Source organism: Salvelinus sp. IW2-2015, linkage group LG5 (assembly GCF_002910315.2).
Source record: "Salvelinus sp. IW2-2015 linkage group LG5, ASM291031v2, whole genome shotgun sequence".
Classification (NCBI taxonomy): Eukaryota; Metazoa; Chordata; class Actinopteri; order Salmoniformes; family Salmonidae; genus Salvelinus; species Salvelinus sp. IW2-2015.
The window spans coordinates 26,080,895-26,152,983 of NC_036844.1; the positions used below are offsets into that span (position 1 = coordinate 26,080,895).

At 42.3% G+C, this 72,089-nt stretch overlaps 2 pseudogenes; both read right to left on the reverse strand.

Annotated features, from left to right (window-relative positions):
- Positions 1-13,392: 13,392 nt before the first annotated feature.
- LOC111964127 (calsenilin-like) lies at positions 13,393-49,380 on the reverse strand (annotated as a pseudogene).
- A 7,532-nt stretch (positions 49,381-56,912) lies between these two features.
- Positions 56,913-59,056, reverse strand: LOC111963661 (proliferating cell nuclear antigen-like; annotated as a pseudogene).
- Between the last annotated feature and the right edge of the window lie 13,033 nt (positions 59,057-72,089).

Sequence of the window (72,089 nt, forward strand, 5' to 3'; positions counted from 1 at the left end):
AAAAAATCTGTAAACAATTGTTGGAAAAATTACTTGTGTCATGCACAAAGTAGATGTCCTAACCAACTTGCCAAAACTATAGTTTGTTAACAAGAAATTTGTGGAGTGGTTGAAAAACAAGTTTTAATGACTCCAACCTAAGTGTATGCAAACTTCCGACTTCAACTGTATATATACAGTGGGGAGAACAAGTATTTGATACACTGCCGATTTTGCAGGTTTTCCTACTTACAAAGCATGTAGAGGTCTGTAATTTTTATCATAGGTACACTTCAACTGTGAGAGACGAAATCTAAAACAAAAATCCAGAAAATCACATTGTATGATTAATTTGCATTTTATTGCATGACATAAGTATTTGATAACCTATCAACCAGTAAGAATTCCGGCTCTCACAGACCTGTTAGTTTTTCTTTAAGAAGCCCTCCTGTTCTCCACTCATTACCTGTATTAACTGCACCTGTTTGAACTCATTACCTGTATAAAAGACACCTGTCCACACACTCAATCAAACAGACTCCAACCTCTCCACAATGGCCAAGACCAGAGAGCTGTGTAAGGACATCAGGGATTTTTGTTTTAGATTCCGTCTAAAACGCTACTGTTGGAGCATGACCTGTACGTCAAGGCTGAGAAATGCCTGTTCTTTCAACAGTCCGTCTCCTTCCTAGGGTATCGCATTTCCACATCAGTGGTGGAGATGGAGAGTGAACACATTGCAGCTGTGCATAATTGGCCGACTCCCACCACGGTAAAGGAGGTGCAGCGATTTTTAGGGTTTGCCAACTGCTACCGGAGATTTATCCGCGTTTTTGGCCAGGTGGCTGCTCCCATTACCTCACTGCTGAAGGGGGATCCTGTATGTCTGCAGTGGTCGGTTGAGGCGGATAGGGCTTTTGGGCAGCTGAGAGCTCTGTTTATCTCGGCTCCCGTGCTGGCCCATCCGGATCCCTCTTTGGCATTTATAGTGGAGGTGGACGCATCAGAGGCTGGGATCGGAGCCGTGCTCTTTCAGCGCTCGGGCACGCCACCGAAGCTCCGCCCCTGTGCTTTCTTCTCGAAGAAGCTCAGCCCGGCGGAGCGGAACTATGATGTGGGGGACCGGGAGCTGTTGGCTGTGGTTAAGGCTTTGAAGGCATGGAGACATTGGCTTGAGGGGGCTGAAGTCACCCTTTCCTCATCTGGACTGACCACCGCAACCTGGAGTACATCCGGGCAGCTAGGAGACTGAATCCTCGTCAGGCAAGGTGGGTCATGTTCTTTACCCGTTTTGTGTTTACCCTGTCCTACAGACCAGGTTTCCAGAATGTTAAGGCAGACGCACTGTCCCGGCTGTATGACACAGAGGAGCGGACCATGGATCAGACTCCCATTCTCCCGGCCTCCTGCCTGGTAGCGCCGGTCGTGTGGGAGCTGGATGCGGACATTGAGTGGGCGTTGCGTACTGAACCCGCTCCACTCCAGTGTCCCGTCGGACTTCAGTACGTTCCGTCTGCTGTCCGTGACCAGTTGATCTATTGGGCCCACACATAACCCTCCTCTGGTCATCCGGGGATCGGTTGGACGGTGCGCTGTCTGTCTGGGATGTACTGGTGGCCCACCTTGGCTCGGGACGTGAGGGTTTATGTTTCCTCCTGCTCGGTGTGCGCCCAGTGCAAGGCTCCTAGACACCTGCCCAGAGGTAAGCTACATCCCTTACCCGTTCCACAACGGCCTTGGTCACACCTGTCAGTTGATTTTCTAATGGATCTTCCTCCCTCACAGGGGAACACCACGATCTTGGTCTTTGTGTCCTGTCGTCTCCTCCCTCTGCCCGGTCTCCCTACGGCCCTACAAACTGCGGAGTTCCTGTTTACACACGTCTTCCGGCACTACGGGGTGCCTGAGGATATAGTGTCTGATCGGGGTCCCCAGTTCACTTCGAGAGTCTGGAGGGCGTTCATGGAACGTTTGGGGGTCTCGATCAGGGTTTCCACCCCGAGAGTAATGGGCAGGTGGAGAGAGTGAACCAGGATGTGGGCAGGTTTCTGCGGTCCTATTGCCAGGACCGGCCGGGGGAGTGGGCGGCATTCGTGCCCTGGGCAGAGATGGCGCAGAACTCGCTCCACCACTCCTCCACTAACCTCTCCCCCTTTCAGTGTGTATTGGGGTACCGGCCGGTCCTGGCACCGTGGCATCGGAGTCAGACCGAGGCTCCTGCGGTGGACGAGTGGTTCAGACGCGCGGAGGAGACCTGGGAAACTGCCATGGTCACCTCCAGCAGACCACGCTGCGCCAATAGACCAGCGCGGACCGTCACCGCAGTGAGGCCCCGGTGTTCGCACCAGGGGACAGGGTCTGGCTCTCAACCAAAACCTGCCCCTCCGCCTGCCCTGCCGGAAGCTGGGACCGCGGTTTGTGGGGCCATTCAAAGTCCTGAGGAGAGTGAACGAGATATGTTACAGGTTACAGCTTCCCCCTGATTACCATATTAACCCCTCGAATCCATCCTGGATTCAAGGCGTCGGGCGGGGGGCCTTCATTATCTCGTGGAGTGGGAGGGGTAAAGTCCGGAGGAGAGGTGCTGGGTTCCGGTGGCTGATGTATTAGACCCGGCCGGATCGCCCTGCGCCTCGCCCTCCGGGTTGTCCCTGTTTCATATTTCCATCGACTACACTAATCGACACTAATAGTGTAGTCGATGGAAATATGAAACACCATTAAAAGAAAAACAGACCGGGTATTACGATCGTTGATGGAAGGATCGGACCAAGGTGCAGCATGGTAGGCGTACATCTTTCTTTTATTGATGACACCCGAAAAAACAACAAATACAAAATGAAACGCACAGTTCTGTAGGGCTGGAAAGCAACAGTACAAAAACAAGATCCCACAAACTAAGGTGGAAAAAAGGCTGCCTAAGTATGATCCCCAATCAGAGACAACGATAGACAGCTGCCTCTGATTGGGAACCATACCAGGCCAACATAGAAATACAACATAGATTGCCCACCCTAGTCACACCCTGACCGAACCAAATAGAGAATTAAAAGGCTCTCTAAGGTCAGGGCGTGACACCGGGTACAATTGTAACACTTTTTAGATTTAATTTACTCTTGTTTAAACAAACTGCTCAAAACTGATAACTACTGAATCAAAATTATGTAGTGCCTCGTTAACGTATACCATTTTTTTGTATTGCTTTGGTGCAATTTTCTCAAGTATGTGGTAAAACAAAATTGTACAAAATTCAAAACAGCTCATCAAAAAGACAGTTGTTTCAAAACTCTAAGCACATTTTCAATTGACTAAGTACAACACACACACACACACACAATCATAGTCACTTTTTCACCAAACTTTCACCAAAAATCAGCGTTTCATTTAGATATACATGTTTCACTTTGCAGTTCATTTTCATATAAAGTAATGCAATGCTCACATTACTTTATATGATTCTCTTTTGTTAAAATAAATACATTGATTTTACTATTACTTAATCCGACTGCTCTTAATTGATGATCACTTAGACGTTAGGTAAACCTATTTTGAGAACTACAGTCCTTTCATACCTCTTGACTTWTTCCACATTTTGTTGTGTTACAGCCTGAATTAAAAATGAATTAAATCTATTTGCTTCTCTCACACATCTACCAAGACGACACACAATACTCCATAATGATAAAGTGAAAACATGTTTTAAGACATTTTTGCGCATTAATTGAAAATTAAATACAGACATATCTCATTTACATAAGTATTCACACCCCTGAGTCAATACTTTGTAGAAGCAGCTTTGGCAGCGATTACAGCTGTGAGTCTTTTGGGGTATCTCTCTAAGAGCTTTGCACCACCTGGATTGTACAATATTTGCCCATTTATTCTTTAAACATTTTTTAAGCTATGTCAAGTTGATCATTGCTCGACAGCCATTTTTAAGTCTTACTATAGATGTTCAAGATGATTTAAGTCAAAACTGTAACGAGGCCACTCAGGAACATTCAATGTCGTCTTGGTAAGCAATTCCAGTGTAGAATTGGCCTTGTGTTTTAGGTTATTGTCCTGCTGAAAGGGGAATGTTGGAAAGCAGACTGAACCAGGTTTTCCTCTAGGATTTTGCCTGTGCATCTCCCACAGCTGTATTCCATTTATTTTTATCTTAAAAACTCCCCAGTCCTTGCCGATGACAAGCATACCCATAATGTGATGCAGCAACCACCTTGCTTGAAAATATGAAGAGTGGTACTCAGTGATGTGTTGTGTTGAATTTGCCCCAAACAYAACACTTTGTATTCAGGACAAAAGGTTAATTTCTTTGCCACATTTTTTGCATTATTACTTAAGTGCCTTATTATATTTTTATTCTGTACAAGCTCCCATCTTTTCACCTAGTTAATCATTGCTGTTTGAACTGTCTAATTGCTCAGTACTTGTGACTGTCGTTGTGGACTTGGATTAGTTTCAGGCCAATTTGTGTAATAGCCCTTGGCAATTGTTGGGTGTTTTAAGAGGGAGTGGCCTGTCTTCCCTGACTGTATAAGGAGCCTTACTTGGCCCCAGTCTTAGTGCGTCATCTATAGTTAGGAAGGGGATCAACTCTTACAAGATCAGAAAGTATATTTTTTGATTCAATAAGTATCTGTTATTGTCTTGCGAGGGAAATTTAATTTAGGTGCATTATTTTACCTAGCAGCCTAGTTAATCATTGCTGTTTGAATGTCTGATTGCTCAGCACTTGTGACTGTCGTTGTGGACTTGGATTCATTTCAGGCCATTTTGTGTAACAGTCTTACTACATTGTGGGTGTGTTGTATTGTAGGGAGCGTTGCCTTCACCTCTGCCAGGCAATCAACAATCAGTGCTGGGAGGTGTGTCTTTCACCTCTGCTAGGCATTTAGTGCTAGTACTTCAGTCTCCTCTATTTTTTTCAGCGGCAGTATTGTCACCAAAACGAAGACTGTCGCTGAAACAAAGACGTTCTGCAGAGTTGTTTGAGAACGGAAAGAGGAAGGCTCCACACCACTCTCTTACTTGCGTATCTTACTTAGTTATTTTCTGATCTCATTTAGCTCTTTTGAAGCTTTGGCAAGTATGTGTGTTTCCCATCCCAGTTTGCTCCTCTCCCTGTACATTGTACAGACGCTCCCGAACCCGTGGCTGCAACCCTTCTAATTTAGTGTACCCTGCACGCACACACCCATGTTGAATTCCTATTCTTAGGCAGTGTTTGGAACTGCCGATCTGCAGTGAATAAGGCTGAGCTCATCTCAGCCTATGTTGCACTTCAGTCCATACACTTGTTGGCTCTGACTGAGACATGGATTTCCCTAAAGAACATTGCTACTCCAGCTGCTCTCTAGTCATCTGACTATATATGTTCTTAATTGTCCGAGAGCATCTGGTTGTCGCGGTGTTGGCACAGGGCTACTAATTTCTTCTAAATGGAGATTTTCTCTTCTCTTCCCTCACCTGTCTATCTCCTCATTTGAATTCCATGTGGTCACTGTCACTTGTCCACTCAAGCTTAACGTTGTTGTCATCTATCGCCCACCAGGTGTCCTTGGAGAGTTCCTCAATGAGATTGACACCTCGATTAGCTAATTTCTCAATGATGGCTCATCACGACTTTAACCTCCCGACGCCGGATTCATTTCTTTCCACCTCTTTCTTTCCCCTCCCTTCCTCTTGTGACCTCATCCTTTCCCAGTCACTTCCCACTCACAAGGCAGGAAATACGCTTCACCTCAACTTTATTAGAGGCTGGTCGCCTACTAATCTTACTGCAACCCCCCTCCATGTCTTCGATCACTACTTTGTGTCCCTTTCCTCCAATCCTAGCCACTCAGCCCCTACCCAGATGGTCATTCACCGAGGCAATCTTCGCTTTGACACCATTGGTCACCACATTATTTTAGAGAGATTGGAAAACCTAATTGATCTCTTGCCTGGTTTAGATCTTATCTGTCAGAAAGATATAACTTTGACTCTGTGGGTGGTTTGTACTCTGACAAATCAATAGTAAGTTTCGATGTTTCTCAAAGTTCTGTTTTAGGACCACTATTGTTCTCACTATATATTCTACCTCTTGGTGATATTATAAGGAAACATAATGTCAACGTTCACTGGTATGTGGACGACACACAGCTGTACACTTTGATGAAACATGGTGAAGCCCCAAAATTGCCTATCCTGGAAGCCTCTGTTTCAGACATAAGGAAATGGATGGCGGCAAATTTTTCCTTTAAAACGTAGAAAAAACAGAGATGCTAGTTCTAGGTCCCAAGAAAAAAAATTAGATCTGCGGTTTGACCTGACAATTAGTCTTGATGGTTGTACAGYCGTCTCAAATAAAACTGTGAAGGACCTCGGTGTTAATCTGGACCCTGATCTCTCTTTTGACGAACATATCAAAAATATTTCAAGGGCAGAGCTCTTCCATCTTCTTAACATTGCAAAAATCAGAAACTTTTTGTCCAAAAATTATGCCGAAAAGCTAAGCCTTAATTTTGTCACTTCTAAATTAGACTGCTGCAATGCTATACTTTCCCGCTACCCGGATAAAGCACTAAATTAACTTCAGTTAGTGCTGAATACAATCTTGACTAGAACCCCCCCCAAAAATATAATATTACTCCAGTTCTAGCCTCTCTGGCTTCCTGTTAAGGCTAGGGCTGATTTCAAGGTTTTACTGCTAACCTACAAAGCAATACATGGACTTGCTCCTACTTATCTCTCCGATTTGGTCCTGCTGTACATACCTACACGTGCGCTATGGTCACAAGACGCAGGCCTCCTTATTGTCCCTAGAATGTCTAATCAAACAGCTGGAGGCAGGGCTTTCTCCTATAGAGCTCAATTTTTATTGAATGGTCTGCCTATCCATGTGAGAGACGCAGCCACGGTCTTGACCTTTAAGTTTTTGCTGAAGACTCATCTCTTCAGTAGGTTCGATAATTGAGTGTAGTCTGGCCGAGGGGTGAGAAGGTGAACGGCAAGGCAATGGAGTGACGAACGGCCCTTGCTTTCTCTGCCTGGCCGGCTCCCCTCTCTCCACTGCGATTCTCTGCCTCTGACCCTTTTACGGGGCCTAAGTCACTGGCTTACTAGCGCTCTCCCATGCCGTCCCTAGGAGGGGTGTGTCACGTTGTGCCAGGCTTTTTTCGCTGTACTATGGGTTTAGTCACTGACATGATCTTCTGTCCCACCCCCACCGTCTCAGTCTGTCTTCAGTATCTATGCTGCAATAGTCTATGTGCCGGGGGGCTAGGGTCAGTCTATCCAACCTGGTGTAATTATCCTGTCTTATCTGTGTGAACTTAAGTATGCTCTGTCTAGTTCTCCCATCGCGCTCTCTCTCCCTCCCGGAGGAACAGAGYCTCCTGGCTGTCCCTGTACCTAGTCCACCTGGTTGTGCTGCTGATCCAGTTTCTGCTGTTTTGCCCGTGGCTATGGAACCCTGACCTGTTCACCGGACGTGCTAACTTGTCCTGGACCTGCTGTTTTCAACCCTCCCGCTCTCTCTCCCTTTCTACCCCACCTGCTGTCTCAGCCAGGTCTCATAGACTAGACACAACATAGTGAACTTAAATCTGGGATACACAAATTTTTATTAAATGTTACGTTTGGTGTGTTTACATAAGACAGATGGTTACTTTAGGCAAAAAACTAAAGTAGGGTGGTTTCAAATCAAATCAAATCAAATCAAATTTTATTATCAACATACACATGGTAGCGATGTTAATGCTGGTGTAGCGAAATGGCTTGGCTTCTAGTTCCGACAATGCAGAATACACCAAAACACAGTAACTTCTAACCTAACCAATTCCACAACTACTACCTTATACACACACACAAGTGTAAAGGATAAAGAATATGTACATAAATAAGATAATGAGTGGTGGTACAGAACGGCATGAGCAAGAGCAGTAGATGTACATAGAGTTACGGTATATACATACTGAGATGCAAGTACTGTAGGGTATTAAACATAAAGTGCATAGTTAAGTGCTATGGACATGTAAACACATAACGATGCAAGATGCATAGATGACTTAGCAGTACAGTATATACATATGAGATGGGAAGTAGGTATGCAAAACATTATATTAAGTGCATTGTTTAAAGTGGCTAGTGTACATTTTTACATAATTTCCATCAATTCCATTTTAAAGGCGCGAGTTGAGTCAGTATGTTGCGCAGCGCCGCTAAATGTTATAGTGCTGTTCAACAGCTGATGCCTTGAGATAGAAGCTGTTTTTCAGTCTCTCGGTCCCTGCTTTGATGCACCTGTACTGACCTCGCCTTCTGGATGATAGCGCGTGAACAGGCAGTGGCTTGGGTGGTTGTTGTCCTTGATGATCTTTATGCCTTCTGTGACATCGGTGGTAGTAGGTCTCCTGGGGGCAAAGGTAGTGCCCCCGGTGTGCGTTCTGCAGACCTCACTACCTCTGGAGAGCCTTACGGTTGTGGGCGAAGCAGTTGCCGTACCAAGCGCGTGATACAAGCCCGACAGGAGCTCCGATTGTGCATCTGTAGAAGTTTGGTGAGATGCTTTGGTGACCAAGCCGAATTTCTTCAGCCTCCTGACGTTGAAGGTTACAGAATGACTTGAGTCCGTTGTGTTGTTATGATGATCACACCGTCCTCGTTAATCATAAGGCATACCCCCCGCCCTCTCTTCTTACCAGAAAGATGTTTGTTTCTGTCGGCGCGATGGGCATGAAGAAACCAAGCTGGCTGCACCGACTCGTTCACGTCTCTTGAGTTAGCCATTTCCGTGAAGCAGAGCACGTTGCAATCCCTGATGTCTCTCTGGAATGCTACCGTGCTCGGATTATCATCAACCTTATTGTCAAAGACTGGACTTGGCGAGTAGTATGCTAGGGAGTGGAGCGCGATGTGCCCGTCTCCGAACCCTGACCACGCAGACCGCCTCGTTTGCCTCCTACTACGGCGTCGCACAACGGTCGCCGGCATGGATCAGATCCATTGTAATTGGGTGGACAAAGAGCAAAACAACTGGCAATCCTGTTTCGGGAAGTCCACATCCTGTAGGAACGATGATGAGTTGACGTTAATCGTATATTCAGTAGTTCCTCCCGACTGTATGTAATGAAACCTAAGATTACCTGGGGTACCGATGTAAGAAATAACACATAAAAAAGCAAAATACTGCATATTTTCCAAGGAACGCGAAGCGAGGCGGCCATCTCTTTCCGGCGCCAGATGTATGTTTCTCTGGTTTCCATGGCCAAGCAGCGCACACACAAGCCTAAGATCTCCATGCGCAATGCCAAACATCAGCTGGAGTGGTGTAAAGCTCGCCGCCATTGGACTCTGGAGCAGTGGAAATGCATTCTCTGGMGTGATGAATCATGCTGCACCACCTGGCATTCAGATGGACGAATCTGGGTTTGGCGGATGACAGGAGAACSCTACCTGCCCCAATGCATAGTGCCAACTGTAAAGTTTGGTGGAGGAGGAATAATTGTCTGGGGCTGTTTTTCATGGTTGGGGCTAGGCCCCTTAGTTCCAGTGAACGGAAATCTTAACGCTACAGCATACAATGACATTCTAGACAATTCTGTGCTTCCAACTTTGTGGCAACAGTTTGGGTAAGGCCCTTTCCTGTTTCAGCATGACAATTCCCCCATTGACAAAGCGAGGTCCATACAGAAATCATTTGTTGAGATCGGTTTGCAAGAACCTTGACTGGCCTGCACAGAGCCAGTCGAACACCATCGAACAACTTTGGGATGATTTGGAACGACAACTGTGAGCCAGGCCTAACTGCTCAACATCAGTGCCCGACCTCACTAATGCTCTTGTGGCTGAATGGTCCCCCAGCAATGTTCCAACATCTAGTGGAAAGCCTTCCCAGAAGAATGGAGGCGGTTATAGCCGCAAAGGGGGGACCAACTCCATATTAATGTCCATTATTTTGGAATGAGATGTTCAACAAGCAGGTGTCCACATACTTTTGGTAATATAGTGTATCTGTTATCTTTACTTTTCACAATTAACACAAGAGCATGTACAGTTTGGTTGATACATTAAACACTATGACTTATATTCTCCATTGTACTAGTGAAGCTGTATCATGCATGATTGAGTGTTTTTTTTTTTATTCAAGCTTTATTTTATCAGGGAGTCATACTGAGACCAAGGTCTATTTTACAGACAAGCCCTAAATTACAGAAAGACAAAACACGGTAGAAACAAAACACGGTCATAAAAGTAAAATAAATAAAGGTGAAATTAAAAACATTAATAAAAACAAACACATTCATCAGTAATAAGGTCCTCAGTCAGGTTTCTGAATTGCCCTCAAGGCACCAAAACAACCAATTTAAGAACATTTTCAATATTGTTCCACAAATACGGTGCAAAAAAAAAAACATGCTTCACAACATTCCAATACAGAGGTATTCTCAAAGATTGAGTTCCGCCCCCATCTTAACTGTACACTTCCCATCCTTAGAACCAAAGCATTACTTTAGATGACTGATTCAGAAAATGTATTACAAATATTTTGCAGTTCCGACTTAACAGTTGTTTTGAGCGTGGCACAAATCATGCTTCATTGACAGCATGGCCAATGTTGAATATTTATCATTTTAAACTAGGAAAAGAGACCATTAATAGACTTGGGACCACACAGCCACTCCACTGAATATCAGGCTAATGATTGCTTTGCAATGCTTGCAGTTAGCCACTGATTCCTTCCAAACCACTCATTGTTGAATTAGCGATTTCCAACTTGTTGTGTAATATTTATGTCCAATGGCAGATGAGCACCGATACATTTTATCTATAATTTCTCTTGATTATTTATCTTCATATGATAAGGATTAAATAGGATTTGCCTGTAGATTGTTGATTTGAAGAATGATGATGACTGTTAGCTAAGATTTTGGAAGTATGATGTTCAGTCCAATCAAAGCTACTGTAGGTATAATGTGATTTGTGTTATTTTATCTGTGGCCAATGACCTTGAGCCTTCTTGGATGGGCACTTCTAATGTAACTCTATGGGGGCACCCAAGGGGCTTGAATTTTCGAGCTCTACCCTTAGACTTGGCGGTGAACTAGTGTCCCCATGAGTGACAGAACACTGAGCCAATCACGGCGCAAGCTGCGTATTTTCTCGCTGCATACCCCACCACACCACAGAAAGACATGAGCTAGCTGAACACCCGCATTTTGGAGCTCCGTCTACTCAAGAAAACAAAAGAGACCACCTGTTTTATAGCGCTTTATTAAGTATTAAGGAAAAAATAACATGCAAACAGGAAGCCCCCCCCAAAAGTATAATATACACTCTCAAAAAAATAAAGGAACACTTAAACAACACAATGTAACTCCAAGTCAATCACACTTCTGTGAAATCAAACTGTCCACTTAGGAAGCAACACTGATTGACAATACATTTCACATCTGTTGTGCACAATGGAATAGACAAAAGGTGAAATTATTAGGAATTAGCAAGACACCCCCAATAAAGGAGTGGTTCTGCATGTTGTGACCACAGACCATTCTCAGTTCCTATGCTCCTGCTGATGTTTGGTCACTTTTGTATGCTGCGCGTGCTTTCACTAGTCTGGTAGCATGAGACGGAGTCTACAACCCACACAAGTGGCTCAGGTAGTGCAGCTCATCCAGATGGCACATCAATGCGAGCTTGGCAAGAAGGTTTGCTTGTCTGTCCAGCGTAGTGTCCAGAGCATCAGGAACGTGTAGGAACCGTAGGAGGGCAACAACCCACAAGCAGGACCGCTACCTCGCCCTTTGTGCAAGGAGAGCACTGCAGATCCCTGCAGAATGACCTGCCAGCAGGCACAAATGTGCATGTGTCTGCTCAACGGTCAGAAACAGACTCCACTGAGGCTGGTATGAGGGCCCGAACGTCCAAGGTGGGGGTTGTGCTTCAGCCCCACCGTGCAACGTTTGGCATTTGCCTGAGAACACCAAGATTGGCAAATTCGCCACTGGCGCCCTGTGCTTCTCACAGATGAAGCAGTGGTCACACTGAGCACAATGTGACAGACGTGACAGAGTCTGAGAGCCGTGAGAACGTTCTGCTGCTGCAACATCCTCCAGTCTGACCGGTTTGGATGGTTCATCATGGTGTGGGGTGGCATTTCTTTTGTGGCCGCACAGCCTCATTGCTCGCCAGAGGTAGCCTGACTGCTATTAGGTACCACGAGAGATCCCAGACCCTTGTTGAACCATATGCTGGTGCGGTTGGCCCGGGGTTCCTCCTAATGCAAGACAATGCTAGACTCATGGCTGGAGTGTGTCACAGTTCCTGCAAGAGGAAGGCAGTGATGCTATGGACTGCCGCCCTTTCCCAGACCTAATCCAATTGAGCACATCTGGGACATCATGTCTCGCTCCATCCACCAACGCCACGTTGCACCACAGACGACGTCCAGAGTTGGCGGATGCTTTAGTTCAGGTCTGGGAGGAGATCCCTCAGGAGACCATCCGCCACCTCATCAGGAGCATGCCCAGGCGTTGTAGGGAGGTCATACAGGTACGTGGCGGCCACACACACTACTGAGCCTCATTTGTACTTATTTTAAGGACATTACATCAAAGTTGGATCAGCCTGTAGTGTGGTTTTCCATTTTAATTTTGAGTGTGAATCCAGACCTCCATGGGTTGATAAATTTGATTTCCATTGATCATTTTTGTGTGATTTTGTTGTCAGCACATTCAACTATGTAAAGAAAAAAGTATTTAATAAGAATATTTCATTCATTCAGATCTAGGATGTGTTATTTTAGTGTTCCCTTTATTTTTTTGAGCAGTGTATATTATTTTTGGTTGCTCCACGTGCCCTGAATGATGGGTCACCCGTTTTCATATCCAATCAGTTTAACATTGATTCAATGTCATAACATTACATTTTTTGTTGAAATGTTGATCAAAAAACGTTGATTCAAACAGTTTTTGCCCAGTGGGTTGTCCCTCTGGTTGTATCTGACAGGAATGCAGTCAGGCCAGTCTGGCTAAGTCATTCTGCACATGTCAATGTTGGTCATGGTGTTTGTAACTTAAAGGTCCAATGCAGCCTTTTTTTATCCGAATATCAAATAATTTCTGGGTAACAATTAAGTACCGCAGTGTGATTGTTTTCGATTAAATTTGTAAAACATTTTGTGAAAAAATGTGTTCTTAGCAAAGARCAATTTCTCGCGCAATAATTTAGCTAGGACTGTCTGGGAGTTTAGTTTATTAGGATCCCCATTAGCTACTGCACATGCAGCAGCTACTCTTTCTGGGGTCCACATAAAACGTACAAATACATGACAAAGTACAGAACAGTAATAAGACAAGAACAACATAAGATATTACATTAAATAAAAAATTAAAAAATAGAATATGAGTTATATATAGGAAAGACACCAAGAGACAGCAAAAATACTATTTATACTCAGAGTGGTCTGAGTGGGGAGGGGAAAAATGAAAACAAACTGTTATTGGCTGAAAAATTACTGAAAACGACCTATTATTGGCAGAGATGTTTGGAACTCTCTTTTTTATTGGTCTATAAACTAATTTACTGCCTGGTCACCAGGCAGGCCAAAACTCCAAAACAGGCAGCAATTTCAGGCAGTATTTTCAAACAGCTCTTACATTAAAAGGGCATTGCCATCATTTTCACAATTTCACACTATTATTCCAACCTCATAGTGTGAAAATATATATAAGTCATGTTTTTGACTGTACTGGGCATTTAAACGGTTCAAGAGCAGTGGTGAACCTAGAATTTACCATTATTGCCTATGGAGCATTTATGCAAATGCAAAATGGTTATAATTCAAAAAGTAATAATGAACTAGTAAAGAGCAACAAGAATCCAAACATGTATTTGTGACAAAGACTTGAAGCAGTATTTTTTATTCAAATTGAATTTTCACATTTCAAAAAAGTATGCTTTTCTGTGTCTTTGCTACTTTGTAGTTAGGTCTGCTTTACTGTTCTAAAATGCAACAAAACAACATTCCAATGCACCATATAATGCAGCAGAGCATTACTTTTTTTTGCGGCATTTGAGAACAAAAACACTGACTCAACTTGTTAGTAGAAAACAGCCTTGACTTTATATATGAGCCAAAGTACAGGTCATCTTCAACTGTACAAATCACATTGTAATTCATAAACATTTTAGGCCACAGGAAACTATTTTTAGGAAAGTGATATACAATTACATATCAAATATCATGCGATGTGCAGGTTCCTTTTTTATTTAGAGTGTAATTCAATCCTGAAATCGAGTGATATTCAACAACATTTTTAAGTACATTCTCTCTCCAGGTATGCAATTAGTATATGACATAGGCTGTAGGGGGTGGTTGGGAGTATGGCGGTATGATAGATGATTGCATGTACTGTATATAATGGTGCGAGTAGCTATATGATATGGCAACATTAATAAATCCCACCTTCCTATCATAATGCTGATGACCTATACATAAGGGTACAGATATGTAAAAAACTTTTACATTTCTAAGCTGTTGTGTGCACAGGAGACTGCTGATGGGAGGATGGCTCATAATAATGGCTGGAATGGAATTAATGGAATGGTAACAAAACACGTGTTTGATGTGCTCGATTCATTTCCATCTATTCCATTCCACCCATTACTATGAGCCCCCTACAGCACACACACAAACAAATACAATAATATTTGTTTCAGGCTACTCAATAACAAGATTGCCAAAAGCAGAAGCTACTCTTCCTAGGGTCCAGCAAAATTAAGGCGGTCTATACAATTTTAAAAACATTACAATACATTCACAGATTTCACAACACACTGTGTGCCCTCAGGCCCCTACTCCACCAGTACCTCATCTACAGTACTAAATCCAAGTGTGTGTGTATGTGTGTGTTTGTATATGTCTGTGCCAATGTTTGTGTTGCTTCACAGCCCCTGCTGTTCCATAAGGTGTTTTTTAATCTGTTTTTTAAATCTAATTTTACTGCTGCATCAGTTACTTGATGTGGAATAGAGTCCAATGTAGTCATGGCTCTATGTAGTACTGTGTGCCTCCCATAGTCTGCTCTGCACTTGGGGACTGTGAAGAGACCTCTTGTGGCATGTCTTGTGGGGTGCATGGGTGTCCGAGCTGTGTGCCAGTAGTATAGACAGACAGCTCGGTGCGTTCAACATGTCAAAACCTCTCATAAATAAAAGTAGTGATGAAGTCAATCTCTCCTCCACTTTCAGCCAGGAGAGATTGACATGCATATTACTAATATTAGCTCTCTGTGTACATCCAAGTGCCAGCCGTGCTGCCCTGTTCTGAGCCAATTGCAATTTTTCTAAGTCATATTTTGTGGCACCTGACCACACGACTGAACAGTAGTCAAGGTGCGACAAAATTAGGGCCTGTAGGACCTGCCTTGTTGATAGTGTTGTTAAGAAGGTGGAACATTGCTTTATTAAAGACAGGCTTCTCCCCATCTTAGCTACTACTGTATCAATATGTTTTGACCATGACAGTTTACAATCTAGGGTTACTCCAAGCAGTTTAGTCATCTCATCTTGCTCAATTTCCACATTTAGTTATTACAAGATTTAGTTGAGGTTTAGGGTCAAGTGAGAGTTTTGCTCCAAATACAATGCTTTTAGTTTTAGAAATATTTAGGGCTAACTTATTCCTTGCCACCCGCTCTGAAACTAACTGCAGCTCTTTGTTAAGTGTTGCAATCATTTCAGTCGCTGTAGTAGCTGACGTGTATAGTGTTGAGTCCACATACATAAACACTCTGGCTTTACTCAAAGTCAGTGGCATGTCGTTAGTAAAAATTGGAGAGAAAAAAAGGTAAGGAAAGTAGAACTGTCTGCAGGACCATTTTTAGGGATTGTTTTCCCATACATAGTGGAGTCAAATGTTTAGAGTCACATTTCCCTATGCCACATGCTAAATGTTTACTGTCCTCATTTTGATGTGTGTAAATAATCTTCTATTATCCAACGGTGAGGGGTAAAGTGCGGAGGGGCTTGTAGGGTCTGCTATTGGAATCAATTAAAGGTCATCTTGACATATATCTGTGTTCTCTGTCCATTCCTAGACCTAGATGACATTCTCAAAGAGCTTTATGGAGGCCATGATATCTTCATCCTGGTGAGAGAAATTAAGAGTTAAGGAATTTGTTGTTTTGGACACAATGTCAATTGAACACTACTTATGGCAGTACTGTTCTTAGCTTTTCATATGTTTTGTGCTCCTCTGACATGTTGTACAGGTTCTGTAAGACAAAGCTGACAGAACTTGCTGTCTACCAACTACAGGAATACCTGAAATGTTAGCCAGGCAGGTTAAAATGATGCAATAGCCAGTTGCTTGTCCTGGAATTTTTAATATAAGGTACATATTTTCGCCAGTAAAGATTGCGGAGAATGTGTTTACCTTCTGACAGGTCTCTATGAACTCATCAATGGTCACCACCCCGTCTCTGTTCCGATCCATTTTCTGAAAAACGTGGCCATTAAAGATCGTGGATGATTACATACCGTACAGTCGTGGCCAAAAGTGTTGAGAATGACACAAATATACATTTTTTAAAAGTCTGCTGCCTCAGTTTGTATGATGGCAATTTGCATATACTCCAGAATGTTATGAAGAGTGATCAGATGAATGGCAATTAATTGCAAAGTCCCTCTTTGCCATGCAAATGAACTGAATCCCCCCCAAAAACATTTCCACTTTATTTCAGCCCTGCCACAAAAGGACCAGCTGACATCATGTCAGTGATTCTCTCGTTAACACAGGTGTGAGTGTTGATGAGGACAAGGCTGGAGATCACTCTGTCATGCTGATTGAGTTCGAATAACAGACTGGAAGCTTCAAAAGTAGGGTAGTGCTTGGAATCATTGTTCTTCCTTTGTCAACCATGGTTACCTGCAAGGAAACACGTGCCGTCATCATTGCTTTGCACAAAAAGGGCTTCACAGGCAAGGATATTGCTGCCAGTAAGATTGCACCTAAATCAACCATTTATCGGATCATCAAAAACTTCAAGGAGAGCAGTTCAATTGTTGTGAAGAAGGCTTCAGGGTGCCCAAGAAAGTCCAAAAAGAGCCAGGACCGTCTCCTAAAGTTGATTCAGCTGCGGGATCGGGGCACCACCAGTACAGAGCTTGCTCAGGAATGGTAGCAGGCAGGTGTGAGTGCATCTGCATGCACAGTGAGGCGAAGACTTTTGGAGGATGGCCTGGTGTCAAGAAGGGCAGCAAAGAAGCCACTTCTCTCCAGGAAAAACATCAGGGACAGATTGATATTCTGCAAAAGGTACATGGGTTGGACTGCTGAGGACTGGGGTAAAGTAATTTTCTCTGATGAATCCCCTTTCCGATTGTTTGGGGTATCCGGAAAAAAGCTTGTCCGGAGAAGACAAGGTGAGTGCTACCATCAGTCCTGTGTCATGCCAACAGTAAAGCATCCTGAGACCATTCATGTGTGGGGTTGCTTCTCAGCCAAGGGAGTGGGTTCACTCACAATTTTGCCTAAGAACACAGCCATGAATAAAGAATGGTACCAACACATCCTCCGAGAGCAACTTCTCCCAACCATCCAGGAACAGTTTGGTGACGAACAATGCCTTTTCCAGCACGATGGAGCACCTTGCCATAACTAAGTGGCTCGAGGAACAAAACATCGATATTTTGGGTCCATGGCCAGGAAACTCCCCAGACCTTAATCCCATTGAGAACKTGTGGTCAATCCTCAAGAGGCGGGTGGACAAACAAAAACCCACAAACTCCAAGCATTGATTATGCAAGAAGGCTGCCATCAGTCAGGATGTGGCCCAGAAGTTAATTGACAGCATGCCAGGGTGGATTGCAGAGGTCTTGAAAAAGAAGGGTCAAGACTGCAATATTGACTCTTTGCATCAACTTCATGTAATTGTCAATAAAAGCCTTTGACACTTATGAAATGCTTGTAATTATACTTCAGTATTCCATAGTAACATCTGACAAAAACATCTAAAGACACTGAAGCAGCAAACTTGTGGAAATTAATATTTGTGTCATTCCAAAACTTTTGGTCACGACTGTACTACTGACCTCCACAGTGACACAATGTGAAGCTTTAAGGTTGTGAAAATTAAATCCGACCAGAGTTCTCATCAAACAATAACCAACAATAAAGCCTTAGGACAGAAACAATACAAACAGAAGGACAGAAGGTTAAACAACATGTAAAATGTCAGACATGGGAGGGGTTACACACTGGGGGGTTTATGTACCTGAAAGAACTTGTCCACATGCTCAGATGGGTCATCATCTCGTACACTGGGAGAGGTATACCTGCCCATCATGTCATAGATGACTCATTATGGCCAACATCTCCTGTACACAGGTGCACACAATACACACATACACATACACACACACACATAACACACACATGCACACTTGCACGCACACACACACACACACAAACACACACACAAACACATGGACGCACAGTTGCACGCACACACACACAGTCATGAGTCAGTGCTATAACTTGCAGTGTTACGTCTCAGTAGAACTCTCACTATGCAACAGACAGCACCTCCTTGGTGATGCAGCCATCCTTTTGATATCATACAAAATTGAAGGCCCACAGGAGGTTCTCTGTTTCTGAACCTCTGAGCAGTACAGATAGTCCAATCACAAAGTCCTGGAGGGGAGGGGAGGGCGGGGGGTTGAGCAGGTTATTGGGATGGCTAAGATTGATTGTTCAGGAAGGTTTTTATCGAGAGAAGAGAATTACCTTACTAAAGGACTTTGCCTTACCTCAAAACGGATAGAGCCATTTCTGTCCATGTCAAAAGCGTTGAACAGGAAATGTGCATATGTGGTGGCATCTGAGAAGTGATACCAATAATGTAGTTAACATCAGGCAGGTGTACAGTGGATGACAGTTGGTTATTTATTCTCTTTTCACTTTCATCCATTTTGACGGTTGCTCAGGGTGAAATGGGTCAGTCTTTAAAGCATCTACAGTGCATTCGGAAAGAATTCAGAACCCTTGACTTTTTCCACATTTTGTTACGTTACAGCCTAATTCTAAAATTGATTCAATATTTTTTCTCATTAATCTACACACAATACCCCATAATGACAAAACAAAAACAAGTTTTTAGATTTTTTTCCTAAATTATTAAAAATAAAAAACAGAAATGCCTGATTTACATACAGTAAGCATTCAGATCCTTTGCTATGAGACTCAAAATTGAGCTCAGGTGCATCCTGTTTCCATTGATCATCCTTGACATGTTTCTASAACTTGACCACAGTCCACCTGTGGTAAATTCAATTGATTGGACATGATTTGGAAAGGCACACCTGACTATATAAGGTCCCACAGTTGACAGTGTATGTCAGAGTAAAAACCAAGCCATGAGGTCGAAGGAATTGTCCGTAGAGCTCGGAGACAGGAATGTGTCGAGGCACAGATCTGGGGAAGGGGACCAAAAAATGTCTGCAGCATTGAAGGTCCCCAAGACCACAGTGGCCTCCATCAGTCTTAAATGGAAGAAGTTTGGAACCATCAAGACTCTTCCTAGAGCTGGCCGTCCGGCCAGACTGAGCAATCGGTGGACAAGGGCCTTGGTCAGGGAGGTGACTAAGAACCCGAACTCTATCATTCTGACAGAGCTCCAGAGTTCCTTTGTGGAGATGGAAGAACTTTCCAGAAGGACAGCCATCTCTGCAGCACTCCACCAGGCCTTTATGGTAGAGTGGCCAAATGGAAACCACTCCTCAGTAAAAGGCACATGACAGCCTGCTTGGAGTTTGCCAAAAGGCACCTAAAGGACTTTCAGACCATGAGAAACAAGATTCACTGGTCTAATGAAACCAAGATTGAACTCTTTAGCCTGAATGCCAAGCATCACGCCTGGAGGAAACCTGGGACCACCAGCATGGTGGTGGTAGCATCATGCTGTGGGGATGTTTTTCAGCGGCACTGATTGGGAGACTAGTCAGGATTGAGGGGAAGATGAATGGAGCAAAGTATATAGAGATCCTTGATGAAAACCTGCTCCAGAGCGCTCAGGACCTGAGACTGGGGCGAATGTTTACCTTCCAACAGGACAACGACCCTAAGCACACAGCCAAAACAACGCAAGAGTGGCTTTGGGACAAGTCTCTGRATGTCCTTGAGTGGCCTAGTTGGAGCCCGGACTTGAACCCGATCAAACAAGCTACAAGCTTGTTACAAGAAGACTCGAGGCTGCAATCGCTGCCAAAGGTGCTTCAACAAAGTACTGAGTCAATGGCCTTTATGCTTATGTAAATGTGATAGCTGTGTTTTTTTATTTGATACATTTCCCAAAATTTCTACAACCCTGCTTTTACTTCATCATTATGGGTTATTGTTTGTAGATTGATGAGGGGAAAACATATTTAATACATTTTAGAATAAGGCTGTAAAGTAATAAAATGTGGAAAAAGTCAAGGGTTCTGAATACTTTCCAAATGCACTGTATATATCAATCGATGAGGTTCTGAGTTGTCAGAATCTTGCATCTACTGATCAAATTTTCATTMAAAAACAGTAAGACAAAGCTCTATCAAATAACAGTCCATTGAAATAGCCAGCCTGTCCTCAAGGACATTATATAGTAAATGTAAATCTGTAACACTCAAATTAGTATGATATGTTACATTGTGTATTGTTACCTAAGCCAAAAATGAGGTTGGTCGGGGAGGATTGGTGGGCATACACAAAAGTCTAGCAACCCAAAGGCGTCACGGGCAATTTTAGTTAATAAGCAACTTTGCAACTACTTACTTCTTCTTAGCTACTTTGCAACTACTTAGCATGTTAGTTAACATAACTATTAACCTTAACTCTAACCTTAACCTTAACCTCTAACCCTAACACCTAGCCTAGCTAACTTGCTCTATCTAGCCACCTTGCTAACATTAGCCACAACATGTCATATGTATTGCAAATTTGTAACATATTGCACAAATTGTAATTCGTAACATTTCATATGAAATGTATGATGGACATCCACAAATGAATACCATACAAAACATATCATACTCATTTGAGTGTCACAGATATACATTTACTATGTGAGGTCTACCCCTGAGTCCAGGTTGAAATTGCTGATAACAGTAGGGGCAGTTAAAAGGGCGTCTCCCACCCATCTGCTATCAACCATGGTGCCCCCCTTGCATCTCTTGAGGGGAGAGAATCCTACCTCCCTGGGGGAAGAACTGTGAATAGATGGTCTTGAACGTCTCCTCATCCACCAGCCCGCTAGGACATTCCTGTTCAGAGAGAAAATAAAATATCTTGAATAAGTTTGTCTTACTTAACTTGTATGTACTGTACGCATGTTAAAATGTAGTTAAATATCTGTGAAAATAGGTGTGTCTAACGGCTTGTAAACGGCTAATATGCAGTTAACTGCCAAAATAAAGGAAACCCCAACATAAAGTGTTTTAATAGGGCGTTGGTCCACCATGAGCCAGAACAGCTTCAATGCACCTTAGCATAGATTCTTATTAGTGTCTGGAACGCTATTGGATGGATGTGACACCATTCTTCCGTGAGAAATTCCATAATTTRGTGTTTTGTTGATGGTGGTGGAAGACTCTGTCTCAGGCACCGCTCCAGAATCTCCAATAAGTGTTCAATGGGGTTTAAAACTGGTGACTGAGACGGCCATGGCATATGGTTTACATAATTTTCATGCTCATCAAATCATGCAGTAACCACTCGTGCACTATGGATGGGGGCATTGTTATCCTATGGAGGCATAGCCATGGCTGCCAGAATAATGGCCAAAATAATGGCCTGCCCATCATTTTTATACAGGACCCTAAGCATGATTGGATGTTAACTGCTCAATTAACTCAGGAACCACACCTGTGTGGAAGCACCTGCTTTCAATATACGTTGTATCCCTCCTTTACTCAAGTGTTTCCATTATTTTGGCAGTTACCTGTATGTCTAAACGGCTTGTAGTGTGTGTAAATATCTGTGTAAATGTATGTAGCTATGTAAGTATGTAAAACATATTGTGAGATGATATCTTTGCAGTCCTTCAAGTCCCTGACAATGTTTATTTAACCACCCCACTCCCAYTCGGTGCTCTAAGCCCAGCCAAGTCCCAGTCGCACATTTTTGAAGCCTCTGTAGAGTGACTGCAGCTCTTTCCTGGTAAACTGGGTCTGGGCCTGGAGCTGTTCTAAGCCTTCGGGCTGGTGACGAACAGTAGAAAGCTCCAATTCACAGTCACTACTCTCTGTTTGAGAGAGGAGAGAGAGAGAGGAGGACAACCCAGGGAAAGGAAGGAAAGTCGGGAGAAGGGGAGAGGTGAAAGGGAGAGGAGAATGCGGATTCAGAGAGAGGCAAAAACAGGACAGAAATGGATGAGAAAGGTTGAAATCGGGAGAAGAAGATGTGGGGATAATCAGAAGAAATTGGGAGGGAGAGACATTTGTGTGGTGGGTAACAGAAATGGGGTTGGATGACAATGGTGTACAATAACATTTTTTAAAGCAAAAATATGGTGGATAATAAAGTAAGAGAGGATGATGAGTGGAAGATAAGCAACCCTCAGAGAGACAAAAAATAWWWATATATATATATAATGAGAGAGTGGGGCACAGATTAAAACATACATAATCAAGACAAAGGAAATGAAGAATACATGGAGTTACTACTGTGTGTGTGCTCACCATCTATGATATACAAACAACCAGAGAGAGGAATAGAGAGAGGAAGAGATTGAAGTATAGGRAAGTGAGGAGGTGAGAAAGGGAGAAACACACAATCAGGTTAAGTCAGGTGGCCACAGTGTTGTCTTTTCTATTTCTATCTATCTTTAATAAGACATGAGACCTTCGTGTTTTGAGGCATTTTGTCTTGATATGCAGTGGAAGCCAGCTGTCTCTCATAAATTGACAACAGTGAAATCATGTAGCGTCAACTATCAACAACACAGTACGAATAGCGTATGTCTATTTGTGAGGAATATGATGGCCTTGATCAGAAAAGAGACTGGGGAGTCTGTCCCTGTTACTTACCATCTAATGACAAGGGCTCCCAGACACCAAACTGCTTGAACATTACAAAAAAAAGGCCAATGACTACAGTAATTGCAATCAGTTCCATGCCATCCAGCACCATGGCTGATTGATTGAGTAAGAACCTTTATATGCTTTCTATTGGCCAGCCCTGGACATATAGGATGTGTATTCCATAACTTTACAAATGTTTGCTGCTGTAAGTGTGTGTCTAAAAAACATCCTATCAAAGAATTGAAGAAGATGCCTGAAAAATAGCTGCAAACACTGAAATCTATTGGTCACTCTTTACTCCCCCCATCCTCCCACCCACACACACTGTAAAGCAGGTGAAATCTGCAAGTGACGATGCTCTTCATGGGTGAACAAGGTAAAGATCCAGTAACAGTCACTCTGTTTCAGCTGCCATTCATTTAACCCCTTGATCTCCAGCGAAGGCAAAAAGGTGAGTTTGTTGATAATATTTTGTCTTCCAAAAGTCCCTCTAAATCCAGGTCCAGTGCATGGTTTTGAGTATAAAAACAACAAAGGTATACTACTTAATTCCTCATCTCCCAAATCTCTACATCCTTTGTGAAGTATCCTCTGTAGTAAACATTCTGTCCCAGTTAAGGGCTGAACCCCCTGTGTCTCCCTTTTTGGGTAAGTCCGTCCCACAGGTCCATCAAGACAGGAATTCTCCCTCTAGTGCAGTCTCCGGTTTGAGTGAGCGAGAAAGATGAGTGAGAGAGGGGGGAGGAGGGCAGCGAGTCCGGAGGGATGATGTGTGTTTTTTACTAATAGTTTCTGATTGACCGTCTGAGCGTTTCCTTGTTTGCCCAGGCATTTTAAGGATGATGTAAAGCTGTAAACCAGGCATTGATCCACATCCGCTGATGGCTGGAATATGACCAGCAGCACTTAGAGTGAAGGAGTCTGCCCTGCCCTGTGTGGCGCTGCCTGTGTCTACCTCCCATTGACACATATAGCACAAAAAGGCAGACTCACATCAAACATAACACTGGATGGATTCACAAATTGRGGGAAGAGGGGAGGTAGACAGAGTGCCCTAAGGTTTTTCCCATCCTATTTCTCTTTAAGTCTCTGTCAAATTTTAGCAACAATGCTCTCCATTAATTTACAATCCACCAACACTTTCATGATATCAGTTGTGGTAGTGTGCATGACTGTGAGGGCGTAAACAARACAAAGAGAAGAGACAAAGATGGGTAGAGTTCATAACTGATGAGTGTGCACATCTTAATGGAGTGAGTTTAAGCTGGAGCTGAGAGAGGGGGCAGGGGGGATAAATCAATCATCAATCATTGAGATGCAAAATGCTGGTCTTAGGACTGGAATGGGAACAGGCCAGAAATGCATTTTACCAGAGAGAGAGAGAGATTTAGATGGAGTTAGTCACTTGACTCTCTCTTCTAAGTGCCCAGAGATGCTGCACATAAAGGTGCTGGTTACTATAGGGAAAACACTTAAGCAGCACTGACCACTGCACTGGGAAGACAGTCTGAGGCCCCTCCCACAACTGAGCCTGTGTTCATAATTTCAAATCAAATCAAATTTTATTAGTCACATCCCCCGAATACAACTTACAGTGAAATGCTTACTTACGAGCCCCTAACCGACAGTGCAGTTTAAAAAGATACAGATAAGAATAAGAGATAAAGGTAACAAGTAGTTAAAGAGGAGCAGTAAAAAATAACAATATATACAGGGGGGTGCCAGTACAGAGTCAATGTGCGGGGGCACCGGTTGGTTGAGGTAGTATGTATATGGAGGTAGAGTTAATTAAAGTGACAATGGATAGATGACAACAGAGAGTGGCAGTGGTGTGGAGAGGGGAGGGGGGGCAATGTGAATAGTCTGGGTAGCCATTTGACTAGATGTTCAGGAGTCTTATGGCTTGGGGGTAGAAGCTGATTAGAAGCCTATTGGACTTAGACTTGGCGCTCCGGTACCGCTTGCCGTTTGGTATGAGAGAGAACAGTCTATGACTAGTGTGGCTGGAGTCTTTGAGAATTGTCAGGGCCTTCCTCTGACACCGCCTGGTATAGAGGTCCTGGATGGCAGGAAGCTTGGCCCCAGTGATGTACTGGGCCGTTCACACTCTGTAGTACCAGGCAGTGATGCAACCAGTCAGGATGCTCTCGATKGTGCATCTGTAGAACCTTTTGTGGATCTRAGGACCCATGCCAAATCTTTTCAATTTCCTGAGGGGGAATAGGTTTTGTCGTGCCCGCTTCACGACTATTATGTTGTGCTTGGACCATGTTAGTTTGTTGGTGATGTGGACACCGAGGAACTTGGAGCTCTCAACCTGCTCCACTACAGCCCCGTCGATGAGAATGGGGCCGTGCTATGTCCTCTTTTTCCTGTAGTCCACAATCATCTCCTTTGTCTTGATCACGTTGAGGGAGAGGTTGTTGTCCTCGCACCACACGGCCAGGTCCCCTCCCTATAGGCTGTCTCGTTGTTGTCGGTGATCAGGCCTACTACGGTTGTGTCATCGGCAAATTTAATGATGGTGTTGGAGTCGTGCCTGGCCGTGCAGTCATGAGTGAACAGGGAATGCAGGAGGGGATTGAGCACGCACCCCTGAGGGGCCCCTGTGTTGAGTATCAGCGTGGCGGATGTGTTGTTACCTACCCTTACCACCTGGGGGCGGCCCGTCAGGAAGTCCAGGATCCAGTTGCAGAGGGAGGTGTTTAGTCCCAGGGTCCTTAGCTTATTGATGAGCTTTGAGGGCACTATGGTGTTGAACGCTGAGCTGTAGTCAATGAATAGCATTCTCACATAGGTGTTCCTTCTGTCCAGGTGGGAAAGGGCAGTGTGGATTGCAATAGAGACTGCATCATCTGTGGATCTGTTGGGGCGGTATGCAAATTGGAGTGGGTCTAGGGTTTCTGGGATGATGGTATTGATGTGAGCCATGACCAGCCTTTCAAAGCACTTCATGGCTATAGACGTGAGTGCTACGGGTCAGTAGTCATTTAGGCAGGTTTCCTTAGTGTTCTTGTGCACAGGCACTATTTACATTTACATTTAAGTCATTTAGCAGACGCTCTTATCCAGAGCGACTTACAAATTGGAAAGTTCATACATATTCATCCTGGTCCCCCCGTGGGGAATGAACCCACAACCCTGGCGTTGCAAGCGCCATGCTCTACCAACTGAGCCACACGGGACCACAGCAGACCACTATGGTGGTCTGCTTAAAACATGTTGGTATTACAGACTCGGACAGGGAGAGGTTGAAAATGTCAGTGAAAACACTTGCTAGTTGGTCAGCGCATGCTCGCAGTACACGTCCTGGTAATCCGTCTGGCCCTGCGGCTTTGTGAATGTTGACCTGWCGAAAGGTCTTACTCACATCAGCTGCGGAGAGCGTGATCACAGTCTTCCGGTACAGCTGGTGCTCGCATACATGTTTCAGTGTTATTTGCCTCGAAGCAAGCATAGAAGTAGTTTAGCTTGTCCGGTAAGCTCGTGTCACTGGGCAGCTCTCGGCTGTGCTTCCCTTTGTAGTCTGTAATGGTGTCCAGGCGCTGCCACATCCGACGAGCGTCAGAGCCGGTGTAGTACGACTCGATCTTAGTCCTGTATTGATGCTTTGTTTGATGTTTCGTCGGAGGGCATAGTGGGATTTCTTAGAAGTTTCCGGGTTAGAGTCCCGCCTCTTAAAGGTGGCAGCTCTAGCTTTTAGCTCAGTGCAGATGCTGGCTGTAATCCATGGTTTCTGGTTGGGTTATGTACGTACGGTCACTGTGGGGACGACGTCATCGATGCAATTATTGATGAAGCCAATGACAGATKTGATGTACTCCTCAATGCCATTGGAGGAATCCCGGAGCATATTCCAGTCTGTACTAGCAAAACAGTCCTGTAGCTTAGCATCTGCTTTATCTGACCACTTTTTTATTGATCTTGTCACTGGTGCTTCCTGCGTACATTTTTTGCTTGTAAGCAGAAATTAGGAGGATAGAATTATGGTCAGATTTGCCAAATGGAGGGCGAGTGCTTCTTTGCAAACACATACAAGTTGAAATACTAAGAGTAAAAAATGCCTTTTAGGAGAAGTTTCCTCACTGTCAACTCTATTTCCACAGGGAGCAAACACAGGTGACCAAACCACTACTATCAGAATGATCACAGAACATATTTACTCCACTGATGTCTCCATAAACATGTGAACTGCCAGAACAGTACCAGGCAGACCCTTCTATCCATGCATACGGTATAAGGTTAGCTCATGTAATAGACCATTTAAAACAACTGAGTGGCTGCGGTTCCGGATTTTCTGAAATCCGACTTGCCTTGGCTATTCATATGGAGATTTCTGCGCAAGTGCAGGATTTTTCTTGTACGTAGCTTCTGCTCAGTCTCCCACTGCCGCTTCTCCCTCGTTGACATGGAGGGGGAAACTTTATGTTGTAGGGGAGAGCAGGGATTAAAGCAACACGGTGCGAAAGTAATGCCCATTTTGTCATGTAACACAGAAGCTAGAATGATGCACAGTGAGGTCAGYGCATTCCTMATGTGGAGGACGAGCTCCCTGCAAAACAGCAGCGCATTCCGACCATGTTTCACCGAGTTATCAACAAAAAGTGGTTTTGAGCTAAAACAGTGTTTTTCGGTTGTAGAGTTGTGTTTAGTTGTTTAAGGTTCCAAACATGTCATTTTCTTATCCTATCTAGTTACTAAATGACAGCATAGGTTTCAAGTATCATGCTAGCTAGTCTTGGGTGTTAGCCTGGGTGAAATTACAGCAAAACAATGTAAMCTGATGACCAGGAATAAAATAAAATAAACATTTATGCACAGGCCATTGTCCCTGCTAGTTCATATTGCTTTTATAATGTTAGCAATGTATCAACAAGTGACTGAATGTTTGAAAATTATATATGACATTAGAATTATGACTTAATCAATTGACTTGATGGATCAGCTTCTCACATAAGCTTTTATATGCAGGTTAGTGGTTAAAAATACATTTATGATTCTGGAGGTCAAATACCTTATGTAAAGCCATGGAAATGTGATAAGCATGATGAGTTTGCTGTTTGTGAAGAGAATAAAGCTGTTTATTTTATCAAGACACGAGGAGCGCGCATGACAAGGACAGCTAGAGCGCACATAATTGGTCCAGCTAAGCATGAATAATCATTGAAAATGGTGAAAAACATCTCCTACTACATTCCAATTAAAGTGAGATAAGAAAATTATGGTTAATGTAGCTATTATGTGATCCATTTTAGTCTGATTCATATTGTAAGGCAAAATATTGTGTTTGCGTAACATTACAATGTTGATGCATGGTTCATTTTCATACATTCCGAACCTATAGGATTAATTATTCAAATCGACACAAACATGAAATGATGGCTTATAGTACATTTGTTGAAAGTAACGAGCATTACAAACCAGAAACATGGCGATGAGACAAATATTGTGCACTTCTCRCCAGCTGTTTCTTCCATCCCAAGGCTGTGTTATTCTCGCCCCACCGGCAGGTACAAAAGTAATGTTGCGGTAGTTCTGTTCTCTGTCTATTTCATTTCAACTTATTTACCCTAGAAATGAAATTACAATTCCTAATGGTAGAGGCAAATATATAAGATATTTGTCATAAAATATGGTGTATCTAGCTCTATCGATCTCTGAGTAATTAGGAACAAAACTAAAAGTGTTACTTTGGTCCTGCTTCTCTACACTAAAGATATGGTCGACATATTCAAACTATAAATTCTATGCCCCTATTTTTTCAGGAGGGGTGTTAGGCTACATGCAGCTATCATGTTGTACACAAAAGACATGATCGACATGTCCGTACCAACTTTGTTGTGTGTTGTAACAGTATTGCAAACATAAGCACAAAACAAAGGTAGTCTATTTCAAGCAAGACAGAGACAGGCAGTCTCTCATAATCATTGCTAACATTGGCTAGGTCTTTTTTCATCAACTCTCGCTAAGATATGGCAGCATAACTATGAAGATTATCATCACAAATAGTAGGCAGTCTAAAGCAGTAGTTGACAAACGACATAAGGGTGCCGGGTGATGCAAAATGAACTTGACCATTGTCAGACTTTGGTTACCTGTCCTGATACACATGCTCAGCTGCCTATAACATTCGGCTGCACAGAGGTGGAACAGCTTGGTAGCCTACTCGTTGGTACTTGCATGATCATTGAGAAGCGAAAAAGCAGTTAGTAGGGATGGGATGGTGTTGGTTAACATATGAGGAGACATAGGCTACATCATCATGGTTCAGAAGAGGGTGAGTAAAGACAGAAAGTAAAGGAAGTGGCAGTTTGAGCAGCAGTTACGTAGTGTGCGTAAATTAACACAGCCTTGAAACAAAGACAGCAGTACAAAGTGCTGATCGATCTTACATTAAAGACAGACATTGATGGCATATCGTCATTTCCATACTCTTCGGATCAAACATTAACAACTGTAATGAGAGCAGCATTAAGGCCAATAGTCCCAAACAATTACAGTACAGCTCTCTGTCTCAATTCAATTTCAATTTTAGGGGCTTTATTGGCATAGGAAACATATGTTTACATTGATAAAGCAAGTGAAATAGATAAACAAAAGTGAAATAAACRTATATATTTTTTACATTACACACAGTTCCAAAAGAATAAAGACATTTCAAATGTGATATTATGTCTATACAGTGCCTTGCAAAAGTATTCATCCCCCTTGGCGTTTTTCCTATTTTGTTGCATTACAACATGTAATTAAATTACAACCTGTAATTTAAATAGATTTTTATTTGGATTTCATGTAATGGACATAAACAAAATAGTCAAAATTGGTGAAGTGAAATGAAAAAAATAACTTGTGCGTGCATATGTATTCACCCCCTTTGCTAAGAAGCCCCTAAATAAGATCTGGTACAACCAATTACCTTCCGAAGTCACATAATTAGTTAAATAAAGTCCACATGTGTGCAATCTAAGTGTCACATGATCTGTCACATGATCTCAGTATATATACACCTGTTCTGAAAGGCCCCAGAGTCTGCAACATCCCTAAGCAAGGGGCACCACCAAGCAAGTGGCACCATGAAGACCAAGGAGCTCTCCAAACAGGTCAGGGACAAAGTTGTGGAGAAGTACAGATCAGGGTTGGGTTATAAAAAAATATAAGAAACTTTGAACATCCCACGGAGCACCATTAAATCCATTATTAAAACATTCAACCACAACAAACCTGCCAAGAGAGGGCCGCCCACCAAAACTCATGGACCAGGCAAGGAGGGCATTAATCAGAGAGGAAACAAAGAGACCAAAGATAACCCTGAAGGAGCTGCAAAGCTCAGTGGAGATTGGAGTATCTGTCCATTGGACCACTTTAAGCCGTACACTCCACAGAGCTGGACTTTACGGAAGAGTGGCCAGAAAAAAGCCATTGCTTAAAGAAAAAAATAAGCAAACACGTTTGGTGTTTGCCAAAAGGCATGTGGGAGACTCCCCAAACATATGGAAGAAGGTACAAGGAACAAGGAAAACGCTATGTCTGGTACAAGAGAACACCCCAAGAACACCATCCCCACAGTGAATCATGGTGGTGGCTGCATCATGCTGTGGGAATGTTTTTCATCGGCAGGGACTGGGAAACTGGTCAAATTGAAGGAATGATGGATGGCTTTAAATACAGGGAAATTCTTGAGGGAAAACTGTTTCAGTCTTCCTGAGATTTGAGACTGGGATGGAGGTGCACCTTCCAGCAGGACAATGGCCCTAAGCATACTGCTAAATCAACACTTGAGTGGTTTAAGGGGAAACATTTAAATGTCTTGGAATGGCCTAGTCAAAGCCCAGACCTCAATCCAATTGAGAATCTGTAGKATGACTTAAAGATTGCTGTACACCAGCAGAACCCATCCAACTTGAAGGAGCTGGAGCAGTTTTGCCTTGAAGAATGGGCAAAAAATCCCAGTGGCTAGATGTGCCAAGCTTATTGAGACATACCCCAAGAGACTTGCAGCTGTAATTGCTGCCAAAGGTGGGTCTACAAACTATTGACTTTGGGGGGGTGAATAGTTATGCACGCTCAAGTTTTCTGTTTTTTGTTTGTTTTACAATAACAAATATTTTGCATTAGTGTCTCACACCCCTGTCCTGTGGAAAGAAACGTGTGTTTTTTGCCAATTTTAACCACACACTTTCTGTTTGTGTACATGGATTTTATAATGTTGTATGTTTTTCCCCCAACACCACTTTCCATCAATTTGTATAGCAGGCCCTCATGCCAAATTGAGTCGAACGCTTTTTTTCAAAATCAACAAAGCATGAAAAGACTTTGCCTTTGTTTTGGTTTGTTTGTTTGTCAATTAGGGTGTGTAGGGTGAATTCGTGGTCTGTCGTACAGTAATTTGGTAAAAAGCCAATTTGACATTTGCTCAGTACACTGTTTTTGCTAAGGAAATGTACCAGTCTGCTGTTAATGATCATGCAGAGGATTTTTCCAAGGTTGCTGTTGACGCAATTATGTAATTACCAGAACCCACTGGACTCTCCAGTCTTTAATAGCTGATTCTAAGACTTGTATTTGATCATGTATATGTTTTTGCTGTTTGTTCTTTGTTCTTTGTTATAGAGCCAAAAAGATTGGAGAAGTGTTTTATCCATACATCTCCATTTGGGTAGATAACTCTTCGTGTTGTTTGTTTGGAGTTTTCCAATTTTGCCAGAAGTGGTTAGATTCTATGGATTCTTCAATTACATTGATCTGATTTCTAACATGCTGTTCTTTTTCCGTAGTGTATTTCTGTATTGTTTTAGTGATTCACTATATTGAAGGCATAGGCTCAAGTTTTCTGGGTCTCTATGTTTTTGGTTGGATACGTTTCTCAATTTCTTTCTTGGATTTTTTCATTCTTCATCAAACCATTTGTCAATTTTGCAAACTTTCTTAGGTTGTCTGCTTGAAATTTCTAGATTTGCTAGGGAAGCTGAGAGGTCAAATTATACTTTTTAGGATTTCTACTGCCAAGTTTACACCTTCACTATTACAGTGAAACCTTTTGTCCAGGAAATTGTCTTGAAGGGATTGAATTTGTTGTTGAGTAATTGTTTTTTGGTAGATTTCCACACTATTTTCCTTCAATCTATAGCATTTCTTAATATTATTCAGTTCCTTTGGCTTTGATGCCTTATGATTGAGCATAGCTGTGTTCAAGTAGAGTGTGATTTTGTTGTGATCTGATAGGGGTGTCAGTGGGCTGACTGTGAATGCTCTAAGAGACTCTGAGTTGAGGTCAGTGATAAAGTAGCCTACAGTATTACTGCCAAGAGATGAGCTATAGGTGTACCTACCATAGGGGGCCCCTCAAAGCCTACCATTGACTATGTATAGTGTCAAGAAAAAGTATGTGAACCCTTTGGAATTACCTGGATTTCTGCATAAATTGGTCATCAAATTTGATCTGATCTTCATCTAAGTCACAACAATAGACAAACATAATGTGCTTAAACTAATAACWCACACAWTATTGTATTTTTCTTGTCTATATTGAACACATATTTAAAAACTTCACAGTATAGGTTGGAAAAGGTATGTGAACCCCAAGGCTAATGACTTCTCCAAAAGCTAATTGGCGTTAAGAGTCAGCTAAGCTGGAGTCCAATCAATGAGACAAGATTGGAGATGTTGGTTAGAGCTGCATTGCCTATAAAAACACTCACAAAATTTGAGAAGYATTGCCTGATGTGAACCATGCCTCGAACAAAAGAGATCTCAGAAGACCTAAGATTAAGATTTGTTGACTTGCATAAAGCTGGAAAGGGTTACAAAAGTATCTCTAAAAGCCTTGATGTTCATCAGTCCACGGTAAGACAAATTGTCTATAAATGGAGAAAATTCAGSACTGTTGCTACTCTCCCTAGGAGTGGCTGTCCTGCAAAGATGACAAGAGCACAGCGCAGAATGCTCAATGAGTATAAGAAGAATCTTAAAGTGTCAGCTAAAGTCTTACAGAAATATCTGGAACATGCTAACATCTCTGTTGACAAGTCTACGATACGTAAAAGACTAAACAAGAGTTGTGTTCATGGGAGGATACCACGGAAGAAGCCACTACTGTCCAAAAAAACAAACATTTCTGCACGTCTGAAGTTTGTAAAAGTGCACCTGGAAGTTCCATAGCACTACTGGCAAAATATTCTGTGGACAGAGGAAACTAAAGTTGAGTTGTTTGGAAGGAATGAACACACAACACTATGTGTGGAGAAAAAAGCACATCACATCACACCAACATCAAAACCTCATCCCAACTGTAAAGTATGGTGGAGGGAGCATCATGGTTTGGGGCTGCTTTGCTGCCTCAGGGCCTGGACAGCTTGCTATCATCGACGGAAAAATGTATTCCCAAGTTCATCAAGACATTTTGCAGGAGAATGTTAGGCTATCTGTCTGCCAATTGAAGCTCAACAGAAGTTGGGTGATGYAACAGGACAACGACCCAAAACACMGAAGCAAATCAACAACAGATGGCTTCAACAGAAGAAAATACAGCTTCCTGAGTGGCCCAGTCAGAGTCCTGACCTCAACCCAATTGAGATGCTGTGGCATGACCTCAAGAGAGCAGTTCACACCAGACATCCCAAGAATATTGCTGAACTGAAACAGTTTTRTAAAGAGGAATGGTCCAAAATTCCTCCTGACCTTTGTGCAGGTCTGATACGCAACTACAGAAAACATTTGGTTGAGGTTTTTGCTGCCAAAGGAAGGTCAACCAGTTATTCAATTCAAGGGTTCACATATTTTTCCCACCCTGCAGTGTGAATGTTTACACGGTGTGTTCAATAAAGACATGAAAACGTATCATTGTTTGTGTTATTAGTTTAAGCAGACTGTGTTTGTCTGTTGTTGTAACCTAGATGAAGATCAGATCAAATTTTATGACCAATTTATGCAGAAATCCAGGTATTTCCAAAGAGTTCACATACTTTTTCTTGCCACTGTACATACCCGCCTCTGACAGAGCTGCAGGACTTGTGACCCATTTTTGTTGGTTATGTAGTTGTGTCTCGGGGGGCATATGTGGGAGGGAATGCTGTCACCTCCAGGTAGGTGTTTGTCCCCCTGTGTGYTGAGGGTGTCAGGTTCTTGTCCAGTTCCGGCATTTAGGTTGCCACAGACTAGTACATGTCCCTGGGCCTGGAAATTGTTGATCTCCCCCTCTAGGATGGAGAAGCTGTCATTATGGGAATTCTATTGGGGGGATWTAGGTAGCACACATGAGGAMATTTTTCTCTGTGATCATTTCTAGCCAGATATAAMATTTTCCTGTTTTGACTAATTTAACAGAGTCGGTTATGTCTGCTTTCTACCAAATTAGCATACCTCCTGAGTCTCTTCCCTGATTCACACCTGGTAGTTTGGTAGATGGGCCACCAGCTCTCTGTAACCTAGAGGGCAACCAGTGGGTCYGTCTCCTTTATACCATGTTTCTTGTAGGATGACAATGTCTGTATTTCCAATTTATTTGATGAAGTCTGGCTCTCTCTCTCTCCCCACTCCACTCTCTCTCTCCTCTCTMTCTCCCCTCTCACTCTCTCTTTCCATCACTTAAACAATTCTGAATAGTTCTGAGACTACCAGARAGAGTGAGAGTACCATCTGGTGTGCATAGAGAGTACTTCTACTATGTCATGTAATGAGTGATACTATCCAGCAGATGGAAATCCCTAGACATGGTTGTATTTGGGGTTCCTTACTGGAGTAGAATGAGTTGAGGCAGGGCAGAAGGGCAATGAAGGGGTTCATTTGGGGGCGGGACGGGGGTTTGGGGGTAGAGAAGGGTAAGGGTCTCTTAGCTCTGGTGAGTGCACGTGCAGATGTTAACCCCAGTCTGCACGCACAGAAGGGCAATGTCAATAATTTAGATGGGTAGAGAAAATGAGGGCTAACAGGGTATAAGCAGCAACAGGCACTCTACTATTCCCTCCATACTCAGCTCATGCTTCAACCCATGAAAAAGGAAAAATATGCACATCCAACTAGTTCAGGTGCTGGATAGAAAAGTGAAAAACATATTCTTTCTTCAACAGCCCCTATTTATTTAACAATATTTTACATAGTYTCTCTATTTGCATGTGTTGTACTTGGTAAGGGTATGGAAATGATCTAAAACTAAATAATTCACAAAGGCTTTGAATCGAAAATCATCGATAATTGAACAAGATCAATTGACAAAATGACTGGCTATAGTCTCTATCAGGAGGCAGCTCTTCTCTATCTGTTGAGAGATGACAGGTATATTACTGTTAACACTGGCATTTTTATTTCAATAATATKTTTAAGCTTTCTACACTGAACAAAAATATAAAYGCAACATGCTATAATTTCAAAGATTTTACTGAGTTAGAGTTCATAAGGAAATCACTCAACTGAAATAAATACATTAGGTCACAAAGGTAGGGGCGTGGATCAGAAAACCAGTCATTATCTGGTGTGACCACCATTTGTTCTCATGAAGAGCACACTTCTCCAGCATGCCAGTGGTGAGCATTTGCCGGTTACGATGCCAAACTGCAGTCAGGTCAAGACCCTGGTGTGGACGATGAGCACGCAGATGAGCTTCCCTGAGACGGTTTCTAACAGTTTGGGCAGAAATTATTTGGTTGTGCAAACCTACAGTTTCATCAGCTGTCCGGGTGGCTGGTCTAAGACGATCCTGCAGGTTAAGAAGCCGGATGTGGAGGCCCTGGGCTGGCGTGGTTACACGTGGTTAAAGGTTGTGAAGCCTGTTGGACGTACTGCCAAATCTCTAAAATGACATTATGGTAAAGAAATTAACATTCAATTCTCTGGCAACAGCTCTGGTGGACATTCCTGCAGTCAGAATGCCAATTGCACGCTCCCTCCAAACTTGAGACATCTGTGGCATTATGTTGTGTGACAAAACTGCACATTTTAGAGAGGCCTTTTATTGTCCCCAGCACAAGGTGCACCTGTGTAATGATCATGCTGTTTAATCAGCTTCTTGATATGCCACACCTGTCAGGTGGATAGATTATCTTGGCAAAGGAGAAATGCTCACTAACAGGGATGTAAAGAAATTTGTGCCAAAATGTTTTGAGAAATAAGCTTTTTGTGCATMTGGAACATTTCTGGGATCTTTTATTTAAGCTCATGAAACATAGGATCAACACTTTACATGTTGTGTTTATATTTCTGTTAAGTATAAATGCCTCCTAAAACCATTTGTAAGAATTGAGAGAAAAATAAATAGTCAACAATAAAACATTTAATAAAGACCATTCAAAAGAATTATGACAGGAGAAATTGGAAGAGCTTACAGGAACAAACTCAGCAGTAACCCTACAGCAATCAGTTTACTGGGACTGTGGAGGGAGCTAGAATGAATAGAGATTTATTGATAGATTGATTGGCTGGTATACTGAAGTGACACAAAGAGAGGAGAGGCTAGCACAGCAGAAGTCAACTGAGAGACAGCGAGAGACAGAGAGAGAAGATAGAGTTTTAAATATAGTCCTATAAGACAGGGTAGATGCATCAGAAATAATGTAATCAGTAGTATAGGCCAGGGGATTGAAAGACTGCATCCCCTCCCCCTCTACTCCGCCTTCATCTCCACTCCACCCCAGCTATCCCAAACAGGGTAGGACACATACAACACTGTGGCTGGGATGACTGAGCCTCATATTACTTACAGTAGTTAGTTGGGTAGTTAGTTCTGCTCTGTCCCATACCTACCTGGCCCCTGTGCATGTGTTGTGCTGTCGATGATCCATTTGACGAGACAGCACTTCATCAGAGATTTACGACTGATCTTCTGCCATTTCCCTCTGTCCTCCCTCTGTCCTCCCGGGCTGGGCTCCGTTCCATTGGCATCTTGCAGGAGGCCACTGTCCATCCCCTTCCCATCAGCCTGGGGGACATAGAACTGGGTTAACAGATGACAGAGAAAGGGGGAAGGACACTACAGAAAGGACTGTTAGTACAGACACAAAAGAGGTGTTAGTATACTTCAGAGAGGGTAGTTGGTACAGAAGGGTTAGTGAATACACAGAGGAGAAATCATGGGCTGGACAGAGAGGGAGGAAGAGAATATCATTTCAAAATAGAAACACAATTGTGCAAAGAACCCCACAAGGCTTAAAATGAGCCATTCCTAAGCAGACTTAAGTTGTCAATTCCTTCAACTTGCCACCTATGCATTACCTAGCAACAATGTCTCATTAGAAGTTAGAAGAAAGAGTGATAAAACAAGGGAGGCAGGAGGCTGGTAATACAGGATGTTGTGACTGAAGATAAGAGGAGGATGGGTTGTAGGATGAAGAAAATAATAGAGAAGGAAAGAGGTAGCATCAACCCCGACTGAGTGGAAGAAAACCTACTATTCAGTAGCACAKTTGGTTCCTTGAAAGTTGTGGGAACGTGTGTTTTTGGTTTCACATTGGTTGTGGGAACGAAGCCATACATTTCCTGACCGGTAAAAGTGAACGTTTTTTTTAATATGTTTTGAATTTCTCCTGTTCTGTTTATTTTTAGGTTTCAGGGAGGTTCTGAGAACATTTAACTCTGTTTCCTTGAAAGTTTTCCTGGGAGGTTTTATTAACGCTCTGAGAACGGAAATTCTCTATTAACACCTCACGGCACAACGACTCTCCCCTATTTGACCTAGATAGTTTGTGTGTATGCATTGATATGTAGGCTAAGTGTGCCTTTTACATTTTTTATGTAGTTCTTGAGCTCTTGAGCTGTTCTTGAGCTGTTCTTGTCTATTGATGTTCTGTATTATGTCATGTTTCATGTTTTGTGGGGACCCCAGGAATCGTAGCTGCTGCTTTTGCAACAGCTAATGGGGATCCTTAAAATGTTTACTGAACGTTTCAATAACACKGCTAGCTTATTTTGGGATAACTTTGTTTTAACTCCAAGGACAGATAGGACACATGGAAATTCATTTCCTTAGGCATTWATCATGCAAACACATTTTATTTTTTATTGTGACGAGCCATCAGTGAGTTTCAAACCTATAATCTTCTGTTCTCTATCCATGGAATTAGTCCACCGTGCCACAAGGATGGAGCTATCATGTTTTTTTACGCATACAAAGCTGTTCATTTTAGTCTATTCCAGGGRCCATGTGTGTGTTTGTGTGTGTGTGTATATGTATGCGTGTGGCCGCGTGGTGTGGATTCTTGTTTTGTTACAGTGTTTGAAGAGAGAATGGAGCAAAATATCGAGGGAGATACCCAGCTCCCTCATCATCTCTTCCTCTCCYATTTGAATATGAAAGGGAGCCAAGGCACACAGAGCATTGAGAAACTCAGAAAAACAGCATCAACATAAGATCAGCGTCAGGGTGGGGATGAGTACTGGCCATGTGTTGAACACCAGGACATATAATTAAATGTATTTATAAAGCCCTTTTTACATCAGCAGATGTMACAAAGTGCTTATACAGAAACCCAGCCTAAAACCCCAAAAGAGCAAGCAATGCAGATGTAGAAGCATTGTGGCAAGGAACAACTCCCTACAAAGGCAGGAACCTAGGAAGAAAACTAGAGAGGAACTTGTCACATCTGCTCCCACTACGCCCTCTGGTGTCCATCCGGTGTTGTCCTAACCTTCAGTTCTCCCCCTGTATACTCGCTCTCTCTCTCTCTCTCTCTCTCTTTCTCTCCCTTGGTGTGATTGTGTGGTTGGAGACAGATGTGCTGGAGTCAGAGCTAATCCCTACCAGCTGCATATCGTCCCATAAATCAAGACCTCTACATATACTTATTCCTGCCATCTCCACGCTGCCAGATCGTAATATATTATCTGTTAGTTATGATTCTAGCCTTTTGTCTTTGCTCTAGATCCTGTTTGCTCTGCTGTGCATGTTTCTCTACCTTACATCATTTTTGTCCTCTCCTTGCAGTACCGCTCTGTCTCTGGCTCCTGTCTCCTGTTCCACATCTCACCACCAACCACCTTGCTCTGGATATTACTCACCACCATTACCTTGGATTCCCCCCAGGACCTGTTCCCCTGTTCCACGCTGCCAACTCCAACCTCACTCTACACTCCTGGTTATTGCAACTCATCTGAGCTGCCCCGGTTCTGCACTTTGCTGTGTTCAATAAACATTTTGTGCATTCATTCCGGTTTCCTCTGCTGAGTCCGCTCTTGGGTTCCCCCCCTTCGCTCATCATAACAGAACTAGGCGCTGAGGGGTGGGCAGTCCTCTTCTGGGAGAGAGAGAGAGAGAGGGTGAGGAGAGGGAGATAGAGGGTCGAAAACAACAGGTCTGGGACAAGAGAGAACTGGCGTACTGGACACCCCCGCAGCCCCCGCAAACTCTGGGGGCCCATGCGCTGTCATCGATGTCTATTTTGTTTTACATTTAATAAATCATTTTGACAGTAACCCTCCAAAAAGTAATTCATAAACCTTTTTAATCTCCATATGTACTAGGAAGGTAAGTGCTTCAGGAATGTGACTGAAAAAGTGAAGATTTTTTTTTACTGATTGAAAGTATAAGGGGATATGAGTGTACAAATGCTGTGGTCAAGGCTACGACGGTGCCAGTGCAATGACTTACAGGTGGTCAGGTGTTCAAAAGCACATATCAGACCGGGAGCCTAATGATTCTTAGGTAGTTCTTTATGAGTTTTAGTTGAGAAAACACTCTCTCTGTAGAAGCAACAGTTACAGGGATGGTAAAAACAGCYTGATTGCCGTAGCAACATCAGGGAAACTGGGCAGAAGGGAGTTGTACTTCAAATACACCAGTTCTGCAACATCTTTAATTGAGCCTCTCATTCTCCTTAATTGCCAGTCGCAACATATTACGGAAAGAGATTAACTGAGAGTGAAATCAACAGTCCCTTATCTCTGGTATATTTTGGAATGCATCATTCAAGACTAGTTTAAATTGTGTGCAGCGCAATGGACATATATTGTACAATGTCTCAGGAAGGTCTGGGTTGGCAATATTCAGTATTGAAAACAGYCGGGTCCGCATCCCGGACCTACAAAAAAGGAAGACTTCAAGACACCAGGGCATCTCTCAAGTTAGATTTTTTGATTTTTTTTATTTTCGGGAATTTACCTTGAATATTGCAGCCCATTTGTGTAGGCTATTAGCCAGACAAAACTGCTGAGTACAACAATAAATAGTGGCTGAATTTATCCTCAAGCCGAATACTTATTCCTCAGTGTTAGGCTATTTGATATGTCATTTTGTAAAAAGTTTCTAAATAGCAGCTAAATAGGTTTATAGTTATAGATGGTACACTGCGTAATGAAACAATTCCTAGTAAGCTAGTGTTTTGAGGGTGGACTGACTGTATTATTTGGCATTAACGGACTGGTTTTAAGCACAACATTTTTCTATCCAAGCTGGGAAAGAGCACGAGGACAGTTCATGTCATGCAGGTTCAGGTAGCCTATACAGGACAGTTGTATATTCAACAAAATCAATTGGTAGCTGATTAGTATGCTGTTGCATCTAACATTTATTTTACAATCTGCAATGTTTGCATTTCATTGGATACATTATTGTCACCAGCCAGCAGTCTAAAAATGGCAGCATTGTGACACTGTGTATAGCTTCGTGAAATTATTGTTAGGCTTAACATGAGAAAATGATGACCAAATAGGACTATAAATAAACRTTTATCCATTAGCTAAAGCAAAGCTATACATGCCCTGGCACCACAGAAAGCCTATCATCGATTCGATAGGCATGCAGTCGCATAGACATGTCGCAATTGCAGCACCATAGGCAGCGATCAGCAGTCAATACTTTTTTCCCCCCCATATTGATCATGTTAAAAACTTCTTTGGGMTAGGCGTCCCGCCACCTGTCGACAACTTCTGGTGAAACTGGAAGGCGYGCAATTCAAATAAAAAATCGTAAAAATTATGGATAATAAACATCTATGTACATACAAATGCCWTATATCGGTTAAAAGCTTAAATTATTGTTAATCTAACTGCATTGTCCGATTTACAATAGGCTTTACAGCGAAAGCATGCCATGCGATTGTTTGAGGRCGGCGCCCCACATCAAAATATTTTTCAACCAGCACAGGCTTCGTAAAATCACAAATAGCGATTAAATACTCACTTACTTTTTGAAAATCTTCCTCTGATTTGCAATCCCAAGGGTCCCAGCTACAACATGCATGGTCATTTTGTTAGATAAAATCCTTCTTTATATCCCAAAAAGTCAGTTTAGTTGGCACCATCGATTTGATAACATTCAGYCACAAGAGCATTAGTGAGGTCGGTCACTGATGTTGGGCGATTAGGCCTGGCTCGCAGTCGGCGTTCCAATTCATCCCAAAGGTGTTTGATGGGATTGAGGTGATGGTCTGTGCAGGCCAGTCAAGTTCTTAAACACCGATCTCGACAAACCATTTCTGTATGGACCTCGCTTTGTGCACGGGGCATTGTCATGCTTAAACAGGAAAGGGCCTTCCCCAAACTGTTGCAAGAAATTTGGAAGCACAGAATCGTGTGKAATGTCATTGTACTGTATGCTGTAGCCTTAAGATTTTCCTTCACTGGAACAAAAGGGCCTAGCCCGAACCGTGAAAAACAGCCCCAGACCATTATTMCTCCTCCACCGAACTWTACAGTTGAAATGATGCATTGGGGCAGGTAGCATTATCCTTGCATCCTCCAAACCCAGATGGTGAAGTGTGATTCATCACTCCAGAAAACATTTTTCCACTACTTCCACTGAGTCAAATGGCAGCAAGCTTTATACCACTCCAGCCGATGCTTGGCATAGCGCATGGTGAAGTTCGCAACAAACAGTTCTTGTGCTGACGTTGCTTCCAGAGCCAGTTTGGAACTCGGTATATGAGCGATAACAATAACAGAACCGAGGACAGACAATTTTTTACGTGTTATGTGCTTCAGCACTCGGCGGTCACGTTCTGTGAACTTGCGTGCCCTACCACTTCGCGGCTGAGCCGTTGTTGTCCTAGACGTTTCCACTTCACAATAACAGAACTTACAGTTGATCGGGGCAGCTCTAGCAGGGCAGAAATTTKATGAACTTACTTGTTGGAAAGGTGGCATCCTATGACGATGCCACATTGGAAGTCACTGAGGTCTCGAGTAAGGCCATTCTACTGCCAATATTTGTCTATGGAGATTGCATGGCTGTGTGCTCGATTTTATACACTTCTCAGCAACGGGTGTGGGTGAAATAGCCGTCACTACTAATTTGAAGGGGTGTCCACATACTTTGTATATATAGTGTACTTGAACAAGCAAATACACTCTCTTATAGAAATACTTCAAACTGCCTCCATAGTCCCTATGCACCCCTACAAGTTGTCTCCTCTCTCTTCTCCCATTGGCATGCTCATTAAGTAGCCGCGCGTGCACTTCCTCAGATAAAACMGATTCCACGACAGGGGAGAAAGGGGTGGGGGGTGACCTCTCTTTTATTTGCCTGGATGAATTGTTCAATGAACAATTAAATTTAAGTTACAGTGTGGTTACATTTGAATCTTATCAAATTGCCCTCTGCGTCTGCAATCACAATATATGAAAGTCTCTGCTTGGATCTATAGACCCCAGGGTTTCCTCAACTACTGTATTGTGTGGACTTTGGGGAAATAGTTTTTACATTACAAAAGCCCATATTTCCTAACTCAAGCAATTGTAGCTATCCATTCTGGTATTGTGTTATTTCCTGAGAAAGGGACTGGCAGTTGAGAAGTTTTAGGGTACAGTGCTGTTGGGTGGTAAATCACAGAGCCTCTAGGGTTCAATCATGCCTGTAATGCCTTGCTGCATGGAACAGCTGGGACTCAGCTGATTATTGTCACAGAGGGATGCACTGTATCACAGAACACTATTGGTATATTGTATCTCTGTGCACTGTATCGCACATGCACTGTGTCTCTCAGAGTCTAAATATATTACAGTACAGACTGAGACAACTACATTGAAAATGGTTAGATGATAATGCTCCCTCATTGGTTTTGTTGGGCGGACGGTCCCAAGACATGAGTGTATGCCAAAAAATAGTTTACCATCRCTGTGTGTGTGTTGTATAAGGGGGTGGGGGATGGGGAGGACTACTACCTCACTTGTTTTTCTTTCAAACCAAGAAAACATTTCAGCTCCATACTTGTACATATTTTCCCGACCAACAAGTAACACATTAAGCTTTTCCAACGTGTCGTCTTAACCAACATAATTTCATGCCAAGTCTCAATGTACGACTCCAAACAGTGAGGCAACTGCAGAACACATGGTCAAATTCCAGCTGGAGCTGCAGCAGCAATGAGTGATCTCTACATACTGTATCTGACACAATGCTCTGCACTTCACTCAACACACTCAACTATTGCACTCATAAAAAGCTTTTTGCAGCTTCTAGACTTCTGTCTAGCACAATCTCTACAATGGGTTGAACAGTCAGTCACTCTATATATCAATATGGACACCATTAGTTGATAAAATACATTACATTATATCTGAATGCTTGCCTTTGGACAATGGCTTAACTTWAAAACATTTATAGTAATTGCCTGTCTGAAATTGATACACATAATTTAGTAGTACATGGTTACAACACAGTTAAAGGGGCAGTCTGCAGTTACATAAATTGTGATATGTATCCGTTGATTCTTGAAGAATGTAACTTATACATTTCTCATGATCTTAGTTCAACTGTTGTACCCCATCAGAACCCAAAATATAGTAAATGTAAACAAAYGCCATATAGCCTCAAAACACAGTTAAAATTATATTTTTGATATCATGGATGGTCAGTCCTTGCATCCAGAGACCTGTCTGTGAGAGTGGTTAAGTTTCTCCAGCCCCATCCCTCAGTTTGTTATCGAAACAGGCGGGGAGTATGCTTTAAAATTAATTAAACTGCTGATTACCGCTTTAAACTAAGACCTTGGCCATGACCCCACTCTCCAAGGGTGTTTCAGGGGGAGTTGGGATATGCAAAAAAAAACATTTCCAATTCACACATGCATATAATACACAGTTGTACATGTGTGAAATAGGACAAATATAAGCACCCACCTAATTATTATTGTTATTATTGTTGTTGTTGCTAAGATAGTGACATACAATACTGCAGATGGTAAGAATTACTATCATTAAGTTGAGCCTAGCCATTGTCACAAAATGGCATAGAATAGAGCCATCGTCAGAGCAGGTACAATATCAGTGACACCAAGTAGCTGACATTACATATTTTCCATGGCAGTTGGTTACTGTTTCATTTGATTGATTCAGCAACACTCACATTAAAATAATAAAAAATATAATAACAATTGATTGGATGTATTTATTTGTCCACTGTATGACATGTTTTGCAATAACTCAATKATTATTTTCTGCCATAACTGTTATTCCACGAATGACGTGGGCATGGATTCAGCAGGTCTGCCTCGTACTGAACTCAAAACTCTGCAGCAGTTTGTTTAGGCTATTCCAACAATTAAAACTAACACAACAAACACAACAAAATATACATGTTATCTTTTCAATTTACCTGCATGGTGTTATTGTGTTGATATCTTGCTCTTTACACTAAACCACTCTGAGGCGTTCCTTTAGTCGCGCGCACTTTTCGTTCTGAGGATCTTGATGTAAGTGGAAACTCGCGCATTTCAAAGAGAGAGAGAGAGAGAGAGAGAGAGAGAGAGAGAGGAGAGAGAGAGAGAGAGAGAGAGAGAGAACTGCCCCCCTCGGTAAGCCTTCTTTAAGTCGCTGTCCGTGGTCCTGAAGTCGCTGTAGGGTTTCTCTGGTCTAGATTCTGACCGCGTGCGCAAGATGTCTTTCCCTATCTAATATGAGACAGTCACAAACGGAACCTGGCCAACAATCTGTTCTCCATTGAAGTTGGTCACACAAAGGGAGCTGGATTTGTAGGACTCAAGATAAAAGCCATATTGAGCTCATTGGGGATATCTTACTTTGATGTTTTTTTCTGTAGACYTTTGGACATTTTGCTGATCATGATGATAAGCAACGAGGACAGTTACATGTAGATTGTAGATTGTTATGTGGGCTAAACAACTAAATACATAGCCTATAACAGATAAAACAATGATTTCATTGAATAAAATACTTTTTAGCTTGAGTTCCCTAAATATGTAAATTACTGTAGTTAGGCTATGTGCTATTGAGCACATGTACATTTCACACATTACCGGGGTTTAAGACTTGACAGCAGTACTGCGCTGATAACAGTGGCTTTGCTGAATTGTATTCAGAGGCTACTCAGGCTAGGTCTTAGCAGCACAATACATTTTTCTATCAGTAATGATAGAATGAACACAAGATCAATGTGTGGTAAGGTCAAGGTCAAATTCAAAAAGGCACTCGCACATCTGAGCAATCTTATTTGCAGGTGCATGGCATCAATTGAACAAGATGAAGGAAAAGGAAACCGCACACTGCTCTTGATAGTATCACCGATATTTAATAAGCTTACGTATCGGCCACACGGCCTTCGTCAGAGCTTTTGGGATATTTTGAAAGTTGCACACTTATGTAGACCAGGCTCCACCCACATCCGTTCTACACATCGAAGGGGGTTGGAGGCAAAGGAAAATAAATAAGTGCTACCAAATATAACAATGTGCATTTCATAAATATTACAAAAGTGTATAAATAAGGCGTATTGAACACTTCTGTATAATCTCAATGAGGACATAGCAAGTTCATTAGTCATTGGGTACATCATATGAAAAACGTCAGAATAATCTACAAGAGACACACATTTCATGTTCCAATTCACAGCATAACATACAAAGGTATTTCATCATTAAGTCCTTTTGGAAACAATGTCTGGAGGGTGAAAATCCCAAAACATTATCTTTTACTCAGAGTATTATTAATATCACCTCCCCTGTCTGATATCTTAACTTTCTCTATGCCACAAAATCTAAAGGTGGAAATGTCATGCTTCAKSTCATTGAAATGTACAGCGACTGGATAATCCCTGTCGTTTCTCCTGATTGAACTTTTATGTTCACTAATTCTCTGTTTGAGAGAGCGGGTGGTTTTACCGACATAACAGAGCCCACATGGACATTTAATAATGTAAATAACATGGGTGGTGGAACACGTAATAATGTCATTTATTTGGAACCTTTTTCCTGTGTGTGGGTGACAGAAATATTGACACTTCATCATATTGTTGCACTGTGCGCATCCTCTGCATGGTAAGGTCAAGGTAAAAATGTCCCTTGGGAATCTGTGATTGTATGTTTTACTGTATATTTATAGATTTTAAAAAAGCATATGAAGTACCAATTGGAAATGAATTAAAATGCAGATGGCGTTGCAAGATATTTTATGGGAATTGTCATGGCACTATTGTTTACACAGTTCTGTCTCTAAAATGTGCCTTCACTATTGTATTTTCACTAATTCAGCAGTGATCTGAGATCCTTTCCCATTCCTTTTCTATAGACAACTGAATAACTAGAGATTGGCCCTCTTAAACCTTTCATGCAGTTTCAATTAAGAGGTCAATTTCCTCATGAACTCAAACCAAGATAACAGAACTCACAACAATAATCATAGAGGTCTCTCCTGAAGAGTGCTTTATTACTGCTAGTGGCAAACAATTCTTCCAAGATTCTATTTGAATCTGAGGCAAACCTGTGGCAACCATATTTAATGCCACTATTGGCAAACAGTTTACCAGAAGTAATTTCTGTTGAACACATGAGTTCCAAGACCAGTAACAGTTGACAACTAATCGGGGGATTCGAAAAATCTGTTGTAAAATGGTAACCAAGCTATTTAGCTAGCTACCTACCAAAGTTGTCCTGTGAGCGTCTAAGTTTTTAATTAAAATGTCAAATTGTTAGCTAATTGATGCCTAGTTAGCAATGTCATGTTTTATGGCATAGAGTGAAACACATTTTGTTGATACCAGTTTCAATCTGTCAGTGTCACTGACTGGCTAGCGCTGAGCTAGCAGGCTAGTGTATAGCTAGCTAGCTAACGTTAGCTATCCTATTTTTGCACAATATGTGATAGTTGGCTAGCTAACTAATGATTTGCCTAAATATTTTTAGGTTAATACTAATATGCATGTCAATATGCAGTGGCACTGTTCTGTAGCATGTTAGCTAGCTAGCACAACAGCTAAGGTAGCAACAATATGAGCTGACTTGACATCAAAGCAAGACACTTTTACAGATGGATACCCTTCCCCTACCCAAGGTGTTGGAAGAGGCTGTTTTGGGAGGAGGATGCATCAACACCCTGGGAAGATGTTTGTGGCGCACTCACTCAAAACCCATTTTTTGAGTGATGAATTTGTGTATTGTCTTCAAGCTTGATAAAGTAAGCAAATGAATGTATTATTCTCATAAATGTAGCCCATACATTCATTATCTGTAACAGTTAGATATTTGATTGCTTTAAACTTGTGTGTTGTGTTGTTCCTTCTCTCTTTCTAGAAGCAATCAGTTACAAGGTAAATAATTATATGATTGAGGCCTTCAATCAAACTGAGGACAGAGAAATATGTGTGCACCAGGTCAAGGCATGGCTATAATTCATTTTGGGAAAATAATATGAATAATATGAATATCCATATTAGGCATAAYTYAATTTTATGTTGTTTTTCTTCCACCCAAACCTTATACACCTGAGCCAGGAAGAAGAGACAGCTAGTAGACAACTGTCTCAAGTCCCCAGCGTAGATTGAATATCATAATTATATGATTTGTTTTAATCAATTGTGTTGAAGCTTGGCTGGAGAAAAATATTGTAAATTGTGGCTCTCCAGGAACAGTTGGCCACACATTTGAAGTTAGATTCAGTAGGCCTACAGTAAGTCCCAGTTTATGCTAGCTACACCGCTTGTTTATATAGCATTTATACAAGGAAGAAACATTGTTTCCTTGCTGAAAAATATATAGAATGCCAGTTTCAGGGAGAAGTATAGCAACATCGAGGCAACTTTGTAACATCTGACCATTAGCTGCTGAGTCTAACAATTCAGTTATGGTTTTCAGTATCCTAATTTTGTTTTGATATTGTGTTTTCTGAATTCAACCAGCTTTGGATGAAGGACCGCCATCTCCAATGTTCACTCAAAAAGGCAATAGTTCTGAACTGGGTGTGATACATTTTTTGTTGTTTTAATTATTTAAATGTTGTTCATTATCTTTTAAACTTCCATTGGTTGAAAGCTATTACTCAGTTATCAGTTGGCTCATATAAATTCTGCAGTTGCCCCTTTAAACATCCTACGGTCAACATTCCCATAGTGTTCACATTTATCTGTAAATGTTGTAGCTACATAAAAAGGTAGGGAAATATCCAGTCTTTGCTATTTCCTTCATTAGCGTACTGATGATTTCAGGTTGTATTGGATTTATTTGTATCTGTTAAGACATTGAATACATGTTGTTTATTATATTTAGTATGTTTAGTATAGTTTTATCTGTGATAAGCAAGTTCATTTAAAGTTGTATGTGATTTGGTTTATATAGATACAACACACAGTAACCAAAAAACAGATCTAATTTGCATATTCATACTGAGTTTGCAGCAAATTTGCAGCAAAGAGTAGAATGTTCGCCACAAGTTTCCCAGAATTGTTTGCCAGAAGTTCACAAGTCACTGCAAATTTGCTGCAAGTTTGCCACAAAACTAATTTTCATGTGAAAATATGAGCTATTGTGGCAAATTGACCAAAGGTTTCCCACAACAGTTTGCCAGAAGCCATTTTTGGGGGGTAAGGGTATTACAGTCAAAAATGGTCAACTTTATAATGAACAAGACTCCAAGTCAGGGAGGGAAGAGAGAGATATAGTTTTTTTTAGGAGTTTGTTGCTGTGGAAACTGTTGCTAAGCAGTGTTTTAGACCATAAGGAGAGCGAAAGGTTAATCAGACATAAGGGGGAGGTGTAAAAAGTGAAGAGGAGAAAGATTTGAATAAAGAAAAAGAAATAGAGAGCATGCAGATAACAGCCTGAGTGAAGACTCCAACTCAATGATGTCAAGGATTGAAATGGATTTAGATAGAAATTCTACTTACCAATGCAAACATATTCTCTCAGCCATCTCAGCTATCCAAAAACGCATGTTCTCTAAGGGCAAGGGAAGTTATAAGCAGGTGTGGATTTCTGCGTCTTTTTCACTCAACCAGGGTAAAGTCTTCTGTAATTCATTCAATAATAATACAGTAATAAGTAATTCTGTTTTAAGAGCCAATAAATTAATGTCACATAAAAATCTACCAATTAAATAGGCTTATACTCTTTCATGTGAGTAATTTCGTTACACTACATGTATTAAATTCCACTGTAATTTATATTACAGGGGAAAAGCTTAAAAGGTTAAATATKTCCATGAGTCTGTCGCTGTGTGCCTCTGGGTGCTTTTCTGCCTACAGGTCTATCACATTCCTGTCGACACTAAGTCTATTTTTAGCTTAGCGACTAGCTCCAGCGAGCGCTTGGTGTCCTTGGTGGATTACATTCCAATGTTGAGTCTAATTGAGGATGCGTGTGAGTGTGTGTGTTTGCTTTTTCACCATATCTTCTCCAACAAAGGTTGCTGTGCATGCACTCATACACACAATAACCCATCTCTGTCTATGCCACGCTATTTCATCCACTATATCCATCCCTTTCTCCTCTCTGTACTTTTATTCCTCAGCCTGTTTAACATTCACACTTCTTGCACTCCTTCTCTGTCATCTTTCTTATTCCCTCTCTTTAATCTCACTCCTATTCTCTGTCATATTTTCTTTGCTTTCTTTACTTGCCACACACCGCCTCTCCGTCATCCTTTTCCTATCAACTGCCAGCCTGCAGATTCAATTCAGTCTCTCCTTTGACCCCCTTTTTTTTGCACCGACTCTCTTGCACTCGCTCACACATACTACACTGACACTCCAACACACACACACACACACACACACACACACACACACACACACACACACACACACACACACACACACACACTCTTCAGATACGCTCCTACTCTGTTTATTATCTATCCTGATTGCCTAGTCACTCCTACCTACATGTACCACACTCGGTACCTGTACTCCTTGTATATAACCTCGTTATTGTTATTTTATTGTGTTACTATTTCCTTTTTTTATTTAGCAAATGTTTCATACTTTTTAACTCTGCATTGTTGGGAAAGGAATCGTAAGTAAACATTTGACAGTAAAGCGTACACCTGTTGAATTCGGTGCATGTGAATAAAAAAAAAATGTATTTGATAACTAGACTGAAAAGGAAAAGGGAATGTGAAATATACTATAGGTACCATAGGTACAGTTTGGTCCAGAATTTATGACACCCTTATTAAATAATTATAATCTTTATATAATTTTATACTAATACAATTGCTCAGAGAAATATATTTTGTTTAAGCCCCCTCTAGAGTCCAATTAGCATAATAAAAAAATCCCCATAAAAGTCTGTCAGTTTAAGCTACAGATATCTGCTTTTTGCATTGGGTGCATCTCAATCCACCACATCCGCTGATGTCGCACYTCCRCATCTGCGGTGAAAGGTGACAGAGCAAGAGCGGTGTTTGTCAGACCATGAGACATCCCCAAAATCGGTCTTCTCACAAAATCGTCTGTAGCGTCCGAACGGTTTGGCARACAAACTATTATGACCCCCTTATGGAAAGATAAGACTCTCCCGAACACAAACACATGTTCTACGTTTTGCTCTACCACAAGTGTTTTGGGACCCGTCTGAAGTCGGTACAGACGATCTGACAACTTCTGTCTGTAGTATCCGAAACAGTTTGGTCTACATGCTAATATGAGCCCACTGTGGAAAGGTGAGATTTGATTTGATTTATTAGGACCCCATTAACTGACTCCATTTCCTTTACATTTGGGGACTGTGAAAAGACCCCTGGTGGCATGTCTGGTGGGGTAAGTGTGTGTCAGTGCTGTGTGTAAGTTGACTATGCAAACAATTTGTAATTTCTAACACATCAATGTTTCTTATAAAAACAAGAAGTGACACAGTCAGTCTTTCCTCAACTTTTAGGCAATAGAGACTGGAATGCATAGTATTAATATTAGCCCTCTGATTACAATKAAGAGCAARACGTGCCRCTCTGTTCTGGACCAGCTGCAGCTTAACTAGGTCTTTCTTTGCAGCACTTGACCATATGACTGGACAATAATCAAGATAAGACCAAACTGGAGCCTGCAACAGTTGCTTTGTGGAGTGGGTTCTCAAAAAAGCAGAGCATCTCTTTATTATGGACAGACCTCTCCCCATCTTTACAACCATTGAATCTATATGTTTAGACCATGACAGTTTACAGTCTAAGGCAGTCCTTCTCAAATAGTGGGGCGCGCCCCCCTGGGGGGGCTCGGAGCGATGCCAGGGGGGGTGGGGGCGCGTGTGACCCCGGGGAACATGCTTTTCTTTGCTACATGGAGTAGTTTTTTTTTGCACCGAACAAGAGCACATAGCACAGAGCAGGAGATATGAAGTGCAGATAACAAACCCTTAAGAGACACCATGGAAAAATATTTAACAGGGATGAAAAGAAAGGCGGAGAGAGAGGGAGATAATGAGACAAACGTAAGTCTCCCGAAAGCTAAGACGAGGAAATATGACGACGCGTATGTAGCGCTTGGCTTCACTGTGACTACGGTGGGAGACGAGGAAAGACCGGTATGTTTACTGTGTCTAAAAATGTTGGCAGCGGACAGCATGAAGCCAAATAAATTAAGGCGTCACTTAAAGACATTACACCCCAATCACGCTGATAAGCCGCTTGAGTGTTTTCAGCGAAAACGTGCCGAATATTGCCAACAATCGTCCCGCTTTGTGAATGCTACTTCAGTAAACCAGCGAGCACTGTTAGCATCATATAAGGTGGCGTACCAAATTGCTCAGTGCAAAAAAAAACCACTCCATAGCAGAGGAGCTGATACTACCTGCAGCATTAGACATGGTCTCTGTCATGCTGAATGACGCAAGTGCTGCAAAAATAAAATCTATGACTTCCTCATTTTGATTTTAAAAAATCAGCACAAATTGTTTAATTCATTTTTGTTTTATAGGTCAAAGTGTTTCATATATTGTGCTCCTGAGTTAATGTTGCTGATCAATTTGAATTTATTATTATTTATTGATTATATTTTATTTTATTTTTCAGTATCAAATGGTAATTTTTTTTTACAGTTTAAATAAGGCTTGAATTTTTTCTCTCCAATTTCAGGCAAATTGATGCACTTTAAGTATTTTCTGTTACAGACTAAAAAACTATGTTAATAATGTTATTCTTTGTAAGTTGATCTATATCTTTCTTTTTTGTTTTCTTTAATGTTAATAAGGATACAATGTTATGCAGAGGTGTACTTATAACAATTTTATAGACAAATTATACTATTTACAGTCGCGGCGGAGAGTTGGGGGGCGCGAAATGTTTACTTCTTCCTAGGGGGGGCGTAACAGAAAATAATTGAGAAGCACTGGTCTAAGGTAACATCAAGTAATTTAGTCTCCTCAATTTAGGGAATGATTTGTACCAAATACAATGCTCTTAGTTTTAGAGATGTTCAGGACCAGTTTATTATTACTGTCCACCCATTCCAAAACAGACTGCAACTCTTTGTTAAGGGTTTCAGTGACTTCATTAGCTGTGGTTGCTGAGTCTCTCACGAACACGTACATGTCGGTTGTTTTACTCCCACAAGACTCGTCTGAAGGTTCCCCGGTACCGGTTGAAAAAATTCATTGAAGTATATATGGAGACTGTTTAGTGCCAAAACTAAGGGATTAAATACATGTAAAAATAAATAAAAAATAGTTTCCTGATCTTTCTTATATCTCTCAGATATAGGACAGACAAACGTCCTTTAGATTTATATATATATATATATATATATACTTCAAGGGGTCTCATAATTCAAAATCAAATTCTTAAAACAATTCCAATAGCTTAGTAGAACCCCTCCTCTCCCCCGGCTTTGACAGGGCTTAGATTGTTATGGGTTATTAATCTTAATCTGTTATCTTCCTGTTGTTTTAGCTAGCTCTCCCAATCAAGACCTGCAATCACTTTATGCCTTATTGTATGTCTCTCTCAAATATCAATATGCCTTGCATACTGTTGTTCAGGCTAGTTATCATTATCATTGTTTTGGTCTGCAATGGACCCTGTAGTTCCACTCTCCGTACCTCTGATACCTCCTTGGTCCACCCCCCACACATGCGGTGACCTCACCCATTGAGACCAGCATGTCCAGAGATACAACCTCTCTTATCATCACCCAGTGCCTGGGCTTGCCTCCGCTGTACCACGCCCCACCATACCCCTGTCTGCACATTATGCCCAGAATCTATTCTACACGCCCATAAATCTGCTCCTTTTATTCTTTGTCCCCAACGCTCTAGGCGACCAGTTTTGATAGCCTTTAGCCGCACCCTCATCCTACTACTCCTCTGTTCCTCGGGTGATGTGGAGGTAAACCCAGGCCCTGCATGTCCCCAGTCACCCTCATTTGTTGACTTCTGTGATCGAAAAAGCCTTGGCCTCATGCATGTCAACATCAGAAGCCTCCTCCTAAGTTTGCCTTACTCACCGCTTTAGCACACTCTGCCAACCCTGATGTCCTTGCCGTGTCCGAATCCTGGCTTAGGAAGGGCACCAAAAAATTCTGAGATTTCCATACCCAACTATAACACTTTCCGTCAAGATAGAACTGCCAAAGGGGGGAGTTGCAATCTACTGCAGAGATAGCCTGCAAAGTTCTGTCATACTTTCCAGGTCTATGCCCAAACAGTTCGAACTTCTATATTTTAAAAATGAATCTCTCCAGAAATAAGTCTCTCACTGTTGCCGCCTGCTACCGACCCCTCAGCTCCCAGCTGTGCCCTGGACACCATCTGTGAATTGATCGCTCCCCATCTAGCTTCAGAGTTTGTTCTGTTAGGTGACCTAAACTGGGATATGCTTAACACCCCGGCAGTCCTACAATCCAAGCTTGATGCCCTCAATCTCACACAAACATCAAGGAACCCACCAGGTACAACCCTAAATCCGTAAACATGGGCACCCTAATAGACATTATCCTGACCAACCTGCCCTCCAAATACACCTCTGCTGTCTTCAATCAATCTCAGCGATCACTGCCTCATTGCCTGTATCCGCCACGGGTCCGGTCAAACGACCCACCCTCATCACTGTCAAACGCTCCCTAAAAACATTCTGCGAGCAGGCCTTTCTAATCGACCTGGCCCGGGTACCCTGGAAGGATATTGACCTCATCCCCGTCAGTTGAGGATGCCTGGTCATTCTTTAAATGTTACTTCCTCACCATATTAGACAAGCATGCTCCGTTCAAAAAATGCAGAACCAAGAACAGATATAGCCCTTGGTTCACTCCCCGACCTGACTGCCCTCGACCAGCACAAAAACATCCTGTGCGAACTGCAATAGCATCGAAGAGCCCCGCGATATGCAACTGTTCAGGGAAGTCAGGAACCAATACACGCAGTCAGTCAGGAAAGCAAAGGCCAGCTTTTTCAAGCAGAATTTGCATCCTGTAGCTCTAACTCCAAAAGTTCTGGGATACTGTAAAGTCCATGGAGAACAAGAGCACCTCCTCCAGCTGCCCACTGCACTGAGGCTAGGTAACACGGTCACCACCGATAAATCCGTGATAATCGAAGACTTCAACAAGCATTTCTCAATGGCTGGCCATGCCTTCCTCCTGGCGACTCCAACCTTGGCCAACAGCCCCGCCCCCCCCGCTGCTACTCGCCCAAGCCTCCCCAGCTTCTCCTTTACCCAAATCCAGATAGCAATGTTCTGAAAGAGCTGGAAAACCTGGACCCATACAAATCAGCTGGGCTTGACAATCTGGACCCCCATTTCTGAAACTGTCCACCGCCAATGTCGCACCCCTATCACCAGCCTGTTCAACCTCTCCTTCGTATCATCTGAGATCCCCAAGGATTGGAAGCAATGCTCCGCGGTCATCCCCCTCTTCAAAGGGGGAGACACCTGGACCCAAACTGTTACAGACCTATATCCATCCTGCCCTGCCTATCTAAGGTCTTCGAAAGCCAAGTCAACAAACAGATCACTGACCATCTTGAATCCCACCGTACCTTCTCCGCTGTGCAATCCGGTTTCCGAGCCGGTCATGGGTGCACCTCAGCCACGCTCAAGGTACTAAACGATATCATAACCGCCATCGATAAAAGACATTACTGTGCAGCCGTCTTCATCGACCTGGCCAAGGCTTTCGACTCTGTCAATCACCATATTTCTTATCGGCAGACTCAGTAGCCTCGGTTTTTCTAATGACTGCCTTGCCTGGTTCACCAACTACTTTGCAGACAGAGTTCAGTGTGTCAAATCGGAGGGCATGTTGTCCGGTCCTCTGGCAGTCTCTATGGGGGTACCACAGGGTCAATTCTCGGGCCGACTCTTTTCTCTGTATACATCAATGATGTTGCTCTTGCTGCGGGCGATTCCCTGATCCACCTCTACGCAGACGACACCATTCTATATACTTCCGGCCCTTCCTTGGACACTGTGCTATCTAACCTCAAACGAGCTTCAATGCCATACAACACTCCTTCCGTGGCCTCCCAACTGCCTCTTAAACGCTAGTAAAACCAAATGCATGCTTTCAACCGTTCGCTGCCTGCACCCGCACGCCCGACTAGCATCACCACCCTGGACGGTTCCGACCTAGAATATGTGGACATCTATAAGACCTAGGTGTCTGGCTAGACTGCAAACTCTCCTTCCAGACTCATATCAAACATCTCCAATCCAAAATCAAAGCAAGAATCGGCTTTCTATTCCGCAACAAAGCCTCCTTCACTCACGCCGCCAAACTTACCCTAGTAAAACTGACTATCCTACCGATCCTCGACTTCGGCGATGTCATTACAAAATAGCTTCCAATACTCTACTCAGCAAACTGGATGCAGTTTATCACAGTGCCATTCTTTTGTTACTAAAGCACCTTATACGACCCACCACTGCGACTGTATGCCCTAGTCGGCTGGCCCTCGCTACATGTTCGTCGTCAGACCCACTGGCTCCAGGTCATCTACAAGGCTATGCTAGGTAAAGTGCCGCCTTATCTCAGTTCACTGGTCACGATGGCTACACCCACCCGCAACACCGCTCCAGCAGGTGGTATCTCACTGATCATCCCTAAAGCCAAAACCTCATTTGGACGCCTTTCCTTCCAGTTCTCTGCTGCTGCGACTGGAACGAATTGCAAAAATCTCTGAGTTGGAGACTTTATATTATCTCCCTCAACAACTAAAAAATGGCTATCCGAGCAGCTAACCGATCGCTGCAGCTGTACATAGTCCATCTGTAAACTACCCACCCAATTTACCTACCTCACCCCCCATACTGCTTTATTTATTTACTTTTCTGCTCTTTTGCACACCAGTATCTCTTCTTGCACATGATCATCTGATGATTTATACTCCAGTGTTAATCTGCTAAATTGTAATTATTCGATTTATTGCCTACCTCATGCCTTTTGCACACATTGTATATAGATTCTCTTTTTTTTCTACCATGTTATTGACTTGTTTATTGTTTACTCCATGTGTAACTCTGTGTTGTCTGTTCACACTGCTATGCTTTATCTTGGCCAGGTCGCAGTTGCAAATGAGAACTTGTTCTCAAACTAGCCTACCTGGTTAATAAAGGTGAAATAAAAAAATAAATAAAATTAACAAGTGATAAAACAATCTAAAGTATTGCCACCCCTGGATTTCAATACTCTAGCACCCTCCCCTTGCGAGGATAATGACCGCAATTGGATCTTCCAGCAAGACAATAACCCCAAGCACACATCGAAATCCACAAAGGAMTGTTTAATTGAYCACAAAAATCTACATTTTGCAATGGTCATCTCAGTCTCCGGACATGAAATTTATTGAAAACCTGTGGCATGAATTGACGAGGGCAGTCCATACAATACAGCTCAGTATTGTATTATTTATTTTATACAGTCTTTTTCCCTCATCTTTATCAAAGGTGTCAATAATTATGGACGCCACTGTACATAACATATGTGTACAGAACATGTGCCTCTGTTAACTCAGTGGTAGGTATGCGACTTCATTTCCCAGACCAGARGAGGCTGGTGGGAAAAGCTATAAGAGGACAGGTTCATTGTAATGACTGTGGTTCAATGGAATGGTACCAAACACATCATACACATGGAAACAATGTGTTTGACTCCATTCCATTGATTCCATTCCAGAAATTACAACGAGAACATCCTCCTAAAAGTCTTCCCACCAGCCTCCTCTGTCCCAGACATGTCAGTAGTTCACATCATGCATTATTTGGGACATACTATGTTAATTTTATTGTCTATCTCAACAGAACATGCAAAAAGCTTGCTCTAAATACAAACTGCCTTGTGATGTGTACAGGTACTGTATGTGAGTATGTCAAAACAACATAGTCTAAAACTATGTACTTGCAAAATTGATAAGCCCATAAATTAGCCGTTTGATAAGGATAAACAAGACGTGGCRAACATACTGTATCCATCAAACAACTTAAATGTTTTTCGCATAGAAACACATTAGTATCACCAAAACATATCATAAGTTATATTGCCTTAACCATAATACAGTATACAGCATTCCTATAGGATTTAACTGGCATCTGGAACATATTGGGACCTGCAGAACAGCCATACTTCTTTACCGGTAACCTTTCACTAGGACGTCAGTCTTCTTCAGGGTTCAGTCCAAGTGTTCTCAGACTTGCTTAGTCAGGTTGAGGATTCGGATGCATCCTCGACAATCTCAGGTGCCAGTTAATACTTGATGTGGCCCATGTCTGCAATCCTATACTCCACCTCTGGAGGGAGAGACTAACCAGGTTGAGATGGTTTTACACATGTTGAACAAAGCCTCCATGTAGATCTGAGTCTTTAAGACCAACAGTGATTATGGAAACCATGTTATTGCCACTTCATTTCATTCTGGAATATCAAGTGCTACAATAATTTATCTTCTGTGCCTGTTGCTTTGAATGTCAGGGAAAATGTTTATATGTGTGTTTGTGTGTGTATGTGTGTATGTGTGAGCAGGCAGTCAGTCCTCCAGGCCTCTCTCACCTCTTCATCCTCACTGCCCACGCTGTTGTTCTGGGACAGCTTGATGATGCCAGTGCCCAACTCCCCACTGGCTGAGAACTGGACCCCGCCTTTTGCACAAGTGATCATGACAGCATMCCCGATCTGGGGCAGGTCTCTACAAATCCRGGAGAACTCACTGTACTCTTGCTCCTACAGAGAGAGTAGGATATAATKCAAGCTACCAAATCACCAGCTCCCCCCACTGTACATCAATGGAAATTTAAAAGGTCACATCTTAATTGGACTGACCTAATTGGGAGTAAAGAATAAAAGAGTGCTCACTGGAATACGGAGCTGTTCCACATCCAAGTCCATCAACATAGTCAGATACTTTCTCCTGATCTAACACAGAGACAGACAACATTACAAGTTAGGTCATTCCTCAGAAAATATTTGACCTTGCTACATGGTGCTGGTCAGCAGGTGTTTGAGGAAATGTGTGTGTGTGTGTGTGTGTGTGTGTGTTTGTGTGTGTGTGTGGCCTACTTACTTTCAGTCCCCAAAACCAGGTCAAGAGTTTCTTATCACCTGCACATAGGGTGATGATGTTCTCATTCCCTGCACACCTCAAATCTTGGATATGCTGCAAGTAGGCCAGTGAACAAGTGTTAGTGTTAGGTCAACTCAACATAGTTATCAATGTTGACTCATGAAAATGAATGCAAACTTTGTTCACCCACCTGGACAAGTTAACTCCCATAGCGACAGTGCGATCACAACGTTACCAACACAATCCATCGCTACGCAGGTTGAGGTGCACAGAGGAAACGTGATGAGTCCATACTCTGAAGTGAGATACCTGAGGAGCTCACATTCCAGCAAGCTTCAGTGATAAGGTCTTTTCAGTGAGTAGAAAACTTTATTTAGGATTAGACCTTGAGTCAATCATGCCTCAAACATTTTGCTTTTGCGTATGTGTTTTCTTTGCTGATCTGGTAAGCAGTATTTGGGATCAGCTGATTGCTAGATAGCAGCTGCTACAGGTTGCAAGMTGCGCAAGGGCCCCTCCCACTATCCTTTTCTCATGTGCTGAGAAGGGTGTAATAGCGGCCCGCAATTCAGGGCGTTCCTGCATGTGGGCATCCTGCATCTGCTATTGGTCMAATTTTTAGCTAGGACTCCGGTACACAGGAAGGAGGCGGGTGCACTCCATTACAGTAGCTGGCAGTAATGCACCATAAGGTTGGATGCCAACCAACGATAAACCCCACAGAAGAAGAAGAGGCGGACACTGTTAATGACGGCAAGGGCAGGTGTTTGGCAGGTCGGAGCGAATGACACGATGTGCTAGCTAGCTAGGACACTGGTAGACAGTGTCCCTCACGCTTTCCCACAGTTCTGTTATCGACGTACGAGAGCAGGTATTAGTGAAGGACACTCTGTGCTAGCTAGCTAACTCGGACTCCGGTACACATTTGGCGGGGGCGACCACGGTAGCTAGCTAGCTAGGACACCGGTAGGCAGTGTCCTTCACCACCAAAAAACTCTGAAACAGTCCTGTCAGGTGAAGAACACTAAACAGAAAACAACTACCCACAAAGCATAGATGGGGAAAAGCTACCTAAGTATGATTCCCAATCAGAGACAACGATAGACAGCTGTCCYTGATTGAGAACCATACCCAGCCAAAACAAAGAAATACAAAACATAGAAAAAGGAACATAGAATGCCCACCCAAATCACACCCTGACCAAACCAAAAATAGAGACATAAAAAGCTCTCTAAGGTCAGGGCGTGACAACAACAGTGAAATGCTTACTTACAAGCCCTTAACCAACAATGTAGTTCAAGAAATAGAGTTAAGAAAATATTTACTAAATAAACGAACACAATAAAATGACATAACAAGGGGTACTGGTACCGAGTCAATGTGCGGGGATAAAGTAACTATGCATAGATAATAAACAGCGAGCGGCCTTCCTCTGACACCGCCTAGTATATAGGTCCTGGATGGCAGGAAGCTTGGTCCTAGTGATGTATTGGGCCATACGCACTACCCTCTGTAGCGCCTTAAGGTCAGATGCCGAGCAGTTGCCATACCAGGCGGTGATGCAACCGGTCAGGATGCTCTCAATGGTGCAGCTGTAGAACKTTTTGAGGATCTGGGGACCCATGCCAAATCTTTTCAGTCTCCTGACTGTCTTGGTGTGTTTGGACCATGATAGTTTGTTGGTGATGTGGACACMAAGGAACTTAAAACTCTCGGCCCGCTCCACTACAGCCCTGTCGATGTTAATGGGGGCCTGTCGACCATCCCTTTCCTGTAGTCCACGATCATCTCCTTTGTCTTGCTCACATTGAGGGGGAGGTACATTCTCACATAGGTGTTCCTTTTGTCCAGGTGGGGAAGGGCAGTGTGGAATGCGATTGAAATTGCGTCATCTGTGGATGTTGGGGTGGTATGCGAATTGGAGTGGGTCTAGGGTTTCCGAGATGATGGTGTTGATGTGAGCCATGACCAGCCTTTCAAAGCATTTTATGGCTACAGATGTGAGTGCTACRGGGCGTTAGTCATTTAAGCAGGTTACCTTTGCTGCTTGAAACATGTGGGTATTACAGACTCRGTCAGAGAGGTTGGAAATATCAGTGAAGACACTGACAACAAGTATGGACATTGTATCATATAATAACACTCCCAGSTTGCCAAAAAAACAATATTTTTTTACATTTATGGTCTGTTTACATATATTGTAGAGGATAGAATTGGTATAAAACCTGTAAACTGTATTTATTTTTATAAACTGGGTGGTTTGAGTTCTGAATGCTGATTGGCTGAAAGCCGTGGAATATACCACGGGTTTGACAAAATATTTTTTTACTGTTCTAATTATGTTGGTTACCAGTTTATAAAAGCAATAAGGCACCTCTGGGATTTGTGGTATCTGGCCAATATACCATGACGTGTTGCGTCGTGCCTAAAAACAGCCCTTAGCCGTGGTATATTGGCTATATACCACACCTCCTCATGCCTTATTGCTAACTATATGGTACTATTTCAGGTTGACAAAAATTCTATTACACAATTTCTGATATATCATGTCTTACTTTTATTTTCCTGCATAAGTAAAATCAGGAAATGCATCACCTTGACCTATGACTCTTCTGCCATTCATTCCAATTAGACTGGTTAGGATTTCTCCCTGACCACAATGGCTGTCCTTTTCTGGGCATTCTGGAGCTTTGAGGGTTTATGACATTGCACCTCAAGTCATTTAATAAAATCTCTATTACTAGATGTYTCTTTTCTGCTTCTTATTCAGTGGTAGGCTACTGTATGTGTAACAAAGGAGATAGACCCATTACGTATTAGATAGAATGTTGCAGCTCCGCCCACCTGTGAGGAAAACAACCTGTGCTTACCTAGGTTACCCCTTGGCTCACAGCAAAAACGTAACCTTTTTCAAGCACAATGTGTATSCTGTCTTTTTGTTTTAATCAATTACCAAATCACATTTAAGAAAAGTATATTTCAACATTGCCTGCTCCCTAGTGTTCTCAATACTTACAAAGTGYTTCCCTCATGCCCCTTTTCATGATGATGYTACAGTAGCAGACACTTGAGTGAGTGAGTGCTAGCTACCGACTGGAACGTTAACCAAACCAAGACCATCAACACAAATAAGAGTTACAAACGGACTGTACTAAACAAGTTAAATGTTTTACCTGTGATAAGATATTTTCCACACACAGTTACGTGCAGCCTACTTGGACACCGCATCTCCACATTTTCCACATCGAATAGCCTGAAGCCACAGGTGTAACGATAGTCGTCATATTCCTCCTCCTCGGACGAGGAGAGGCGAGAAGGATCGGAGGACCAATTTGCAGCGTAGTAATTTGACATACTATTTATTAGACAAGACAAAAACGAACTACACTTGATAATTAACAAAACAAATAAACGATGTAGACTGACCTAAAACATACAAACTTACATACAACGAAGAACGCACGAACAGGAACAGACTACATATAAGAACGACGAAACGAACGATACAGTCCCGTATGGTGCAACAAACACAGACACAGGAAACAACCACCCACAACAATCAATGTGAAAACACCTACCTTAATATGGCTCTCAATCAGAGGAAATGAAAACCACCTGCCTCTAATTGAGAACCATATCAGGTCACCCTTTACCAACATAGAAACACATAACATAGACTGCCCACCCAAACTCACGCCCTGACCGACTAACACATACAAAATAACAGAAAACCGGTCAGGAACGTGACAACAGGGCTCTTCTTGCAGGCTCTATTTCCTTACCTGGTAGCATTGCGAACCTTAGGTCGGAATTTTTGTCCTGGCTACATGTACATTGAACAACACAGCAGCTTTTTGGGATGTTTTGTTATTTCCGTATAACAAAAAATCGATGACGAAGTTGTCTCTTTTACAATGGGGGTCAATTAAGAATGCTGATTTTCCCCAATTTGTGGGCGTGGTTGAGGGAAATTCCTTATTATTACATGAAAATCAACTGGGATTATGACATTATGACATTAGTTATCCTTTGTGACATCACAGAAGGCTGAGACACTTCAGTTAACACAGTGGCACCATTTCACTGATGCATTCACCCTCCACCAAGAAGGTACATTTTAGGGAATTCGCAATATGGACCCATATTTGGTAGATAATCAATTCTCTCCATGCTTGATCACCATTCTACACTGTGCCTACTTTCATTATCTCAGGCCAAAATAAAAACATATTTGCAGGGACACATCCCACCACCACCCCCCCAGGAATGGTGTTGCCCAGCTTGCAGCACTATGTGGAAAGGGTGATGTTTGAGGGCCTGTGTGCAGACTGTGCATTGGTGAATATTCTTACTCACAGTGTGATGGCAGCCACCTTAGGGGGGATCACTGTACCATCTGACCCGGCATGAGATTAGGAGGCTGCTGACCAGGGAGCGAGAGGCCATCCAGACACCAGGGTGAGCCTGGGTGGTCTCCTCTGGTGAGAGACAACTTGGTCACCCCAGGGCAGAGGTCCATGGACCTGCGTACCAAGCARACGGGGTGTAGCCGTGCGCCAGACACTACATGTCCTCCTGGTTCTCCTCGGCAACAGAGGGATCAGGAGCAGAGTCCTCAACCACAAGGCCTTTCAGATGGCTGCATGCCTTCGCAATACAGGACAATGACTTGGCTGGATTACTGTTTACCTGAACTCTTGCTTTTCTCCTGGGATTACATTCCTGTTTGGGATCTATGACAGAGAAAACTGAGTTGAAACTCTGAAACTGGCTACACTGTCTCCCGGGGTTACTGAAATATTTGTGGTTCCATAACTGCAGTGACCTAGAATGCAGGACAAGTACACACTAGTTTGTATAGTCCTGTCCCACATTCTCATCACATGCCAGCCACAGAGAGACCAGGATAAAAAGGCAATTTAACAATAACTGACAAAAAGACAGTTTCAGGGTTAACAAGTAAATCGAATGTTATTGGTCACATACACGTGTTTAGCAGATGCTATTTCAGGTGTAGCAAAATGCTTGTRTTTCTAGCTCCAACAGTGCAGTAATATCTAACAATTTCACAACAATACACACAAATCTAAGTAAAGGAATGGAATTAAGAATATATAAATATTTGGATGAGCAATGTCAGAGCGGCAAAGACTAAGATACAGTAGAATAGAATACAGTATATACTGTATATGTATATGAGATGAGTAATGCAAAATATGTAAACTTTATTGAAGTGACTAGTATTCCATTATTACAGTGGCCAGTAATTTCAAGTCTATGTATATAGGGCAGCAGCCTCTAATGTGCTAGTGATGGCTATTTAACAGTCTGATGGCCTTGAGATAGAAGCTGTTTTTCAGTCTTTCGGTCCCAGCTTTGATGCACCTGTACTGACCTCGCCTTCTGGATGATAGCGGGGTGAACAGGCAGTGGCTCGGGTGGTTTCTGTAAAAGTTTGTGAGGGTTTTAGAGGCCAAGCAACATTTCTTCAGCCTCCTGAGGTTGAAGAGGCGCTGTTGCGCCTTCATCACCATACTGTCTGTGTGGGTAAACCATTTCAGTTTGTCAGTGATGTGTACGCCAAGGAACATGAAGCTTTCCACCTTCTCCACTGCGGTCCCGTCGATGTGGATAGGGGAGTGCTCCCTCTGCTGTTTTCTGAAGTCCACAATCAGCTCCTTTGTTTTGTTGATGTTGAGTGAGAGGTTATTTACCTTGCACCACACTCCCAGGGCCCTCACCTCCTCCCTGTAGGCTGTCTGATTCTTGTTGGTAATCAGGCCTACTACTGTGTTGTCTCCAAACTTGATGGTTGAGTTGGAGGTGTGCGTGGCCACGCAGTCATGGGTGAACAGGGAGTACAGGAGGGGTTGATGGGATAGGGCAGTGTGCAGTGCGATGGCGATTGCATCGTCTGTGGATCTATTGGGGCAGTAAGCAAATTGAAGTGGGTGTAGGGTGGCAGGTAAGGTGGAGGTGATATGATCCTTGAYTAGTCTCTCAAAGCACTTCATGATGACAGAAGTCAGTGCTACGGGCGATAGTCATTTAGTTCAGTTACCTTTTCTTTCATGGGTACAGGAACAATGGTGGACATATTGAAGCATGTGGGGACAGCAGACTGCGATAGGGAGAGATTGAATATGTCCGTAAACACTCCAGCCAACTGGTCTGCGCATGCTCTGAGGATGCGGCTGGGGATTTTGTCTGGGCCGGCAGCCTTACGAGAGTTAACACGCTTATATGTCTTACTCACGTTTGGTCAGACCAGCATTGAATAGTCCTTAGCACGGGTACTTCCTGTTTGAGTTTCTGCCTATAGGAAGGCAGGAGCAAAATGGAGTTGTGATCACATTTGCCGAAGGGAGGGCAGGGGAGGGCCTTGTAGTCATCTCGGAACGTGGAGTGGCAGTGGTCTAGTGTTTTAGCAGCGCGAGTACTACAGTTAATGTGTTGATAGAACTTCGGTAGTGTTTTCCTCACATTTGCTTTGTTAAAATTGCTCAGCTAAAATGAATGCGGCCTCAGGATATGTGGTTTCCAGGTTGCATAAAGTCCAGTGAAGTTCTTTTCACGGCCGTGACTATAACCGAAAATAATTATCTTGGGAGGTTATAYGGTCCGCGTTTGATTGTGAGGTATTCTAGGTCGGGTGAACGAAAGGACTTGAGTTCCTGTATGTTATCACAATCACACCACGAGTAGTTAATCATGAAACATACAACCCCACCCTTCTTCTTCCCGGAGAGATATTTATTCCTGTCTGCACGATGAACTGAGAAGTCTGTACAGACTCAGACAGTATATCCCGAGAGAGCCATGTTCCCGTGAAACAGAGTACGTTACAATCCCTGATGTCTTTCTGGAAGGAAATACTCACCCTGAGCTCGTCAAATTTATTATCCAGAGACTGAACATTAGCGAGTAATATACTCGGAAGTGGTGGGACGTGTCCACTCCGAATACCTCTTCTCCGCCGGCGGTGTTTTGGATCAGCCTCTGGAATCAGTTCAATTGCCCTGGGGGGTACGAACAAAGGATCCATTTCGGGAAAGTCGTATTCCTGGTCATAATGCTGGTAATGCTGGTGAGTTACCTGCGCTACGATATCCAAAGTTCTTCCCGGCTGWWWGTAATAACGCAAAAAGAATTCTGGGCTAATAAAACACAAAATACTGCAAAGTTGCATAGGGGCTGGAAGCACGGCTGCCCTATCTATAGGTGCCATTTTCATCAATGTAGTAGGTTAAATATGCTTCTTCCTTGGAATACTAAACACCAATAGCAGAGTAAATGCATAACCTGTCAAGCATCTTGGAGAAATGTTTGCATTACGTGTTGAAAATAGCATAAGGTCAATATACTGTATCTTCAGAACAGAATATATTAGAGAAATAACCAATTTAAGAAGATATATGACTTGTGCATACTGTGCCTGAAATTAACATCAGGTAGTAGAAATAAAAAAGACCATAATGCTCAAAGTTGATAATGGCAGACCCTGGCCAGGACTCTCAGAGAGTTGGGATATGCAGTAAACACTTTTCCAATTCACACATGAGTATTAATACACACTTGTACATGTGTGAAATAGGACAAATATAAGCACCCACCAAATTATTATGATGATGATGATGATTATTATTATTATTATTTGTATTATTATCTGACATCAACCCATAGTGTTTAAGAAGGTGTTTGTCTACAGTGAAGAGCACTAAATAAAAAGTAACTAGCAGAGTCTGCCACTGTACTGGTCATTTAACATAATTGCTTTGATTTACACTAATAACTTCACACAGTTCTATTGGAAACTTTAGTTATGGAAAACCTGTTTGCTACAGGGCACTCACATGACCATGGGTGTAGTTGGCTGTAGCTGACTGTAGCTACAGATGTTAGAGTATACACTTCAAAATACTCTTTAAAACACAGTTGGCTCCCGCATTTAGGAGATTGTAGAGAACAACAGCCATCAACGTTTACTTCTACATGTTTTATACAATTTCTGCCAGTTGATTATATCTTTCATCAGTTTTGTTATGCTTCTTTGACTATAATCATTTAATACCATTGTTTACTGTTATGTAAAACTCTTACAAAAATGTTGGTATTTTTCCAGACAGCTAAAGAGAAAACAGAGATTAGATTAGAGAGTTCAGTAGTCACATGTACAGGGTTGCAGATGTAATTACAGGGTACWGTGAAATTCTTCAGCTCCAAGCTTCAACAATGCAGAACAGAGTGAAATAAAGCAATACAAATATAATACAATTAAATAATATTAAAAATATAAATAATAATATATACATATTAACAACTGTGCAATGATAAATGTAGGGCTCTTCTGTTCTGACTCACAGTATGGTCACAGTTGCGGACATGAAAAAACATTGATGGACTATGGACTGAGCAGTAAATTATGCGTGAGAGGAATTTAAGCAAAAAAGTTTATTTGATCAAATGCAGCACAAAAATACTTGAAGTGACTTGGCATCAACAACTAAAATGTCTATGATTTGTCACACCACTTTACGTGTCACTTAATTTATGTCCGACAAACTGCTCATTATCCTCCCTGAATTGTCTGCTTTGGAGTTGCATCTGGCTTGTTTCCCATAACACCAAGAGCAGGTTGCTGTATTTAATGTAAACCCTGGTGTCAAGAACAGAAGGCTGATGCCGACTTACAATAATGCTGCTGCTTTGTTCTAGCCATGCAGGAGTCTCTCAACAGTTCCATAGACTCTGAGATGGGAGTTGAACACGGCCCTGCAGTGTGAGAGAGAGACTGAGGAAGAGGTGAGAATCTCCTGTATCTACTGTACACCTGGTAACATGTCAATCTAATTAACCAGTGGCGTGCCGTGGGCCTGGGGCCTGGGCCTTCAGTGAGGTACTACACAGTCCCACCCGAACTAATCCACCTCTTATTACCATCATTATGATGCCATGGCTCTAGACACTATACATTTAGACAGAAACGCAGTTATAACCAGGCATTGCGTCACCTTGAAATTGACAAATTGACATTTTGGGTAAACAGTGTTTACCCAAAAATCGACACAATCAATGAGTCTTTTCAATATTTCCCTTCACCTTTTCATTGTGCAGCTCCGTTGCCCTGCGCGCTTGTTCGTTGAGCTGTAGATCCACCCGTGTCCCCAAAAGTTTTCAAAAGCACCATTGCTTGTAAGTGCCCAGCCGTACTTTGTGTCTCGTTGCTGCCTTGTTAGACAACTCAAGTTTGCAAAGCCAGTGTGGCTCCAAACACCAAATCGATCACTTGCAAATAATAGGCATTCCCAGCAGTACAGTTGCAGTGCTTCTCGGAGCCTGTGAGCCATTGATAGCGCTCGTAGTTGGAACCCTTTCCGCCTGTGACAGGCTTGTAGCGTCGGCGTCGGGCGACCTCTCCTTACAATGTCTAACTTTCTTGAAAAGTTCGTCTTGAAATGGCGTTATAATTATATCCTCGACCAAATCGATACTTCTCCTCCTTCCGCCATTGTGGGTTGAAAAAACAGCTTAGTAGTACGCGAATTAATTGTTTATCAAATTCAGTTTCCTAGATCTGCATAGACCTGCCATAGGACCTGCCTCTCAATATTGGTAATCCAATCAAAAGACATGCACGCACTACGCCTGCAGCTGGCTCCTGTGTAACACTGGAGCCAGCAGCAGGCGTACAATAGCCAACTCTAAAGCTGATTGGTTGACACTAAATTTTTCATTTCCATTCACTATAAACTATAAGCGCCCGCACTGTTGATTTGAAGGCCTGAGGGCAGATTTTAGACCCCTGCAACACATGATGGCTGAATGATGATTGGATAAAGATCTAACATAAAGACCAGCCCCCAAATCTCAACCTGGGGCTGGAAGCAGTGCAACCAAGAGGAAAGCTATGAAATGAAGAGTATAACTCTTACTCTGGGGAATAATTTAATCATATTTGTGGGAAAATATATAATTTAAAATTTATTCTGATGATGTTTAGGCCAGCAGAGAAGGCCTTGCTGGCCCTGACGGCCCCCACTGTATATACATACACTACCGTTCGAAAGTTCGGGGTCACTTAAAATGTTCTGTTTTGAAAGAAAAGCACATTAAATAACATCAAATGATCAGAAATACAGTTAGACATTGGTAATGTTCTAAATGATATTGTAGCTGGAAACAGCTGCTTTTTAATGGAATATCTACATAGGCTACAGAGGCCCATATCAGCAACCATCACTCCTGTGTTCCATGCACGTTGTGTTATTAACCTCAACGAGCCTCTACCCCGGGTCCGGGAGCACCCCCATCCCCCACACACTGATTAGCATAGCTAGCATAGCTTCACAAGTAGATAGTAGCATCTAAATATCATTAATCACAAGTCAAGACACAAGAATGAAGATACGATCTGTGAATAAAGCACCATTTCAGATTTTTAAAATGTTTTACAGGGAAGACAAAATATTAAATCTATTAGCTAAACCGTTAGCAAAAACACCACTTATTCTAACTCCATCAGTTTCTTACTCCTTCAGGTGCTATCACCATTCGGTCAACTAAGATATTGATATCCACTAACCAGAAAAAACCTCTTCAGATGACGTCTGATAACATATTCATGTATAGGATAGTTTTTGTTGAAAAAAGTCATATTTCAGGTAGAAATCAAGTTTACAATTGCACCGACCATCACAAATCGACTAGAATTACTAGATAGAGCAACGTGTATGACCAATTACTTCATCATAAAACATTTCATAAAAATAGACAATAGCAATGGAAAGACCCAGTTCTTGTGATTTCAGACCATTATTTCAATTTTCTAAGCGTTTTCAGCGAGAACACACATAAATGCGATAAGTTAGCATACCACATGTGCAAACGTTACCAGAGCATCGATTCCAGCAAGAGCCTATAACGTAATCACCGCCAAAATATATTAATTTTTTCACTAACCTTCTCAGAATTCTTCCGATGACATCCTGTAACATTCATTTACAATATACATATACAGTTTGTTCGAAAAGGTGCATATTTAGCCATACAAAAACCGTGGTTACACAATAAAAATACTAGGAAATCAAGCCTCAATATGTCTGACGTCATCTATCAGAGTGATCTAGTTTATTGAAAGCTAATCATTATCCTTGACTAAAAAATACAGGGTTGACAGCAATCGAAAGACAAATTAGTTCTTAATGCAACCGCTGATTTACATTTTTAAAATTATCCTTACTTTCAATACGGGTTGGCCAAGTGAAGCATATACCAAACAAATGGCGAAATATGCGTTTAAATATTTCGACAGAAACACGATTTATCATATTAAAATTGCTTACTTGAGCTGTTCTTCCATCAGATCTTGGGCAATGTTCCTTTCTATGTTATAAACGTCTTTTGGTCGATAGATGTCCTCTGTCCTTCGAAATATCCACTAACGATCGAACGGGACCCCAAACGTGTCCAAATTCAGAGTGCCACACAAAGAAATTCCTCAAAATCGCACTAAACGGTATAAATTGCTATAAAACGGTTCAAATTAACTACATTATGATGTTTTTTAACAACTATAACACTGAAAACATGACCGGAGAAATATTGCTGGTTAGACAACGATTGGAACGAGGCAAGTCCGATGGCCTTCACGCTTCAGCGGCACGACGAGAAAGGGCGGTCCCTAAACATTTTGTGGTTTATAATGGCTGGGATTGTGCAATAGATTTCATTCAAAACTGATGACGTACAGACACCAGAGGAAGACGTAGGCAGTGTCGGTTTCTTCATAGCATTCACTGTCGCCTTAAAAACAGACCCCAGATCAGGGGTAAAAATTTCTGAAATCTGAACCCTGTCATGAAAAGTGCTGTAGAAATTGTTCTGTACCACTCAGGACAAAATTCAACTTCTATAGAAACTAGAAGGTGTTTTCTATCCAATAATAACAATAATATGCATATTGTACGATCAAGAATTTAGCACGAGGCAGTTTAATTTGGAGACCCAAAATGCTAATGCTGAACAGCACCCCCTATAGTTGCAAGAAGTTAATCCAAGTTTATAATTTAAAAAGGCTAAGTGATCATTAGAAAACCTTTTGCCAACAAGACCTTTCTTCTGAAACTCGTCAGTCTATTCTTGTTCTGAGAAATTAAGGCTATTCCATGCGAGAAATTGCCAAGAAACTGAAGATCACGTACACCACTGTGTACTACTCCCTTCACAGAACAGCGCARACTGTCTCTAGCCAGAATAGAWAGAGGAGTGGGAGAGTAGCTGAAACTTGACAGCAGCTAATGGGGATCTGTAATAAAATACAACCACAAATCATTAATGCAGGAACAATAGGTAGTGGAGAGCCTCGTTCTGGTCCAAATAGTATAAATAGGGCCCTCACCGAATCCAGGCATTAAAATGGAATACAAATATATTCAAAAATGTATTGACCTTAGTAGGGAATCAGCTAAATGTATTGAAAATGTATTATTAMGTTTATCAAGACATGAACAAAATGCATCAGTGATTCGTATTTCCTGCAACTTTCTGAAGAGGCAACGGCAATGCCAATGTGTGTGTGCAGTGCACGTCTACCACTTTGTGTAGCTGTTAGCTATGATGATAATGAAAACAGTCAGACTCTGAACATAATTTTTCTGTTTTAATAAAATATATCATTTGAAGAACAAACATTGTTGTGGCAATTCATATCTTGCAGTAGAACTGTAAATAAGACTTCAATATGTATTTTAACTTAAATAAGACTTAAAAGAGAAGAAAGGTTAAATGTTAAAAAGGTTTTGTCACGGATGACTAGGAGTGGAAGGTAGGAGTCAGGTGCAGAGAGCAGARGGTTCAAGAAAAAKAGATACTTTTATTCCGGCACAAACGGTCATGCCCAAACACAGGGCGGAAAACGGTTCGGAGCACAAAACCACAGCCAACACTAAACGTGAACACAAAATAATCCCGCACAAACTAGAGCGGGCCTAACAAGCTTAAATAGGCTAGAAAATCAAGAAAACACAAATAGGAACAGGTGCAACTAATAAGACAAAACTAACAGAAAAGGAAAAAGGGATCGGTGGCGGCTAGTAGGCCGGTGACGACGCCCGCAGAGCACCGCCCGAACAGGCAGGGGAGCCAACTTCGGCGGGAGTCGTGACAGGTTTAATGTTCTTTTACTTAGGAAATAGTCCTGATCATATAGGCCTAGACCTAAACAATATCCAAATCAACTAACAATACACTGAATTCATACATTTTCAGTCATTTAAATTGTAAAGTCATGTCTTTTTACACAATACCATAACAAATGTGTCCAATCTTGGAAGTAAACTCGATAAAGTATTTAATAATTGCGCTGTTTATTTCAGATGTAATCAAGGCATTAGAATGTACCAGAGGCCACCAAAATATGATTTTTAATGGGAATCAATTATTTGG